This window comes from Denticeps clupeoides, unplaced genomic scaffold, assembly GCF_900700375.1.
Source record: "Denticeps clupeoides unplaced genomic scaffold, fDenClu1.1, whole genome shotgun sequence".
Classification (NCBI taxonomy): Eukaryota; Metazoa; Chordata; class Actinopteri; order Clupeiformes; family Denticipitidae; genus Denticeps; species Denticeps clupeoides.
In genome coordinates, this window is record NW_021629888.1 from 1 (window position 1) to 57,407 (window position 57,407).

Below are 57,407 nucleotides of genomic sequence, written 5' to 3' on the forward strand. Positions count from 1 at the left end.
AAGCTTACAGCACCTGGTATTCCCAGGTAGTCTCCCATCCAAGTACTAACCAGGCCCAAACCTTCTTAGCTTCTGAGATAAGACAACATTGGGCATTCTTCAGCTGGTTTGTCCGTACAAAAACTCTGCTTGAAAATCTTGAACTTTAAACCAAAGGGGCTTGAACACATATCAAAGAGTGAAAAACTCCCGCTTTACTGTCAAATTATGATGCAGAAAAGGCAAAAAAAGCTAACAAAGCCATGTAAATACTTTCATTTTAAAAGTTTTTCAATAGTTAAAGCTTACAGCACCTGGTATTCCCAGGTAGTCTCCCATCCAAATACTAACCAGGCCCAAGCCTTCTTAGCTTCTGAGATCAGACAAGATTGGGCATTCTTCAGCTGGTTTGTCCATACACAAACTCTGCTTGAAAATCTTGAACTTTAAACCAAAACGGCTTGAACACATATCAAAGAGTTAAAACTCCCGCTTTACTGTCAAATTATGATGGAGAAAAGGCAAAAAGTTGGAGTGGTAAGCTTTTATTTGCAAAACAACAAATAAAGTGCACACCTTCTAGAGGCAATGCAAAACTGGGTCGATGAATGGAGCGGATGGAGCAGGCCCTATTGCCGACTCCCTGTTCTAAAAATCCGCTTAATATGACATATCAGATATTAAACTGACATCAGGGTGCGTAGCACCCGAAGGCCGAGGGCTGGAAAACCCCACCTATCGATTCAGCTCCAAGCCTGTGAATGATCGTTGTAGAGCACACACAGACAAAGAAACCTGAAGAGGAATTTAAAAAAAAAAAAAAAAAAAAAAAAAAGAAAAAAGGCGGAAAAAACATATCAAAGAAAGAAAATACCCCTTAACTTACTTTAAAAAAAAGGTTAAAAAAAGTGATGTAAATACTTTCATTTTAAAAGTTTTCAATAGTTAAGCTTACTGTCACCTGGCATTCCTACGTAGTCTCCCATCCAAGTACTAACCAGGCCCAGGCCTTCTTAGCTTCTGAGATCAGACAAGATTGGGCAATCTTCAGCTGGCATGTCTGTAAGCAAACTCTGCTTGAAAATCTTGGACTTTAAACAAAAGGGCTTTGAAAACATTATAAAGTGCGAAAACTCCCGCTTTACTGTCAAATTATGATGGAGAAAAGGCAAAAAAAGCTAACAAAGCCATGTAAATACTTTTATTTTAAAAGTTTTTCAATAGTTAAAGCTTACAGCACCTGGTATTCCCAGGTAGTCTCCCATCCAAGTACTAACCAGGCCCAAGCCTTCTTAGCTTCTGAGATAAGACAAGATTGGGCATTCTTCAGCTGGTTTGTCCGTACACAAACTCTGCTTGAAAATCTTGAACTTTAAACCAAAGGGGCTTGAAACACATATCAAAGAGTGAAAACTCCCGCTTTACTGTCAAATTATGATGGCAGAAAAGGCAAAAAAAAGCTAACAAAGCCATGTAAATACTTTCATTTTAAAAGTTTTTCAATAGTTAAAGCTTACAGCACCTGGTATTCCCAGGTAGTCTCCCATCCAAGTACTAACCAGGCCCAAGCCTTCTTAGCTTCTGAGATCAGACAAGATTGGGCATTCTTCAGCTGGTTTGTCCGTACACAAACTCTGCTTGAAAATCTTGAACTTTAAACCAAAAGGGGCTTGAACACATATCAAAGAGTTAAAACTCCCGCTTTACTGTCAAATTATGATGGAGAAAAGGCAAAAAGTTGGAGTGGTAAGCTTTTATTTGCAATACAACAAATAAAGTGCACACCTTCTAGAGGCAATGCAATACTGGGTCGATGAATGGAGCGGATGGAGCAGGCCCTATTGCCGACTCCCTGTTCTAAAAATCCGCTTAATATGACATATCAGATATTAAACTGACATCAGGGTGCGTAGCACCTGAAGGCCGAGGGCTGGAAAACCCCACCTAATCGATTCAGCTCCAAGCCTGTGAATGATCGTTGTAGAGCACACACAGACAAAGAAACCTGAAGAGAAGTTAAAAAAAAAAAAAAAAAAAAAAAAAAAGAAAAAGGCGGGAAAACATATCAAAGAAAGAAAATACCCCTTAACTTACTTTAAAAAAAAGTTAACAAAGTGATGTAAATACTTTCATTTTAAAAGTTTTCAATAGTTAAAGCTTACTGCACCTGGCATTCCTACGTAGTCTCCCATCCAAGTACTAACCAGGCCCAGGCCTTCTTAGCTTCTGAGATCAGACAAGATTGGGCAATCTTCAGCTGGCATGTCTGTAAGCAAACTCTGCTTGAAAATCTTGGACTTTAAACAAAAGGGCTTTGAAAACATTATAAAGTGCGAAAACTCCCGCTTTACTGTCAAATTATGATGGAGAAAAGGCAAAAAAAGCTAACAAAGCCATGTAAATACTTTTATTTTAAAAGTTTTTCAATAGTTAAAGCTTACAGCACCTGGTATTCCCAGGTAGTCCTCCCATCCAAGTACTAACCAGGCCCAAGCCTTCTTAGCTTCTGAGATAAGACAAGATTGGGCATTCTTCAGCTGGTTTGTCCGTACACAAACTCTGCTTGAAAATCTTGAACTTTAAACCAAAGGGGCTTAAACACATATCAAAGAGTGAAAACTCCCGCTTTACTGTCAAATTATGATGGCAGAAAAGGCAAAAAAAGCTAACAAAGCCATGTAAATACTTTCATTTTAAAAGTTTTTCAATAGTTAAAGCTTACAGCACCTGGCATTCCCAGGTAGTCTCCCATCCAAGTACTAACCAGGCCCAATCCTTCTTAGCTTCTGAGATCAGACAAGATTGGCCATTCTTCAGCTGGTTTGTCCGTACACAAACTCTGCTTGAAAATCTTGAACTTTAAACCAAAGGGGCTTGAACACATATAAAAGAGTGAAAACTCCCGCTTTACTGTCAAATGATGACTGAGAAAAGGCAAAAAAGCTAACAAAGCCATGTAAATACTTTTATTTTAAAAGTTTTTCAATATTTAAAGCTTACAGCACCTGGTATTCCCAGGTAGTCTCCCATCCAAGTACTAACCAGGCCCAAGCCTTCTTAGCTTCTGAGATCAGACAAGATTGGGCATTCTTCAGCTGGTTTGTCCGTACACAAACTCTGCTTGAAAATCTTGAACTTTAAACCAAAAGGGCTTGAACACATATCAAAGAGTTAAAACTCCCGCTTTACTGTCAAATTATGATGGAGAAAAGGCAAAAAGTTGGAGTGGTAAGCTTTTATTTGCAATACAACAAATAAAGTGCACACCTTCTAGAGGCAATGCAATACTGGGTCGATGAATGGAGCGGATGGAGCAGGCCCTATTGCCGACTCCCTGTTCTAAAAATCCGCTTAATATGACATATCAGATATTAAACTGACATCAGGGTGCGTAGCACCTGAAGGCCGAGGGCTGGAAAACCCCACCTAATCGATTCAGCTCCAAGCCTGTGAATGATCGTTGTAGAGCACACACAGACAAAGAAACCTGAAGAGAAGTTAAAAAAAAAAAAAAAAAAAAAAAAGAAAAAAGGCGGGAAAACATATCAAAGAAAGAAAATACCCCTTAACTTACTTTAAAAAAAGTTAACAAAGTGATGTAAATACTTTCATTTTAAAAGTTTTCAATAGTTAAAGCTTACTGCACCTGGCATTCCTACGTAGTCTCCCATCCAAGTACTAACCAGGCCCAGGCCTTCTTAGCTTCTGAGATCAGACAAGATTGGGCAATCTTCAGCTGGCATGTCTGTAAGCAAACTCTGCTTGAAAATCTTGGACTTTAAACAAAAGGGCTTTGAAAACATTATAAAGTGCGAAAACTCCCGCTTTACTGTCAAATTATGACTGAGAAAAGGCAAAAAAGCTAACAAAGCCATGTAAATACTTTTATTTTAAAAGTTTTTCAATAGTTAAAGCTTACAGCACCTGGTATTCCCAGGTAGTCTCCCATCCAAGTACTAACCAGGCCCAAGCCTTCTTAGCTTCTGAGATAAGACAAGATTGGGCATTCTTCAGCTGGTTTGTCCGTACACAAACTCTGCTTAAAAAATCTTGAACTTTAAACCAAAGGGGCTTGAACACATATCAAAGAGTGAAAACTCCCGCTTTACTTTACTTTACTTTACTTTACTTTATTTGGCAGACGCTTTTATCCAAAGCGACTTACAATGGGAAGACACCAGCAATTCTCGTTCGATTTCTATAGAATATCAAGTATACAAACTAAGAGCCCTGATAAGGCTTAGACTTGTCATTGAAGAACATGCTCGGAGAGTGTTGGGTGCTAGACTAAGAAAAATTATAATGTATTTATACATTTTGTATTTGTTTGTTAAATGTGTATGCATGTGTATGTGTTAAATTTGTCTGTAATATTTTTGGAATAAGAGGGTTTTCACCTTCTTCTTAAAAGTGGTGATAGTCTCGGCTAGTCGTGTGGAGGAGGGTAGGTTGTTCCACCAGCCAGGGACAACAACGGAGAACAGACATGATTGGAAGCTTTACTGTCAAATTATGATGGAGAAAAGGCAAAAAAGCTAACAAAGCCATGTAAATACTTTTATTTTAAAAGTTTTTCAATAGTTAAAGCTTACAGCACCTGGTATTCCCAGGTAGTCTCCCATCCAAGTACTAAACAGGCCCAAGCCTTCTTAGCTTCTGAGATAAGACAAGATTGGGCATTCTTCAGCTGGTTTGTCCGTACACAAACTCTGCTTGAAAATCTTGAACTTTAAACCAAAGGGGCTTAAACACATATCAAAGAGTGAAAACTCCCGCTTTACTGTCAAATTATGATGGAGAAAAGGCAAAAAAAGCTAAACAAAGCCATGTAAATACTTTCATTTTAAAAGTTTTTCAATAGTTAAAGCTTACAGCACCTGGCATTCCCAGGTAGTCTCCCATCCAAGTACTAACCAGGCCCAATCCTTCTTAGCTTCTGAGATCAGACAAGATTGGCCATTCTTCAGCTGGTTTGTCCGTACACAAACTCTGCTTGAAAATCTTGAACTTTAAACCAAAGGGGCTTGAACACATATAAAAGAGTGAAAACTCCCGCTTTACTGTCAAATGATGACTGAGAAAAGGCAAAAAAGCTAACAAAGCCATGTAAATACTTTTATTTTAAAAGTTTTTCAATAGTTAAAGCTTACAGCACCTGGTATTCCCAGGTAGTCTCCCATCCAAGTACTAACCAGGCCCAAGCCTTCTTAGCTTCTGAGATCAGACAAGATTGGGCATTCTTCAGCTGGTTTGTCCGTACACAAACTCTGCTTGAAAATCTTGAACTTTAAACCAAAAGGGCTTGAACACATATCAAAGAGTTAAAACTCCCGCTTTACTGTCAAATTATGATGGAGAAAAGGCAAAAAGTTGGAGTGGTAAGCTTTTATTTGCAATACAACAAATAAAGTGCACACCTTCTAGAGGCAATGCAATACTGGGTCGATGAATGGAGCGGATGGAGCAGGCCCTATTGCCGACTCCCTGTTCTAAAAATCCGCTTAATATGACATATCAGATATTAAACTGACATCAGGGTGCGTAGCACCTGAAGGCCGAGGGCTGGAAAACCCCACCTAATCGATTCAGCTCCAAGCCTGTGAATGATCGTTGTAGAGCACACACAGACAAAGAAACCTGAAGAGAAGTTAAAAAAAAAAAAAAAAAAAAAAAGAAAAAAGGCTGGAAAACATATCAAAGAAAGAAAATACCCCTTAACTTACTTTAAAAAAAGTTAACAAAGTGATGTAAATACTTTCATTTTAAAAGTTTTCAATAGTTAAAGCTTACTGCGCCTGGCATTCCTACGTAGTCTCCCATCCAAGTACTAACCAGGCCCAGGCCTTCTTAGCTTCTGAGATCAGACAAGATTGGGCAATCTTCAGCTGGCATGTCTGTAAGCAAACTCTGCTTGAAAATCTTGGACTTTAAACAAAAGGGCTTTGAAAACATTATAAAGTGCGAAAACTCCCGCTTTACTGTCAAATGATGACTGAGAAAAGGCAAAAAAGCTAACAAAGGCCATGTAAATACTTTTATTTTAAAAGTTTTTCAATAGTTAAAGCTTACAGCACCTGGTATTCCCAGGTAGTCTCCCATCCAAGTACTAACCAGGCCCAAGCCTTCTTAGCTTCTGAGATAAGACAAGATTGGGCATTCTTCAGCTGGTTTGTCCGTACACAAACTCTGCTTGAAAATCTTGAACTTTAAACCAAAGGGGCTTGAACACATATCAAAGAGTGAAAACTCCCGCTTTACTTTACTTTACTTTACTTTACTTTATTTGGCAGACGCTTTTATCCAAAGCGACTTACAATGGGCAGACACCAGCAATTCTCGTTCGATTTCTATAGAATATCAAGTATACAAACTAAGAGCCCTGATAAGGCTTAGACTTGTCATTGAAGAACATGCTCGGAGAGTGTTGGGTGCTAGACTAAGAAAAATTATAATGTATTTATACATTTTGTATTTGTTTGTTAAATGTGTATGCATGTGTATGTGTTAAATTTGTCTGTAAAATTTTTGGAATAAGAGGGTTTTCACCTTCTTCTTAAAAGTGGTGATAGTCTCGGCTAGTCGTGTGGAGGAGGGTAGGTTGTTCCACCAGCCAGGGACAACAACGGAGAACAGACATGATTGGAAGCTTTACTGTCAAATTATGATGGAGAAAAGGCAAAAAAGCTAACAAAGCCATGTAAATACTTTCATTTTAAAAGTTTTTCAATAGTTAAAGCTTACAGCACCTGGTATTCCCAGGTAGTCTCCCATCCAAGTACTAACCAGGCCCAAGCCTTCTAAGCTTCTGAGATCAGACAAGATTGGGCATTCTTCAGCTGGTTTGTCCATACACAAACTCTGCTTGAAAATCTTGAACTTTAAACCAAAAGGGCTTGAACACATATCAAAGAGTTAAAACTCCCGCTTTACTGTCAAATTATGATGGCGAAAAGGCAAAAAGTTGGAGTGGTAAGCTTTTATTTGCAATACAACAAATAAAGTGCACACCTTCTAGAGGCAATGCAATACTGGGTCGATGAATGGAGCGGATGGAGCAGGCCCTATTGCCGACTCCCTGTTCTAAAAATCCGCTTAATATGACATATCAGATATTAAACTGACATCAGGGTGCGTAGCACCTGAAGGCCGAGGGCTGGAAAACCCCACCTAATCGATTCAGCTCCAAGCCTGTGAATGATCGTTGTAGAGCACACACAGACAAAGAAACCTGAAGAGAAGTTAAAAAAAAAAAAAAAAGAAAGAAAAAAGGCGGGAAAACATATCAAAGAAAGAAAATACCCCTTAACTTACTTTAAAAAAAAGTTAACAAAGTGATGTAAATACTTTCATTTTAAAAGTTTTCAATAGTTAAAGCTTACTGCACCTGGCATTCCTACATAGTCTCCCATCCAAGTACTAACCAGGCCCAGGCCTTCTTAGCTTCTGAGATCAGACAAGATTGGGCAATCTTCAGCTGGCATGTCTGTAAGCAAACTCTGCTTGAAAATCTTGGACTTTAAACAAAAGGGCTTTGAAAACATTATAAAGTGCGAAAACTTCCGCTTTACTGTCAAATTATGATGGAAAAAAGGCAAAAAAGTTAACAAAGCCATGTAAATACTTTCATTTTAAAAGTTTTTCAATAGTTAAAGCTTACAGCACCTGGTATTCCCAGGTAGTCTCCCATCCAAGTACTAACCAGGCCCAAGCCTTCTTAGCTTCTGAGATAAGACAAGATTGGGCATTCTTCAGCTGGTTTGTCCGTACACAAACTCTGCTTGAAAATCTTGAACTTTAAACCAAAGGGGCTTGAACACATATCAAAGAGTGAAAACTCCCGCTTTACTGTCAAATTATGATGCAGAAAAGGCAAAAAAAGCTAACAAAGCCATGTAAATACTTTCATTTTAAAAGTTTTTCAATAGTTAAAGCTTACAGCACCTGGTATTCCCAGGTAGTCTCCCATCCAAGTACTAACCAGGCCCAAGCCTTCTTAGCTTCTGAGATCAGACAAGATTGGGCATTCTTCAGCTGGTTTGTCCATACACAAACTCTGCTTGAAAATCTTGAACTTTAAACCAAAAGGGCTTGAACACATATCAAAGAGTTAAAACTCCCGCTTTACTGTCAAATTATGATGGAGAAAAGGCAAAAAGTTGGAGTGGTAAGCTTTTATTTGCAATACAACAAATAAAGTGCACACCTTCTAGAGGCAATGCAATACTGGGTCGATGAATGGAGCGGATGGAGCAGGCCCTATTGCCGACTCCCTGTTCTAAAAATCCGCTTAATATGACATATCAGATATTAAACTGACATCAGGGTGCGTAGCACCCTGAAGGCCGAGGGCTGGAAAACCCCACCTAATCGATTCAGCTCCAAGCCTGTGAATGATCGTTGTAGAGCACACACAGACAAAGAAACCTGAAGAGAAGTTAAAAAAAAAAAAAAAAAAAAAAAAAAAAAAGGCGGGAAAACATATCAAAGAAAGAAAATACCCCTTAACTTACTTTAAAAAAAAGTTAACAAAGTGATGTAAATACTTTCATTTTAAAAGTTTTCAATAGTTAAAGCTTACTGCACCTGGCATTCCTACGTAGTCTCCCATCCAAGTACTAAGCAGGCCCAGGCCTTCTTAGCTTCTGAGATCAGACAAGATTGGGCAATCTTCAGCTGGCATGTCTGTAAGCAAACTCTGCTTGAAAATCTTGGACTTTAAACAAAAGGGCTTTGAAAACATTATAAAGTGCGAAAACTCCCGCTTTACTGTCAAATTATGATGGAGAAAAGGCAAAAAAGCTAACAAAGCCATGTAAATACTTTTATTTTAAAAGTTTTTCAATAGTTAAAGCTTACAGCACCTGGTATTCCCAGGTAGTCTCCCATCCAAGTACTAACCAGGCCCAAGCCTTCTTAGCTTCTGAGATAAGACAAGATTGGGCATTCTTCAGCTGGTTTGTCCGTACACAAACTCTGCTTGAAAATCTTGAACTTTAAACCAAAGGGGCTTAAACACATATCAAAGAGTGAAAACTCCCGCTTTACTGTCAAATTATGATGGAGAAAAGGCAAAAAAGCTAACAAAGCCATGTAAATACTTTCATTTTAAAAGTTTTTCAATAGTTAAAGCTTACAGCACCTGGCATTCCCAGGTAGTCTCCCATCCAAGTACTAACCAGGCCCAAGCCTTCTTAGCTTCTGAGATCAGACAAGATTGGGCATTCTTCAGCTGGTTTGTCCGTACACAAACTCTGCTTGAAAATCTTGAACTTTAAACCAAAGGGGCTTGAACACATATAAAAGAGTGAAAACTCCCGCTTTACTGTCAAATGATGACTGAGAAAAGGCAAAAAAAGCTAACAAAGCCATGTAAATACTTTCATTTTAAAAGTTTTTCAATAGTTAAAGCTTACAGCACCTGGTATTCCCAGGTAGTCTCCCATCCAAGTACTAACCAGGCCCAAGCCTTCTTAGCTTCTGAGATCAGACAAGATTGGGCATTCTTCAGCTGGTTTGTCCGTACACAAACTCTGCTTGAAAATCTTGAACTTTAAACCAAAAGGGCTTGAACACATATCAAAGAGTTAAAACTCCCGCTTTACTGTCAAATTATGATGGAGAAAAGGCAAAAAGTTGGAGTGGTAAGCTTTTATTTGCAATACAACAAATAAAGTGCACACCTTCTAGAGGCAATGCAATACTGGGTCGATGAATGGAGCGGATGGAGCAGGCCCTATTGCCGACTCCCTGTTCTAAAAATCCGCTTAATATGACATATCAGATATTAAACTGACATCAGGGTGCGTAGCACCTGAAGGCCGAGGGCTGGAAAACCCCACCTAATCGATTCAGCTCCAAGCCTGTGAATGATCGTTGTAGAGCACACACAGACAAAGAAACCTGAAGAGAAGTTAAAAAAAAAAAAAAAAAAAAAAGAAAAAAGGCTGGAAAACATATCAAAGAAAGAAAATACCCCTTAACTTACTTTAAAAAAAGTTAACAAAGTGATGTAAATACTTTCATTTTAAAAGTTTTCAATAGTTAAAGCTTACTGCGCCTGGCATTCCTACGTAGTCTCCCATCCAAGTACTAACCAGGCCCAGGCCTTCTTAGCTTCTGAGATCAGACAAGATTGGGCAATCTTCAGCTGGCATGTCTGTAAGCAAACTCTGCTTGAAAATCTTGGACTTTAAACAAAAGGGCTTTGAAAACATTATAAAGTGCGAAAACTCCCGCTTTACTGTCAAATGATGACTGAGAAAAGGCAAAAAAGCTAACAAAGGCATGTAAATACTTTTATTTTAAAAGTTTTTCAATAGTTAAAGCTTACAGCACCTGGTATTCCCAGGTAGTCTCCCATCCAAGTACTAACCAGGCCCAAGCCTTCTTAGCTTCTGAGATAAGACAAGATTGGGCATTCTTCAGCTGGTTTGTCCGTACACAAACTCTGCTTGAAAATCTTGAACTTTAAACCAAAGGGGCTTGAACACATATCAAAGAGTGAAAACTCCCGCTTTACTTTACTTTACTTACATTAAGGATGCAGAAAAAGGCAAAAAAAAGCTAACAAAGCCATGTAAATACTTTCATTTCACTTTAAAAGGTTTTTCAATAGGTAAAGCTTACAGCATCCTGGTATTCCCAGGTAGTCTCCATCCAGTACTAACCAGGCCCAAGCCTTCTTAGCTTCTGAGATACGACAAAGACATTGGGCATTCTTCAGCTGGTTTGTCCTGTACACCAAACTCTGCTTGAAACATCTTGAACTTTAAACCAAAGGGCCTTGATACACAGAATAGAGAAGAGTGCGAAAACTCCGCTTACTGTCAAAATTATGATGGAGAAACAGCAAAAAAAGCTAACAAAGCCATGTAAATACTTTCATTTTAAAGTTTTTCAATAGTAAAGCTTACAGCACCTGGTATTCCCAGGTAGTCTCCCATCCAAGTACTAACCAGGCCCAAGCCTTCTAAGCTTCTGAGATCAGACAAGATTGGGCATTCTTCAGCTGGTTTGTCCATACACAAACTCTGCTTGAAAATCTTGAACTTTAAACCAAAAGGGCTTGAACACATATCAAAGAGTTAAAACTCCCGCTTTACTGTCAAATTATGATGGAGAAAAGGCAAAAAGTTGGAGTGGTAAGCTTTTATTTGCAATACAACAAATAAAGTGCACACCTTCTAGAGGCAATGCAATACTGGGTCGATGAATGGAGCGGATGGAGCAGGCCCTATTGCCGACTCCCTGTTCTAAAAATCCGCTTAATATGACATATCAGATATTAAACTGACATCAGGGTGCGTAGCACCTGAAGGCCGAGGGCTGGAAAACCCCACCTAATCGATTCAGCTCCAAGCCTGTGAATGATCGTTGTAGAGCACACACAGACAAAGAAACCTGAAGAGAAGTTAAAAAAAAAAAAAAAAAAGAAAAAAGGCGGGAAAACATATCAAAGAAAGAAAATACCCCTTAACTTACTTTAAAAAAAAGTTAACAAAGTGATGTAAATACTTTCATTTTAAAAGTTTTCAATAGTTAAAGCTTACTGCACCTGGCATTCCTACGTAGTCTCCCATCCAAGTACTAACCAGGCCCAGGCCTTCTTAGCTTCTGAGATCAGACAAGATTGGGCAATCTTCAGCTGGCATGTCTGTAAGCAAACTCTGCTTGAAAAATCTTGGACTTTAAACAAAAGGGCTTTGAAAACATTATAAAGTGCGAAAAACTCCCGCTTTACTGTCAAATTATGATGGAAAAAAAGGCAAAAAAGCTAACAAAGCCATGTAAATACTTTCATTTTAAAAGTTTTTCAATAGTTAAAGCTTACAGCACCTGGTATTCCCAGGTAGTCTCCCATCCAAGTACTAACCAGGCCCAAGCCTTCTTAGCTTCTGAGATAAGACAACATTGGGCATTCTTCAGCTGGTTTGTCCGTACACAAACTCTGCTTGAAAATCTTGAACTTTAAACCAAAGGGGCTTAAACACATATCAAAGAGTGAAAACTCCCGCTTTACTGTCAAATTATGATGGAGAAAAGGCAAAAAAAGCTAACAAAGCCATGTAAATACTTTCATTTTAAAAGTTTTTCAATAGTTAAAGCTTACAGCACCTGGTATTCCCAGGTAGTCTCCCATCCAAGTACTAACCAGGCCCAAGCCTTCTTAGCTTCTGAGATCAGACAAGATTGGGCATTCTTCAGCTGGTTTGTCCGTACACAAACTCTGCTTGAAAATCTTGAACTTTAAACCAAAGGGGCTTGAAAACATATCAAAGAGTGCGAAAACTCCCGCTTTACTGTCAAATTATGATGGAGAAAAGGCAAAAAAAGCTAACAAAGCCATGTAAATACTTTCATTTTAAAAGTTTTTCAATAGTTAAAGCTTACAGCACCTGGTATTCCCAGGTAGTCTCCCATCCAAGTACTAACCAGGCCCAAGCCTTCTTAGCTTCTGAGATCAGACAAGATTGGGCATTCTTCAGCTGGTTTGTCCGTACACAAACTCTGCTTGAAAATCTTGAACTTTAAACCAAAAGGGCTTGAACACATATCAAAGAGTGAAAACTCCCGCTTTACTGTCAAATTATGATGGAGAAAAGGCAAAAAGTTGGAGTGGTAAGCTTTTATTTGCAATACAACAAATAAAGTGCACACCTTCTAGAGGCAATGCAATACTGGGTCGATGAATGAAGCGGATGGAGCAGGCCCTATTGCCGACTCCCTGTTATAAAAATCCGCTTAATATGACATATCAGATATTAAATTGACATCAGGGTGCGTAGCACCTGAAGGCCGAGGGCTGGAAAACCCCACCTAATCGATTCAGCTCCAAGCCTGTGAATGATCGTTGTAGAGCACACACAGACAAAGAAACCTGAAGAGAAGTTAAAAAAAAAAAAAAAAAAGAAAAAAGGCGGGAAAACATATCAAAGAAAGAAAATACCCCTTAACTTACTTTAAAAAAAAGTTAACAAAGTGATGTAAATACTTTCATTTTAAAAGTTTTCAATAGTTAAAGCTTACTGCACCTGGCATTCCTACGTAGTCTCCCATCCAAGTACTAACCAGGCCCAGGCCTTCTTAGCTTCTGAGATCAGACAAGATTGGGCAATCTTCAGCTGGCATGTCTGTAAGCAAACTCTGCTTGAAAATCTTGGACTTTAAACAAAAGGGCTTTGAAAACATTATAAAGTGCGAAAACTCCCGCTTTACTGTCAAATTATGATGGAGAAAAGGCAAAAAAGCTAACAAAGCCATGTAAATACTTTTATTTTAAAAGTTTTTCAATAGTTAAAGCTTACAGCACCTGGTATTCCCAGGTAGTCTCCCATCCAAGTACTAACCAGGCCCAAGCCTTCTTAGCTTCTGAGATAAGACAAGATTGGGCATTCTTCAGCTGGTTTGTCCGTACACAAACTCTGCTTGAAAATCTTGAACTTTAAACCAAAGGGGCTTAAACACATATCAAAGAGTGAAAACTCCCGCTTTACTGTCAAATTATGATGGAAAAAAGGCAAAAAAGTTAACAAAGCCATGTAAATACTTTCATTTTAAAAGTTTTTCAATAGTTAAAGCTTACAGCACCTGGTATTCCCAGGTAGTCTCCCATCCAAGTACTAACCAGGCCCAAGCCTTCTTAGCTTCTGAGATCAGACAAGATTGGGCATTCTTCAGCTGGTTTGTCCGTACACAAACTCTGCTTGAAAATCTTGAACTTTAAACCAAAGGGGCTTGAACACATATCAAAGAGTGAAAACTCCCGCTTTACTGTCAAATTATGATGGAGAAAAGGCAAAAAAAGCTAACAAAGCCATGTAAATACTTTCATTTTAAAAGTTTTTCAATAGTTAAAGCTTACAGCACCTGGTATTCCCAGGTAGTCTCCCATCCAAGTACTAACCAGGGCCCAAGCCTTCTTAGCTTCTGAGATCAGACAAGATTGGGCATTCTTCAGCTGGTTTGTCCATACACAAACTCTGCTTGAAAATCTTGAACTTTAAACCAAAAGGGCTTGAACACATATCAAAGAGTGAAAACTCCCGCTTTACTGTCAAATTATGATGGAGAAAAGGCAAAAAGTTGGAGTGGTAAGCTTTTATTTGCAATACAACAAATAAAGTGCACACCTTCTAGAGGCAATGCAATACTGGGTCGATGAATGGAGCGGATGGAGCAGGCCCTATTGCCGACTCCCTGTTCTAAAAATCCGCTTAATATGACATATCAGATATTAAACTGACATCAGTGTGCGTAGCACCTGAAGGCCGAAGGCTGGAAAACCCCACCTAATCGATTCAGCTCCAAGCCTGTGAATGATCGTTGTAGAGCACACACAGACAAAGAAACCTGAAGAGAAGTTAAAAAAAAAAAAAAAAAGAAAAAAGGCGGGAAAACATATCAAAGAAAGAAAATACCCCTTAACTTACTTTAAAAAAAAGTTAACAAAGTGATGTAAATACTTTCATTTTAAAAGTTTTCAATAGTTAAAGCTTACTGCACCTGGCATTCCTACGTAGTCTCCCATCCAAGTACTAACCAGGCCCAGGCCTTCTTAGCTTCTGAGATCAGACAAGATTGGGCATTCTTCAGCTGGTTTGTCCTGTACACAAACTCTGCTTGAAAATCTTGAACTTTAAACCAAAGGGGCTTTGAAAACATTATAAAGTGCGAAAACTCCCGCTTTACTGTCAAATTATGATGGAGAAAAGGCAAAAAAGTTAACAAAGCCATGTAAATACTTTCATTTTAAAAGTTTTTCAATAGTTAAAGCTTACAGCACCTGGTATTCCCAGGTAGTCTCCCATCCAAGTACTAACCAGGCCCAAGCCTTCTTAGCTTCTGAGATAAGACAAGATTGGGCATTCTTCAGCTGGTTTGTCCGTACACAAACTCTGCTTGAAAATCTTGAACTTTAAACCAAAGGGGCTTAAACACATATCAAAGAGTGAAAACTCCCGCTTTACTGTCAAATTATGATGGAGAAAAGGCAAAAAAGCTAACAAAGCCATGTAAATACTTTCATTTTAAAAGTTTTTCAATAGTTAAAGCTTACAGCACCTGGTATTCCCAGGTAGTCTCCCATCCAAGTACTAACCAGGCCCAAGCCTTCTTAGCTTCTGAGATCAGACAAGATTGGGCATTCTTCAGCTGGTTTGTCCGTACACAAACTCTGCTTGAAAATCTTGAACTTTAAACCAAAAGGGCTTTGATAACATTATAATGTGCGAAAACTCCCGCTTTACTGTCAAAATATGATGGAGAAAAGGCAAAAAAAGCTAACAAAGCCATGTAAATACTTTCATTTTAAAAGTTTTTCAATAGTTAAAGCTTACAGCACCTGGTATTCCCAGGTAGTCTCCCATCCAAGTACTAACCAGGCCCAAGCCTTCTTAGCTTCTGAGATCAGACAAGATTGGGCATTCTTCAGCTGGTTTGTCCGTACACAAACTCTGCTTGAAAATCTTGAACTTTAAACCAAAGGGGCTTGAACACATATCAAAGAGTGAAAACTCCCGCTTTACTGTCAAATTATGATGCAGAAAAGGCAAAAAAAGCTAACAAAGCCATGTAAATACTTTCATTTTAAAAGTTTTTCAATAGTTAAAGCTTACAGCACCTGGTATTCCCAGGTAGTCTCCCATCCAAGTACTAACCAGGCCCAAGCCTTCTTAGCTTCTGAGATAAGACAAGATTGGGCATTCTTCAGCTGGTTTGTCCATACACAAACTCTGCTTGAAAATCTTGAACTTTAAACCAAAAGGGCTTAAACACATATCAAAGAGTGAAAACTCCCGCTTTACTGTCAAATTATGATGGAGAAAAGGTAAAAAAGTTAACAAAGCCATGTAAATACTTTATTTTAAAAGTTTTTCAACTAGTTAAAGCTTACAGCACCTGGTATTCCCAGGTAGTCTCCCATCCAAGTACTAACCAGGCCCAAGCCTTCTTAGCTTCTGAGATCAGACAAGATTGGGCATTCTTCAGCTGGTTTGTCCGTACAGAAAATCTGCTTGAAAATCTTGAACATTAAACCAAAGGGTCTTGAACACATATCAAAGAGTGAAAACTCCCGCTTTACTGTCAAATTATGATGGAGAAAAGGCAAAAAGTTGGAGTGGTATGCTTTTGTTTGCAATACAACAAATAAAGTGCACACCTTCTAGAGGCAATGCAATACTGGGTCGATGAATGGAGCGGATGGAGCAGGCCCTATTGCCTATTGTTCTAAAAATCCGCTTAATATGACATATCAGATATTAAATTGATATCAGGGTGCGTAGCACCTGAAGGCCGAGGGCTGGAAAACCCCATCTAATCGATTCAGCTCCAAGCCTGTGAATGATCGTTGTAGAGCACACACAGACAAAGAAACCTGAAGAGAAGTTTAAAAAAAAAAAAAAAAAAGAAAAAAGGCGGGAAAACATATCAAAGAAAGAAAATACCCCTTAACTTACTTTAAAAAAAGTTAACAGAGTGATGTAAATACTTTCATTTTAAAAGTTTTACAATAGTTAAAGCTTACTGCACCTGGCATTCCTACATAGTCTCCCATCCAAGTACTAACCAGGCCCAGGCCTTCTTAGCTTCTGAGATCAGACAAGATTGGGCAATCTTCAGCTGGCATGTCTGTAAGCAAACTCTGCTTGAAAATCTTGGACTTTAAACAAAAGGGCTTTGAAAACATTATAAAGTGCGAAAACTCCCGCTTTACTGTCAAATTATGATGGAGAAAAGGCAAAAAAGCTAACAAAGCCATGTAAATACTTTTTTTTAAAAAGTTTTTCAATAGTTAAAGCTTACAGCACCTGGTATTCCCAGGTAGTCTCCCATCCAAGTACTAACCAGGCCCAAGCCTTCTTAGCTTCTGAGATAAGACAAGATTGGGCATTCTTCAGCTGGTTTGTCCGTACACAAACTCTGCTTGAAAATCTTGAACTTTAAACCAAAGGGGCTTGAACACATATCAAAGAGTGAAAACTCCCGCTTTACTGTCAAATTATGATGGAGAAAAGGCAAAAAAAGCTAACATAGCCATGTAAATACTTTCATTTTAAAAGTTTTTCAATAGTTAAAGCTTACAGCACCTGGTATTCCCAGGTAGTCTCCCATCCAAGTACTAACCAGGCCCAAGCCTTCTTAGCTTCTGAGATCAGACAACCTTGGGCATTCTTCAGCTGGTTTGTCTGTACACAAACTCTGCTTGAAAATCTTGAACTTTAAACCAAAAGGGCTTTGAAAACATTATAATGTGCGAAAACTCCCGCTTTACTGTCAAAATATGATGGAGAAAAGGCAAAAAAAGCTAACAAAGCCATGTAAATACTTTCATTTTAAAAGTTTTTCAATAGTTAAAGCTTACAGCACCTGGTATTCCCAGGTAGTCTCCCATCCAAGTACTAACCAGGCCCAAGCCTTCTTAGCTTCTGAGATCAGACAAGATTGGGCATTCTTCAGCTGGTTTGTCCGTACACAAACTCTGCTTGAAAATCTTGAACTTTAAACCAAAGGGACTTGAACACATATCTAAGAGTGAAAACTCCCGCTTTACTGTCAAATATGATGGAGAAAAGGCAAAAAAAGCTAACAAAGCCATGTAAATACTTTCATTTTAAAAGTTTTTCAATAGTTAAAGCTTACAGCACCTGGTATTCCCAGGTAGTCTCCCATCCAAGTACTAACCAGGCCCAAGCCTTCTTAGCTTCTGAGATCAGACAAGATTGGGCATTCTTCAGCTGGTTTGTCCGTACACAAACTCTGCTTGAAAATCTTGAACTTTAAACCAAAGGGGCTTAAAATCATATCAAAGAGTGAAAACTCCCGCTTTATTGTCAAATTATGATGGAAAAAAGGCAAAAAAGATAACAAAGCCATGTAAATACTTTCATTTTAAAAGTTTTTCAATAGTTAAAGCTTACAGCACCTGGTATTCCCAGGTAGTCTCCCATCCAAGTACTAACCAGGCCCAAGCCTTCTTAGCTTCTGAGATCAGACAACATTGGGCATTCTTCAGCTGGTTTGTCTGTACACAAACTCTGCTTGAAAATCTTGAACTTTAAACCAAAAGGGCTTTGATAACATTATAATGTGCGAAAACTCCCGCTTTACTGTCAAAATATCATGGAGAAAAGGCAAAAAAAGCTAACAAAGCCATGTAAATACTTTCATTTTAAAAGTTTTTCAATAGTTAAAGCTTACAGCACCTGGTATTCCCAGGTAGTCTCCCATCCAAGTACTAACCAGGCCCAAGCCTTCTTAGCTTCTGAGATCAGACAACATTGGGCATTCTTCAGCTGGTTTGTCTGTACACAAACTCTGCTTGAAAATCTTGAACTTTAAACCAAAGGGGCTTGAACACATATCAAAGAGTGAAAACTCCCGCTTTACTGTCAAATTATGATGCAGAAAAGGCAAAAAAAGCTAACAAAGCCATGTAAATACTTTCATTTTAAAAGTTTTTCAATAGTTAAAGCTTACAGCACCTGGTATTCCCAGGTAGTCTCCCATCCAAGTACTAACCAGGCCCAAGCCTTCTTAGCTTCTGAGATCAGACAAGATTGGGCATTCTTCAGCTGGTTTGTCCATACACAAACTCTGCTTGAAAATCTTGAACTTTAAACCAAAGGGCTTGAACACATATCAAAGAGTGAAAACTCCCGCTTTACTTTCAAATTATGATGGAGAAAAGGCAAAAAAAGCTAACAAAGCCATGTAAATACTTTCTTTTTAAACGTTTTTCAATAGTTAAAGCTTACAGCACCTGGTATTCGCAGGTAGTCTCCCATCCAACTACTAACCAGGCCCAAGCCTTCTTAGCTTCTGAGATCAGACAAGATTGGGCATTCTTCAGCTGGTTTGTCCGTACAGAAAATCTGCTTGAAAATCTTGAACTTTAAACCAAAGGGTCTTGAACACATATCAAAGAGTGAAAACTCCCGCTTTACTGTCAAATTATGATGGAGAAAAGGCAAAAAAAGCTAACAAAGCCATGTAAATACTTTCATTTTAAAAGTTTTTCAATAGTTAAAGCTTACAGCACCTGGTATTCCCAGGTAGTCTCCCATCCAAGTACTAACCAGGCCCAAGCCTTCTTAGCTTCTGAGATCAGACAAGATTGGGCATTCTTCAGCTGGTTTGTCCGTACACAAACTCTGCTTGAAAATCTTGAACTTTAAACCAAAGGGGCTTGAACACATATCTAAGAGTGAAAACTCCCGCTTTACTGTCAAATTATGATGGAGAAAAGGCAAAAAAAGCTAACAAAGCCATGTAAATACTTTCATTTTAAAAGTTTTTCAATAGTTAAAGCTTACAGCACCTGGTATTCCCAGGTAGTCTCCCATCCAAGTACTAACCAGGCCCAAGCCTTCTTAGCTTCTGAGATCAGACAAGATTGGGCATTCTTCAGCTGGTTTGTCCGTACACAAACTCTGCTTGAAAATCTTGAACTTTAAACCAAAGGGGCTTGAACACATATCAAAGAGTGAAAACTCCCGCTTTACTGTCAAATTATGATGGAGAAAAGGCAAAAAGTTGGAGTGGTAAGCTTTTATTTGCAATACAACAAATAAAGTGCACACCTTCTAGAGGCAATGCAATACTGGGTCGATGAATGGAGCGGATGGAGCAGGCCCTATTGCCGACTCCCTGTTCTAAAAATCCGCTTAATATGACATATCAGATATTAAATTGACATCAGGGTGCGTAGCACCTGAAGGCCGAGGGCTGGAAAACCCCACCTAATCGATTCAGCTCCAAGCCTGTGAATGATCGTTGTAGAGCACACACAGACAAAGAAACCTGAAGAGAAGTTAAAAAAAAAAAAAAAAAAAAAAGAAAAAAGGCGGGAAAACATATCAAAGAAAGAAAATACCCCTTAACTTACTTTAAAAAAAAGTTAACAAAGTGATGTAAATACTTTCATTTTAAAAGTTTTCAATAGTTAAAGCTTACTGCACCTGGCATTCCTACGCTAGTCTCCCATCCAAGTACTAACCAGGCCCAGGCCTTCTTAGCTTCTGAGATCAGACAAGATTGGGCAATCTTCAGCTGGCATGTCTGTAAGCAAACTCTGCTTGAAAATCTTGGACTTTAAACAAAAGGGCTTTGAAAACATTATAAAGTGCGAAAACTCCCGCTTTACTGTCAAATTATGATGGAGAAAAGGCAAAAAAGCTAACAAAGCCATGTAAATACTTTATTTTAAAAGTTTTTCAATAGTTAAAGCTTACAGCACCTGGTATTCCCAGGTAGTCTCCCATCCAAGTACTAACCAGGCCCAAGCCTTCTTAGCTTCTGAGATAAGACAAGATTGGGCATTCTTCAGCTGGTTTGTCCGTACACAAACTCTGCTTGAAAATCTTGAACTTTAAACCAAAGGGGCTTGAAACACATATCAAAGAGTGAAAACTCCCGCTTTACTGTCAAATTATGATGGAGAAAAGGCAAAAAAAGCTAACAAAGCCATGTAAATACTTTCATTTTAAAAGTTTTTCAATAGTTAAAGCTTACAGCACCTGGTATTCCCAGGTAGTCTCCCATCCAAGTACTAACCAGGCCCAAGCCTTCTTAGCTTCTGAGATCAGACAAGATTGGGCATTCTTCAGCTGGTTTGTCCGTACACAAACTCTGCTTGAAAATCTTGAACTTTAAACCAAAGGGGCTTGAAACACATATCAAAGAGTGAAAACTCCCGCTTTACTGTCAAATTATGATGGAGAAAAGGCAAAAAAAGCTAACAAAGCCATGTAAATACTTTCATTTTAAAAGTTTTTCAATAGTTAAAGCTTACAGCACCTGGTATTCCCAGGTAGTCTCCCATCCAAGTACTAACCAGGCCCAAGCCTTCTTAGCTTCTGAGATCAGACAAGATTGGGCATTCTTCAGCTGGTTTGTCCGTACACAAACTCTGCTTGAAAATCTTGAACTTTAAACCAAAGGGGCTTGAAACACATATCAAAGAGTGAAAACTCCCGCTTTACTGTCAAATTATGATGGAGAAAAGGCAAAAAAAGCTAACAAAGCCATGTAAATACTTTATTTTTAAAAGTTTTTCAATAGTTAAAGCTTACAGCACCTGGTATTCGCAGGTAGTCTCCCATCCAACTACTAACCAGGCCCAAGCCTTCTTAGCTTCTGAGATCAGACAAGATTGGGCATTCTTCAGCTGGTTTGTCATACACAAACTCTGCTTGAAAATCTTGAACTTTAAACCAAAGGGCTTGAACACATATCAAAGAGTGAAAACTCCCGCTTTACTGTCAAATTATGATGGAGAAAAGGCAAAAAGTTGGAGTGGTAAGCTTTTATTTGCAATACAACAAATAAAGTGCACACCTTCTAGAGGCAATGCAATACTGGGTCGATGAATGGAGCGGATGGAGCAGGCCCTATTGCCGACTCCCTGTTCTAAAAATCCGCTTAATATGACATATCAGATATTAAATTGACATCAGGGTGCGTAGCACCTGAAGGCCGAGGTTGGAAAACCCATCTAATCGCTCAGCCTTAGACAAAGAAACCTGAAGAGAAGTTAAAAAAAAAAAAAAAAAAAAAAAAAAGAAAAAAGGCGGGAAAACATATCAAAGAAAGAAAATACCCCTTAACTTACTTTAAAAAAAAGTTAACAAAGTGATGTAAATACTTTCATTTTAAAAGTTTTCAATAGTTAAAGCTTACTGCACCTGGCATTCCTACGTAGTCTCCCATCCAAGTACTAACCAGGCCCAGGCCTTCTTAGCTTCTGAGATCAGACAAGATTGGGCAATCTTCAGCTGGCATGTCTGTAAGCAAACTCTGCTTGAAAATCTTGGACTTTAAACAAAAGGGCTTTGAAAACATTATAAAGTGCGAAAACTCCCGCTTTACTGTCAAATTATGATGGAGAAAAGGCAAAAAAGCTAACAAAGCCATGTAAATACTTTTATTTTAAAAGTTTTTCAATAGTTAAAGCTTACAGCACCTGGTATTCCCAGGTAGTCTCCCATCCAAGTACTAACCAGGCCCAAGCCTTCTTAGCTTCTGAGATAAGACAAGATTGGGCATTCTTCAGCTGGTTTGTCCGTACACAAACTCTGCTTGAAAATCTTGAACTTTAAACCAAAGGGGCTTGAACACATATCAAAGAGTGAAAACTCCCGCTTTACTGTCAAATTATGATGGAGAAAAGGCAAAAAAAGCTAACAAAGCCATGTAAATACTTTCATTTTAAAAGTTTTTCAATAGTTAAAGCTTACAGCACCTGGTATTCCCAGGTAGTCTCCCATCCAAGTACTAACCAGGCCCAAGCCTTCTTAGCTTCTGAGATCAGACAAGATTGGGCATTCTTCAGCTGGTTTGTCCGTACACAAACTCTGCTTGAAAATCTTGAACTTTAAACCAAAGGGGCTTGAACACATATCAAAGAGTGAAAACTCCCGCTTTACTGTCAAATTATGATGGAGAAAAGGCAAAAAAAGCTAACAAAGCCATGTAAATACTTTCATTTTAAAAGTTTTTCAATAGTTAAAGCTTACAGCACCTGGTATTCCCAGGTAGTCTCCCATCCAAGTACTAACCAGGCCCAAGCCTTCTTAGCTTCTGAGATCAGACAAGATTGGGCATTCTTCAGCTGGTTTGTCCGTACACAAACTCTGCTTGAAAATCTTGAACTTTAAACCAAAGGGGCTTAAACACATATCAAAGAGTGAAAACTCCCGCTTTACTTTCAAATTATGATGGAGAAAAGGCAAAAAAAGCTAACAAAGCCATGTAAATACTTTCATTTTTAAAAGTTTTTCAATAGTTAAAGCTTACAGCACCTGGTATTCGCAGGTAGTCTCCCATCCAAGTACTAACCAGGCCCAAGCCTTCTTAGCTTCTGAGATCAGACAAGATTGGGCATTCTTCAGCTGGTTTGTCCATACACAAACTCTGCTTGAAAATCTTGAACTTTAAACCAAAAGGGCTTGAACACATATCAAAGAGTGAAAACTCCCGCTTTACTGTCAAATTATGATGGAGAAAAGGCAAAAAGTTGGAGTGGTAAGCTTTTATTTGCAATACAACAAATAAAGTGCACACCTTCTAGAGGCAATGCAATACTGGGTCGATGAATGGAGCGGATGGAGCAGGCCCTATTGCCGACTCCCTGTTCTAAAAATCCGCTTAATATGACATATCAGATATTAAATTGACATCAGGGTGCGTAGCACCTGAAGGCCGAGGGCTGGAAAACCCCATCTAATCGATTCAGCTCCAAGCCTGTGAATGATCGTTGTAGAGCACACACAGACAAAGAAACCTGAAGAGAAGTTTAAAAAAAAAAAAAAAAAAAAAAAGAAAAAAGGCGGGAAAACATATCAAAGAAAGAAAATACCCCTTAACTTACTTTAAAAAAAGTTAACAGAGTGATGTAAATACTTTCATTTTAAAAGTTTTACAATAGTTAAAGCTTACTGCACCTGGCATTCCTACAGTAGTCTCCCATCCAAGTACTAACCAGGCCCAGGCCTTCTTAGCTTCTGAGATCAGACAAGATTGGGCAATCTTCAGCTGGCATGTCTGTAAGCAAACTCTGCTTGAAAATCTTGGACTTTAAACAAAAGGGCTTTGAAAACATTATAAAGTGCGAAAACTCCCGCTTTACTGTCAAATTATGATGGAGAAAAGGCAAAAAAGCTAACAAAGCCATGTAAATACTTTTATTTTAAAAGTTTTTCAATAGTTAAAGCTTACAGCACCTGGTATTCCCAGGTAGTCTCCCATCCAAGTACTAACCAGGCCCAAGCCTTCTTAGCTTCTGAGATCAGACAAGATTGGGCATTCTTCAGCTGGTTTGTCCGTACACAAACTCTGCTTGAAAATCTTGAACTTTAAACCAAAGGGGCTTGAACACATATCTAAGAGTGAAAACTCCCGCTTTACTGTCAAATTATGATGGAGAAAAGGCAAAAAAAGCTAACAAAGCCATGTAAATACTTTCATTTTAAAAGTTTTTCAATAGTTAAAGCTTACAGCACCTGGTATTCCCAGGTAGTCTCCCATCCAAGTACTAACCAGGCCCAAGCCTTCTTAGCTTCTGAGATCAGACAAGACTGGGCATTCTTCAGCTAGTTTGTCCATACACAAAATCTGCTTGAAAATCTTGAACTTTAAACCAAAGGGGCTTAAACACATATCAAAGAGTGAAAACTCCCGCTTTACTTTCAAATTATGATGGAGAAAAGGCAAAAAGTTGGAGTGGTAAGCTTTTATTTGCAATACAACAAATAAAGTGCACACCTTCTAGAGGCAATGCAATACTGGGTCGATGAATGGAGCGGATGGAGCAGGCCCTATTGCCGACTCCCTGTTCTAAAAATCCGCTTAATATGACATATCAGATATTAAATTGACATCAGGGTGCGTAGCACCTGAAGGCCGAGGGCTGGAAAACCCCACCTAATCGATTCAGCTCCAAGCCTGAGAATGATCGTTGTAGAGCACACACAGACAAAGAAACCTGAAGAGAAGTTTAAAAAAAAAAAAAAAAAAAAGAAAAGAAAAAAGGCGGGAAAACATATCAAAGAAGGAAAATACCCCTTAACTTACTTTTAGAAAAGTTAACAGAGTGATGTAAATACTTTCATTTTAAAAGTTTTCAATAGTTAAAGCTTACTGCACCTGGCATTCCTACATAGTCTCCCATCCAAGTACTAACCAGGCCCAGGCCTTCTTAGCTTCTGAGATCAGACAAGATTGGGCAATCTTCAGCTGGCATGTCTGTAAGCAAACTCGTCTTGAAAATCTTGGACTTTAAACAAAAGGGCTTTGAAAACATTATAAAGTGCGAAAACTCCCGCTTTACTGTCAAATTATGATGGAGAAAAGGCAAAAAAGCTAACAAAGCCATGTAAATACTTTTATTTTAAAAGTTTTTCAATAGTTAAAGCTTACAGCACCTGGTATTCCCAGGTAGTCTCCCAATCCAAATACTAACCGGGCCCAAGCCTGCTTAGCTTCTGAGATCAGACAAGATTGGGCATTCTTCAGCAGGTTTGTCCGTACACAAACTCTGCTTGAAAATCTTGAACTTTAAACCAAAGGGGCTTGAACACATATCTAAGAGTGAAAACTCCCGCTTTACTGTCAAATTATAATGGAGAAAAGGCAAAAAAAGCAACAAAGCCATGTAAATACTTTCATTTTAAAAGTTTTTCAATAGTTAAAGCTTACAGCACCTGGTATTCCAAGGTAGTCTCCCATCCAACTACTAACCAGGCCCAAGCCTTCTTAGCTTCTGAGATCAGACAAGACTGGGCATTCTTCAGCTAGTTTGTCCGTACACAAAATCTGCTTGAAAATCTTGAACTTTAAACCAAAGGGGCTTAAACACATAACAAAGAGTGAAAACTCCCGCTTTACTTTCAAATTATGATGGAGAAAAGGCAAAAAAAGCTAACAAAGCCATGTAAATACTTTCATTTTAAAAGTTTTTAAATAGTTAAAGCTTACAGCACCTGGTATTCGCAGGTAGTCTCCCATCCAACTACTAACCAGGCCCAAGCCTTCTTAGCTTCTGATATCAGACAAGATTGGGCATTCTTCAGCTGGTTTGTCCATACACAAACTCTGCTTGAAAATCTTGAACTTTAAACCAAAGGGGCTTAAACACATATCAAAGAGTGAAAACTCCCGCTTTACTTTCAAATTATGATGGAGAAAAGGCAAAAAAAGCTAACAAAGCCATGTAAATACTTTCTTTTTAAAAGTTTTTCAATAGTTAAAGCTTACAGCACCTGGTATTCGCAGGTAGTCTCCCATCCAACTACTAACCAGGCCCAAGCCTTCTTAGCTTCTGAGATCAGACAAGATTGGGCATTCTTCAGCTGGTTTGTCCATACACAAACTCTGCTTGAAAATCTTGAACTTTAAACCAAAAGGGCTTGAACACATATCAAAGAGTGAAAACTCCCGCTTTACTGTCAAATTATGATGGAGAAAAGGCAAAAAGTTGGAGTGGTAAGCTTTTATTTGCAATACAACAAATAAAGTGCACACCTTCTAGAGGCAATGCAATACTGGGTCGATGAATGGAGCGGATGGAGCAGGCCCTATTGCCGACTCCCTGTTCTAAAAATCCGCTTAATATGACATATCAGATATTAAATTGACATCAGGGTGCGTAGCACCTGAAGGCCGAGGGCTGGAAAACCCCATCTAATCGATTCAGCTCCAAGCCTGTGAATGATCGTTGTAGAGCACACACAGACAAAGAAACCTGAAGAGAAGTTTAAAAAAAAAAAAAAAAAAAAAATGAAAAAAGGCGGGAAAACATATCAAAGAAAGAAAATACCCCTTAACTTACTTTAAAAAAAGTTAACAGAGTGATGTAAATACTTTCATTTTAAAAGTTTTACAATAGTTAAAGCTTACTGCACCTGGCATTCCTACATAGTCTCCCATCCAAGTACTAACCAGGCCCAGGCCTTCTTAGCTTCTGAGATCAGACAAGATTGGGCAATCTTCAGCTGGCATGTCTGTAAGCAAACTCTGCTTGAAAATCTTGGACTTTAAACAAAAGGGCTTTGAAAACATTATAAAGTGCGAAAACTCCCGCTTTACTGTCAAATTATGATGGAGAAAAGGCAAAAAAGCTAATAAAGCCATGTAAATACTTTTATTTTAAAAGTTTTTCAATAGTTAAAGCTTACAGCACCTGGTATTCCCAGGTAGTCTCCCATCCAAGTACTAACCAGGCCCAAGCCTTATTAGCTTCTGAGATAAGACAAGATTGGGCATTCTTCAGCTGGTTTGTCCGTACACAAACTCTGCTTGAAAATCTTGAACTTTAAACCAAAGGGGCTTGAACACATATCAAAGAGTGAAAACTCCCGCTTTACTGTCAAATTATGATGGAGAAAAGGCAAAAAAAGCTAACATAGCCATGTAAATACTTTCATTTTAAAAGTTTTTCAATAGTTAAAGCTTACAGCACCTGGTATTCCAAGGTAGTCTCCCATCCAACTACTAACTAGGCCCAAGCCTTCTTAGCTTCTGAGATCAGACAAGACTGGGCATTCTTCAGCTAGTTTGTCCGTACACAAAATCTGCTTGAAAATCTTGAACTTTAAACCAAAGGGGCTTAAACACATATCAAAGAGTGAAAACTCCTGCTTTACTTTCAAATTATGATGGAGAAAAGGCAAAAAAAGCTAACAAAGCCATGTAAATACTTTCTTTTTAAAAGTTTTTAAATAGTTAAAGCTTACAGCACCTGGTATTCGCAGGTAGTCTCCCATCCAACTACTAACCAGGCCCAAGCCTTCTTAGCTTCTGATATCAGACAAGATTGGGCATTCTTCAGCTGGTTTGTCCATACACAAACTCTGCTTGAAAATCTTGAACTTTAAACCAAAGGGGCTTAAACACATATCAAAGAGTGAAAACTCCCGCTTTACTTTCAAATTATGATGGAGAAAAGGCAAAAAAAGCTAACAAAGCCATGTAAATACTTTCTTTTTAAAAGTTTTTAAATAGTTAAAGCTTACAGCACCTGGTATTCGCAGGTAGTCTCTCCATCCAAGTACTAACCAGGCCCAAGCCTTCTTAGCTTCTGAGATCAGACAAGATTGGGCATTCTTCAGCTGGTTTGTCCATACACAAACTCTGCTTGAAAATCTTGAACTTTAAACCAAAAGGGCTTGAACACATATCAAAGAGTGAAAACTCCCGCTTTACTGTCAAATTATGATGGAGAAAAGGCAAAAAGTTGGAGTGGTAAGCTTTTATTTGCAATACAACAAATAAAGTGCACACCTTCTAGAGGCAATGCAATACTGGGTCGATGAATGGAGCGGATGGAGCAGGCCCTATTGCTGACTCCCTGTTCTAAAAATCCGCTTAATATGACATATCAGATATTAAATTGACATCAGGGTGCGTAGCACCTGAAGGCCGAGGGCTGGAAAACCCCATCTAATCGATTCAGCTCCAAGCCTGTGAATGATCGTTGTAGAGCACACACAGACAAAGAAATCTGAAGTTTAAAAAAAAAAAAAAAAAAAAAAATGAAAAAAGGCGGGAAAACATATCAAAGAAAGAAAATACCCCTTAACTTACTTTAAAAAAAGTTAACAGAGTGATGTAAATACTTTCATTTTAAAAGTTTTACAATAGTTAAAGCTTACTGCACCTGGCATTCCTACATAGTCTCCCATCCAAGTACTAACCAGGCCCAGGCCTTCTTAGCTTCTGAGATCAGACAAGATTGGGCAATCTTCAGCTGGCATGTCTGTAAGCAAACTCTGCTTGAAAATCTTGGACTTTAAACAAAAGGGCTTTGAAAACATTATAAAGTGCGAAAACTCCCGCTTTACTGTCAAATTATGATGGAGAAAAGGCAAAAAAGCTAATAAAGCCATGTAAATACTTTTATTTTAAAAGTTTTTCAATAGTTAAAGCTTACAGCACCTGGTATTCCCAGGTAGTCTCCCATCCAAGTACTAACCAGGCCCAAGCCTTCTTAGCTTCTGAGATAAGACAAGATTGGGCATTCTTCAGCTGGTTTGTCCGTACACAAACTCTGCTTGAAAATCTTGAACTTTAAACCAAAGGGGCTTGAACACATATCAAAGAGTGAAAACTCCCGCTTTACTGTCAAATTATGATGGAGAAAAGGCAAAAAAAGCTAACATAGCCATGTAAATACTTTCATTTTAAAAGTTTTTCAATAGTTAAAGCTTACAGCACCTGGTATTCCAAGGTAGTCTCCCATCCAACTACTAACTAGGCCCAAGCCTTCTTAGCTTCTGAGATCAGACAAGACTGGGCATTCTTCAGCTAGTTTGTCCGTACACAAAATCTGCTTGAAAATCTTGAACTTTAAACCAAAGGGGCTTAAACACATATCAAAGAGTGAAAACTCCTGCTTTACTTTCAAATTATGATGAAGAAAAAAGGCAAAAAAAGCTAACAAAGCCATGTAAATACTTTCTTTTTAAAAGTTTTTAAATAGTTAAAGCTTACAGCACCTGGTATTCGCAGGTAGTCTCCCATCCAACTACTAACCAGGCCCAAGCCTTCTTAGCTTCTGATATCAGACAAGATTGGGCATTCTTCAGCTGGTTTGTCCATACACAAACTCTGCTTGAAAATCTTGAACTTTAAACCAAAGGGGCTTAAACACATATCAAAGAGTGAAAACTCCCGCTTTACTTTCAAATTATGATGGAGAAAAGGCAAAAAAAGCTAACAAAGCCATGTAAATACTTTCTTTTTAAAAGTTTTTAAATAGTTAAAGCTTACAGCACCTGGTATTCGCAGGTAGTCTCTCATCCAAGTACTAACCAGGCCCAAGCCTTCTTAGCTTCTGAGATCAGACAAGATTGGGCATTCTTCAGCTGGTTTGTCCATACACAAACTCTGCTTGAAAATCTTGAACTTTAAACCAAAAGGGCTTGAACACATATCAAAGAGTGAAAACTCCCGCTTTACTGTCAAATTATGATGGAGAAAAGGCAAAAAGTTGGAGTGGTAAGCTTTTATTTGCAATACAACAAATAAAGTGCACACCTTCTAGAGGCAATGCAATACTGGGTCGATGAATGGAGCGGATGGAGCAGGCCCTATTGCCTACTCCCTGTTCTAAAAATCCGCTTAATATGACATATCAGATATTAAATTGACATCAGGGTGCGTAGCACCTGAAGGCCGAGGGCTGGAAAACCCCATCTAATCGATTCAGCTCCAAGCCTGTGAATGATCGTTGTAGAGCACACACAGACAAAGAAATCTGAAGAGAAGTTTAAAAAAAAAAAAAAAAAAAAAATGAAAAAAGGTGGGAAAACATATCAAAGAAAGAAAATACCCCTTAACTTACTTTAAAAAAAAGTTAACAGAGTGATGTAAATACTTTCATTTTAAAAGTTTTACAATAGTTAAAGCTTACTGCACCTGGCATTCCTACATAGTCTCCCATCCAAGTACTAACCAGGCCCAGGCCTTCTTAGCTTCTGAGATCAGACAAGATTGGGCAATCTTCAGCTGGCATGTCTGTAAGCAAACTCTGCTTGAAAATCTTGGACTTTAAACAAAAGGGCTTTGAAAACATTATAAAGTGCGAAAACTCCCGCTTTACTGTCAAATTATGATGGAGAAAAGGCAAAAAAGCTAATAAAGCCATGTAAATACTTTTATTTTAAAAGTTTTTCAATAGTTAAAGCTTACAGCACCTGGTATTCCCCGGTAGTCTCCCATCCAAGTACTAACCAGGCCCAAGCCTTCTTAGCTTCTGAGATAAGACAAGATTGGGCATTCTTCAGCTGGTTTGTCCGTACACAAACTCTGCTTGAAAATCTTGAACTTTAAATCAAAGGGGCTTGAACACATATCAAAGAGTGAAAACTCCCGCTTTACTGTCAAATTATGATGGAGAAAAGGCAAAAAAAGCTAACATAGCCATGTAAATACTTTCATTTTAAAAGTTTTTCAATAGTTAAAGCTTACAGCACCTGGTATTCCCAGGTAGTCTCCCATCCAAATAGTAACCGGGCCCAAGCCTTCTTAGCTTCTGAGATCAGACAAGATTGGGCATTCTTCAGCAGGTTTGTCCGTACACAAAATCTGCTTGAAAATCTTGAACTTTAAACCAAAGGGGCATGAACACATATCTAAGAGTGAAAACTCCCGCTTTACTGTCAAATTATGATGGAGAAAAGGCAAAAAAAGCAACAAAGGCATGTAAATACTTTCATTTTAAAAGTTTTTCAATAGTTAAAGCTTACAGCACCTGGTATTCCAAGGTAGTCTCCCATCCAAGTACTAACCAGGCCCATGCCTTCTTAGCTTCTGAGATCAGACAAGACTGGGCATTCTTCAGCTAGTTTGTCCGTACACAAAATCTGCTTGAAAATCTTGAACTTTAAACCAAAGGGGCTTAAACACATATCAAAGAGTGAAAACTCCCGCTTTACTTTCAAATTATGATGGAGAAAAGGCAAAAAAAGCTAACAAAGCCATGTAAATACTTTCATTTTAAAAGTTTTTCAATAGTTAAAGCTTACAGCACCTGGTATTCCCAGGTAGTCTCCCATCCAAGTACTAACCAGGCCCAAGCCTTCTTAGCTTCTGAGATCAGACAAGATTGGGCATTCTTCAGCAGGTTTGTCCATACACAAACTCTGCTTGAAAATCTTGAACTTTAAACCAAAAGGGCTTGAACACATATCAAAGAGTGAAAACTCCTGCTTTACTTTCAAATTATGATGGAGAAAAGGCAAAAAGTTGGAGTGGAAGCTTTTTTTTGCAATACAACAAATAAAGTGCACACCTTCTAGAGGCAATGCAATACTGGGTCGATGAATGGAGCGGATGGAGCAGGCCCTATTGCCGACTCCCTGTTCTAAAAATCCGCTTAATATGACATATCAGATATTAAATTGACATCAGGGTGCGTAGCACCTGAAGGCCGAGGGCTGGAAAACCCCATCTAATCGATTCAGCTCCAAGCCTGTGAATGATCGTTGTAGAGCACACACAGACAAAGAAACCTGAAGAGAAGTTTAAAAAAAAAAAAAAGAAAAAAGGCGGGAAAACATATCAAAGAAAGAAAATACCCCTTAACTTACTTTAAAAAAAGTTAACATAGCCATGTAAATACTTTCATTTTAAAAGTTTTTCAATAGTTAAAGCTTACAGCACCTGGTATTCCCAGGTAGTCTCCCATCCAAGTACTAACCAGGCCCAAGCCTTCTTAGCTTCTGAGATCAGACAACATTGGGCATTCTTCAGCTGGTTTGTCTGTACACAAACTCTGCTTGAAAATCTTGAACTTTAAACCAAAAGGGCTTTGAAAACATTATAATGTGCGAAATCTCCCGCTTTACTGTCAAAATATGATGGAGAAAAGGCAAAAAATGCTAACAAAGCCATGTAAATACTTTCATTTTAAAAGTTTTTCAATAGTTAAAGCTTACAGCACCTGGTATTCCCAGGTAGTCTCCCATCCAAATACTAACCGGGCCCAAGCCTTCTTAGCTTCTGAGATCAGACAAGATTGGGCATTCTTCAGCAGGTTTGTCCGTACACAAAAGCTGCTTGAAAATCTTGAACTTTAAACCAAAGGGGCTTGAACACATATCTAAGAGTGAAAACTCCCGCTTTACTGTCAAATTATGATGGAGAAAAGGCAAAAAAAGCAACAAAGCCATGTAAATACTTTCATTTTAAAAGTTTTTCAATAGTTAAAGCTTACAGCACCTGGTATTCCAAGGTAGTCTCCCATCCAACTACTAACCAGGCCCAAGCCTTCTTAGTTTCTGAGATCAGACAAGATTGGGCATTCTTCAGCTAGTTTGTCCGTACACAAAATCTGCTTGAAAATCTTGAACTTTAAACCAAAGGGGCTTAAACACATATCAAAGAGTGAAAACTCCCGCTTTACTTTAAAATTATGATGGAGAAAAGGCAAAAAAAAGCCACAAAGCCATGTAAATACTTTCATTTTAAAAGTTTTTCAATAGTTAAAGCACCTGGTATTCCCAGGTAGTCTCCCATCCAAATACTAACCGGGCCCAAGCCTTCTTAGCTTCTGAGATCAGACAAGATTGGGCATTCTTCAGCAGGTTTGTCCGTACACAAAATCTGCTTGAAAATCTTGAACTTTAAACCAAAGGGGCTTGAACACATATCTAAGAGTGAAAACTCCCGCTTTACTGTCAAATTATGATGGAGAAAAGGCAAAAAAACAACAAAGCCATGTAAATACTTTCATTTTAAAAGTTTTTTAATAGTTAAAGCTTACAGCACCTGGTATTCCAAGGTAGTCTCCCATCCAACTACTAACCAGGCCCAAGCCTTCTTAGCTTCTGAGATCAGACAAGATTGGGCATTCTTCAGCTAGTTTGTCCGTACACAAAATCTGCTTGAAAATCTTGAACTTTAAACCAAAGGGGCTTAAACATATATCAAAGAGTGAAAACTCCCGCTTTACTTTCAAATTATGATGGAGAAAAGGCAAAAAAAGCTAACAAAGCCATGTAAATACTTTCTTTTTAAACGTTTTTCAATAGTTAAAGCTTACAGCACCTGGTATTCGCAGATAGTCTCCCATCCAACTACTAACCAGGCCTAAGCCTTCTTAGCTTCTGAGATCAGACAAGATTGGGCATTCTTCAGCTGGTTTGTCCGTACAGAAAATCTGCTTGAAAATCTTGAACTTTAAACCAAAAGGGCTTGAACACATATCAAAGAGTGAAAACTCCCGCTTTACTGTCAAATTATGATGGAGAAAAGGCAAAAAGTTGGAGTGGTAAGCTTTTATTTGCAATACAACAAATAAAGTGCACACCTTCTAGAGGCAATGCAATACTGGGTCGATGAATGGAGCGGATGGAGCAGGCCCTATTGCCGACTCCCTGTTCTAAAAATCCACTTAATATGACATATCAGATATTAAATTGACATCAGGCTGCGTAGCACCTGAAGGCCGAGGGCTGGAAAACCCCATCTAATCGATTCAGCTCCAAGCCTGTGAATGATCGTTGTAGAGCACACACAGACAAAGAAACCTGAAGAGAAGTTTAAAAAAAAAAAAAAAAAAAAGAAAAAAGGCGGGAAAACATATCAAAGAAAGAAAATACCCCTTAACTTACTTTAAAAAAAGTTAACAGAGTGATGTAAATACTTTCATTTTAAAAGTTTTACAATAGTTAAAGCTTACTGCACCTGGCATTCCTACGTAGTCTCCCATCCAAGTACTAACCAGGCCCAAGCCTTCTTAGCTTCTAAGATCAGACAAGATTGGGCAATCTTCAGCTGGCATGTCTGTAAGCAAACTCTGCTTGAAAATCTTGGACTTTAAACCAAAAGGGCTTTGAAAACATTATAAAGTGCGAAAACTCCCGCTTTACTGTCAAATTATGATTAATAAGAACGTAGACAGGATCAACTACATCCATTACAATGTTCAGAAATTAGGAAATTGGACACAAGACGGTTTTGAGGCCGTGCATGGGCAATTATCTGCCACTACCCTAATGGCTTTTCAGAACAGAATAGCGCTTGATATGCTCTTGGCTGAGAAAAATGGGGTTTTGCGCCGTGTTTGGAGAGCAATGCTGCTCGTTCATACCAAACAACACAGCTGCAGGAGGCAGTCTGACATTGGCCATTGACGGCCTGCGCACCCTCAACCGGAAGATGAAGGAGCATTCAGGGGTGGAAACTACGATGTGGGATTCCTGCATGAATGTATTCGGGAAATACAAAGCCCTAGTTCAATCTGTTTTAGCATCTATGGCTGTATTTGCTGCAATTCTGACCTTGTGTGGATGTTGTTGTATTCCTTGTCTGCGCAGTCTTGTGAACCGTCTCATCACTACGGCCTTATCACCCAGGGAGGTTGATCCCACACAGTTATACCCGCTCTTGGAAAATAAAATCCACGATGAGGGCTTTGAGATGTCCATGGAGCCCAGTGACTTACAGTTGAGCCAACTGTTCCGAGAATCTATCTTCGAGAATTGAAGCAACATCCCTTTGAGTGTAAATGTATTGCTCGGTTTATGAACTAATAGTCGAAAATCCTACCGGAAGAGGTTATTAGGGAAGTACTATAGAAAAAAAAAAAAAAAAAAAGTTCAATACATGATAAACAGGGGGGAAATATTGGGGGACATATGCTTGACTCATTATGTTTCAAATGTATTTTTTGTTGTTTTAATTCTGAATTTCCTGAATTTATCAGGCTTTTTTGTTGTTTTAATTCTGTATTTCCTGAATTTATCAGGCTTTTTGTTGTTTTAATTCTGAACTTCCTATATTTATCAGGCAAGGTGCTGTTTGGATAAGGCTGGAAACGACGTTCGGAAATATGGTGACTTATGGTGATAGGATGGTAGAATATGGATCTCTCAGCAGACTTGAATCTGCTGATTCAAAGAAAAAAAAAAAAAAAAAAAAAAAAAAGAGCGTTTTGAATCGGCAGGGTAGCATTTATTCTGTCCTCTCCTGAACAGCGACACCACGTTTTTGTTCTCTTGAATGCTTGGTTGGTTGCATTGTGGTTTCGATTCGGTGCGTCATGTGGCCTGTTCTCAGCACCGTACTACAGTCCCTATGTGGTCCAGAACGGCATTATCACTCTGTGTGATACTCACAATGTTTTCCTATTATTTTTATTATTCTTTATTCACGATTTTTCTGTTATTATTATTATTGTTGTTATTATTAAGAAAAAAAAAAAAAAAGATATATGTATATATATCACTATACTCACGATTTTTCTGTTATTATTATTGTTGTTGTTATTATTAAGAGAAAGACAAAAAAAAGAAAAAAAAAATATATATATATATATATGTATATATATAACTATACTCACGATTTTTTCTATTATTATTATTATTGCTGTTATTATTAAGAAAAAAAAAAATTGAAAAAGGTTTGATACATGATAAACAGGGGGGAAATGTTGGAAAATGTATATAAGTTATCATGTTATTAACCTTTACTACCTTTTTGACATATATATCCCACATGTATTAAACTCTATTAATCCTTTTGACATATATATATATATATATATATCTTGCATGCATTAAACTATATTAATCTTTTTAATATGCGCACTACATTGAATCATTAGTCTCTTCAGAAACTGGTGGGCTAAAGGCTGTTTGCAGAACAGAATGACCGCGACTTGATAAGAGGAGGCCTGCAGCCGCGGAGAAGCAAGAAAAACAAGAAGACCTTGGCGATGGAGCGTCTACCAAAGAGACAACCCTACATGCAAATTATAAGCTTATTTGGTGTGATCCTGTGATGAATGTACCGCCCTATTATTGAATAAAAAGAGAGGAAGCGGAAGAGACGGCAGAGCTTTTTGGAGGCTGCTGTATTGGTCGTCTCTGATCGCTCTCCTTGCAAGTAAAAGAGCTCAACTTCTTCGTGTCATTCTTCTCTGGTTTATAAGTGTTGGAACGGCGTACAACTCTAACATTTTATTGGTCCTTCGAGCCGGATTCCAAGACACCAAAGGATTCCAGCGGACGGGACGGATACCAGGAAATCCTTGGCCAAGGCTGACTCCTTAGGAGGGGTCAGAGACAGACCCCTTTGGGGACTGGGAGGCCGACCCGTCGGTTGGGATCTGGAGGTTGACGGAATCTTACGAGTGAGAGAAGGCACGGGGGTAAGTTGACTTCTGTTTAAAAGAAATGGAATGAATGGTAACAAGAGGTTACAAGAGGTAACAAGAGGTTACAAGAGGTAACAAGAGGTTACAAGAAGTAACAAGAGTAACAAGAGGTTACTTAAAGGAAACAAACCCTGGGTATTCTAGACTCTGGCAGGTAACAAAGACAGTTAAATTCCGTGGGGGGGCGGACCCCTCCCGTAAAGGGTTAAATTCCGCGGGGAGGACGGACTCCTCTGTCAGTGAAAAGGAACGTTCAATAGTAAAATAAGTGATTTAAAACTCATACAGGTGTATGAGAGTGCGCGCGGGTGTGAGTGTGTGGATGAGTGGGGGTGAAAGTCACTAGACGGACACTCCATACAAAACCTCACAGGGAAGGAAACAGCGACCCCTCGTGGACGCAGAGGCAAGGTATTTCCACCCCAAATGATTTGAGGTAGAAGTGAAATACACCACGAGAGGAATTTTGATACGCTGTCCTGTGAACAAATACCAGTGTTTTAGGATACCCCAGGTACATCACACTGGCCTAAATTTAGGTCAAAATGGGTAAGGGATCCAGTAAACCAGAACCGAAAGAAGAACTAAAATGTAAAGACTGGAGGTATGTAGAGCAGATTAACAAAGCCTACGTCGAGCCTTTAAATAAATGGATAACAAAATACGGGTTTGATGGACAACTGAGATTAAAAAAGTCTAATTGAGTTACAGGGAGCCATAAAACATACATGTAAAAATAAGGAGAAGCAAATGAAGCGAGAAGGGGTTGAGGCTTTAATACAGTGGATAAAGATAGCAGGAAAGAGAGAAGACGGGGAGAGGAAGATAAGACAGGCTAGAGAGAATGCAGCACGTGAGGAGGAAAGGGAGAGAGAGGATCAGGCAGTTAAAGTGATGGAAGTGGAGAAAACTATTCTGTTTCTCCGCAAAGAAGACCATGAAGAAACTGGAAGTAGGGGAAGTCAGAGGGAAGGGGTGCGTAGGGCTGACGAGGAAGGAGTAGGGGAGGAGGAGGCAATGGGGGCCGCTAGTGCAGCCACCAGCGCTTCCCTCTGTGCCTGCAGCTCCTCCCCTGTATCTGGATATGGGATATGGCATATCCACGCCATGCACATAGACAAACTGATAAGAACTAAAAGGAAAAGACAAACCTATAAAAAAATTGACACCTTTTGGGAAAACACTATGCGGGATACAGACACATTTTACCATGTAGGCGGAGATAGAGAGAGACAGGGAGGACGCAGGGGAAGAAGAAGAGGGGGTGTCCAAGGACGAGGGTGGAACACACAGGGCCAATGGAGAGCAGGCTGCTGGTCCTGTGGGAAGGCTGGGCACATAGCCAGAGACTGTCTAGCAGGGCCGGGAGATAACATGGCATGACTGGAGGAGAAGAATTAGTAGGGAGTAGTAGGGAGATCAGCAAATGGGGGTACAACAATAGTCACTGCTTCTAAACCAGTTTGGGTGAGAGACCCCAAAGGAACATCATGTAAAACGTGTCCATCCTTTTTATCCCAGAATGCCCTGTTAATTTGCTGGGAAGAGACGGCTTACTTAAATTAGGTTTGGCACTCGTCTCCACTCCGTAACAGGTGTGGAGCTCATGCCCTCTGACGAACTACATGTCACCATGTGGTATAAAAACTCTCCTTGACCTGATCCAATATACAAAAAGAAATTGTCAGGACTCACGCCAACAACCATAGTCATTCTTTATGTTTACTCGGACGGGCAAGGTAACGTGGTGGTGGGGGTCGCTTTACCTAGCAATGCTCCGGGTTGGTATCCACCGCACATCTCACTGTATAAAAACAGAGAGAGGAGTTGGAAGTCGTTGGGCACCATAGTTCAAGAAGGTGACAGCGCAACGGATTTGGGCAGACATGTGGGACAAATTAGAGCATAATTTGGAAATGGCTGTATTGGACAATACAGACCAAGACTGGAGTACATCCAGAAACCAGTGACATTTTCTGCTCACTGAAGAAGATGAATCAGAACTAGCACAAATCCCTCAATCATTGTGGTCACAAGGACCGTCTGATGTAGGACTGATAAAAGGAATTTTGCCGGTACAAGTCAGACCCAAAACAGAATATCGGCCTTGCATAAGGCAATATCCGCTTAAACCTGACACCCTAGAAGGCAAAACACCAGTGATACGTGACTTACAGCAAGCAGGGGTTATTATAGAGAGAGATTATTCCCCCTGCAATACGCCTATATTCCCGGTAAAAAAGCAAGCTCCCTCGGTGGGATGGAGAATGGTGCAGGATCTGCAGGCAGTAAATGCTGCAGTAGTACAGCGAGCTCCGTGTGTGCCTGACCCACACACATTACTAAATTCCTTAAGACCAGATGCGCGAATATTTACTGTGGTCGACATTAGCAATGCCTTTTTCTCCATTCCCATAGACCCAGACAGCCAATTTTGGTTCGCCTTTACATTTCAGGGGAAACGATACACCTATACTAGGCTTCCCCAGGGCTATTGCGAAAGCCCTACTATATATTCCCAAGCCATGCATGCCAGCATGTCCAAATTTCAACCACCGGGGGGAAGTCAGATTCTACTTTACGTTGATGATATATTAGTGGCTTCTCCGAGTCTAGATGCATGTAAAATTGACACTGTGGCCCTCTTAAATCACCTAGCTATAGAGGGGCACAAAGTTAGTAAAAACAAATTGCAATTGTGGAATCCACAAGTCAAATACCTGGGTCACCACCTCAGTGCAGGCGGCAGAACGATTCTAGAAGAACGGAAAACAGCGGTCCTACAGGCGCCAAAACCAATTAATAAAAAACAAATGATGTCATTCTTAGGATTAACTAATTATTGTAGAAGTTGGGTACCAAATTACGCTGAGATTACTTCCCCACTCACGGCTTTAATTTACACTGAAGACCTGAAAATGACATCACCGCTAAATTGGACGTCAGAAGCAGAAAAAGCTTTTGTGATATTAAACAGGCGCTGACCTCCAATTTAGCTCTAGCCTTGCCAAATTATAGTAAACAGTTTATACAAATGGTGGACTGCAAAGACAAATATATGACTTCTGTCCTAGGCCGACAACATGGAGACAAACTGAGACCGATAGCTTATTTTTCATCCAAATTAGATAATGTAGCCTGCGCATTGCCACACTGTGTGAGGGCGGTGATAGCGGCGTCGATGGCAGTAGAAGCAAGTGCCGGAATAGTTTTATTCCACCCATTGACCCTTAAGGTCCCACATGCAGTGGCTGCTTTACTACTGCAAACCAATATGATCTTTTTATCACCTGCAAGGCACCTCTCCTGCATGGCCACGTTGCTGTCACAGCCACATCTCACTATCAAACGATGCACCACATTTAACCCAGCCACATTGTTAACTTTACCCGATGACGGAGAATAACACGAACACACAGCTAAATCTAGATTAGATTTAAGTGACCAACCTTGCCTCAGGGTGAGGTAATATTCATCGATGGCTCTTCAAAGAAAAATTATTTGGGAAAAACATAAACGGGCTACGCCATGGTGACAGCAGTGATTAAAGCTGACAACTTACCATCAACTTTTTCAGCGCAAGCAGCCAAAATAATTGCTCTAACTGAGGCTTGTAAATTAATGAAAGGGAAAGATGTTACTATATATACTGATAGCCAATATACATTTGCTCAGTACTGGCGGAATAGGGGAATGGTTACATCTACAGGAAAATACAAGTGCAGGACAGGAGTTCTGATGAGACACTCCAGCCTCTGTGTGTGTGTGTGTGTGTGTGTGTGTGGGTATGTGCGTCTACACGCATTGGCAGACCTTATCTCTCTGGTATGTGTGTGTGGGGCCTATCTCTCTCTCTCTCTCTCTCTCGTTTTGTTTTGGAACTCTTAGCAATAGATTTTACCGTCTGGGCATCAGAACAGCGATTTACAACAGGTCTCTACCTTATTCACATTTAAAGGGAATATGGGAAATATTTTGAATTTACATTTTGTGTATTTTGTTTGTTTGTTTTCTTTTCTTTCTGAGAGTTTTAAAATTAAGTTTGTGAAAAGCTGGGGAAAATATATACATTACATCTAAACTGTGCAATTTTAAATGAATATTGTACTGTTGTATGTACACTTTGGGTTCTTTTTTCTGGGTTTTGTGTTGTTTTATTTTATTTAAGAAGGGAGATTTCCCAACGGCTGCACTGTTTGCCTCTGTTACTGTGTCTTTGAATAAGGTCCATCACACCTACACTGACCTACACTGACACTCACGCTGAATACGAAGACATAACACACTGATACGCATCCCTCTGACAAGTGAATTTTTTCTTTTCTCATTGTTGATTCTAGTGCAGCCATGTAAAAGAAGCACAGTGGAAGACATATAAAAAAAAAAAAAAAAAAAGGCTTCACATTTCTATTGTACTGTGGATTTTATTTCATTTCATTGTGTTGCCCCAGCCAATGACCGATATGATGATGTATTGTTTTTTGTTTAAATGGTAGCATTGGGATGACTACATTATTCTGGTTATAACTTGCGCTGTGCACTTTTTGTTTCCTTGAACCCAGACCGAGAGCATTTAGAGAATAATTATTATTATTGTTATTTACAGCAATAGGGTTATTGTCTCTGTTTTGGTTTGGATTTCAGTTGCATTTTTGCTGTTACATTTCCGTTATATTTCTGGGTCACATTATTAGTGGAAAATGACAAGGACCTGTCATCCAAACTCCTCACATCCATTACTGTAAAACAGTTGTTGTTATTTATTGCCTTTTGTTCCTACCATAGAGTATTTCTTCCAAGGTTCAGCAAGCCTTTAACTGCCCTCACTCATTATAAATCGATGTCTTCTCAGGTGCTGTGGAACCCTGATGCAGAGCAGGCCCTCTTAGCTTTAAACAGACTCCCCACCCACATTAGGCCTCCAAAATTGTGACCGTATCACCTCTGTTCTCCTTCACTATGTCCTGTAGCTGATTTTTCATGCATTCTTTTTTTTATTTATTTTTGGGAACACATATCAAAGAGTGAAAACTCCCGCTTTACTGTCAAATTATGATGTAGAAAAGGCAAAAAAAGCTAACATAGCCATGTAAATACTTTCATTTTAAAAGTTTTTCAATAGTGAAAGCTTACAGCATCTGGTATTCCCAGGTAGTCTCCCATTCAAGTACTAACCAGGCCCAAGCCTTCTTAGCTTCTGAGATCAGACAACATTGGAGAAAAGGCAAAAAGTTGGAGTGGTAAGCTTTTATTTGCAATACAACAAATAAAGTGCACACCTTCTAGAGGCAATGCAATACTGGGTCGATGAATGGAGCGGATGGAGCAGGCCCTATTGCCGACTCCCTGTTCTAAAAATCCGCTTAATATGACATATCAGATATTAAATTGACATCAGGGTGCGTAGCACCTGAAGGCCGAGGGCTGGAAAACCCCATCTAATCGATTCAGCTCCAAGCCTGTGAATGATCGTTGTAGAGCACACACAGACAAAGAAACCTGAAGAGAAGTTTAAAAAAGAAAAAAGGCGGGAAAACATATCAAAGAAAGAAAATACCCCTTAACTTACTTTAAAAAAAGTTAACAGAGTGATGTAAATACTTTCATTTTAAAAGTTTTACAATAGTTAAAGTTTACTGCACCTGGCATTCCTACATAGTCTCCCATCCAAGTACTAACCAGGCCCAAGCCTTCTTAGCTTCTGAGATAAGACAAGATTGGGCATTCTTCAGCTGGTTTGTCCGTACACAAACTCTACTTGAAAATCTTGAACTTTAAACCAAAGGGGCTTGAACACATATCAAAGAGTGAAAACTCCCGCTTTACTGTCAAATTATGATGTCGAAAAGGCAAAAAAAGCTAACATAGCCATGTAAATACTTTCATTTTAAAAGTTTTTCAATAGTTAAAGCTTACAGCACCTGGTACTCCCAGGTAGTCTCCCATCCAAGTACTAACCAGGCCCAAGCCTTCTTAGCTTCTGAGATCAGACAACATTGGGCATTCTTCAGCTGGTTTGTCTGTACACAAACTCTGCTTGAAAATCTTGAACTTTAAACCAAAAGGGCTTTGAAAACATTATAATGTGCGAAAACTCCCGCTTTACTGTCAAAATATGATGGAGAAAAGGCAAAAAAAGCTAACAAAGCCATGTAAATACTTTCATTTTAAAAGTTTTTCAATAGTTAAAGCTTACAGCACCTGGTATTGCCAGGTAGTCTCCCATCCAAGTACTAACCAGGCCAGAGCCTTCTTAGCTTCTGAGATCAGACAAGATTGGGCATTCTTCAGCTGGTTTGTCCGTACACAAACTCTGTTTGAAAATCTTGAACTTTAAACAAAAGGGCTTTGAAAACATTATAAAGTGCGAAAACTCCCGCTTTACTGTCAAATTATGATGGAGAAAAGGCAAAAAAGCTAACAAAACCATGTAAATACTTTTATTTTAAAAGTTTTTCAATAGTTAAAGCTTACAGCACCTGGTATTGCCAGGTAGTCTCCCATCCAAGTACTAACCAGGCCAGAGCCTTCTTAGCTTCTGAGATCAGACAAGATTGGGCATTCTTCAGCTGGTTTGTCCGTACACAAACTCTGTTTGAAAATCTTGAACTTTAAACAAAAGGGCTTTGAAAACATTATAAAGTGCGAAAACTCCCGCTTTACTGTCAAATTATGATGGAGAAAAGGCAAAAAAGCTAACAAAACCATGTAAATACTTTTATTTTAAAAGTTTTTCAATAGTTAAAGCTTACAGCACCTGGTATTTCCAGGTAGTCTCCCATCCAAGTACTAACCAGGCCCAAGCCTTCTTAGCTTCTGAGATAAGACAAGATTGGGCATTCTTCAGCTGGTTTGTCCGTACACAAAATCTGCTTGAAAATCTTGAACTTTAAACCAAAGGGGCTTGAACACATATCAAAGAGTGAAAACTCCCGCTTTACTGTCAAATTATGATGGAGAAAAGGCAAAAAAAAACTAACATAGCCATGTAAATACTTTCATTTTAAAAGTTTTTCAATAGTTAAAGATTACAGCACCTGGTATTCCCAGGTAGTCTCCCATCCAAGTACTAACCAGGCCCAAGCCTTCTTAGCTTCTGAGATCAGACAAGATTGGGCATTCTTCAGCTGGTTTGTCCATACACAAACTCTGCTTGAAAATCTTGAACTTTAAACCAAAGGGGCTTGAACACATATCAAAGAGTGAAAACTCCCGCTTTACTGTCAAATTATGATGGAGAAAAGGCAAAAAGTTGGAGTGGTAAGCTTTTATTTGCAATACAACAAATAAAGTGCACACCTTCTAGAGGCAAGGCAATACTGGGTCGATGAATGGAGCGGATGGAGCAGGCCCTATTGCCGACTCCCTGTTCTAAAAATCTGCTTAATATGACATATCAGATATTAAACTGACATCAGGGTGCGTAGCACCTGAAGGCCGAGGGCTGGAAAACCCCACCTAATCGATTCAGCTCCAAGCTTGTGAATGATCGTTGTAGAGCACACACAGACAAAGAAACCTGAAGAGAAGTTAAAAAAAAGAAAAAAGGCGGGAAAACATATCAAAGAAAGAAAATACCCCTTAACTTACTTTAAAAAAAGTTAACAAAGTGATGTAAATACTTTCATTTTAAAAGTTTTCAATAGTTAAAGCTTCCCGCACCTGGCATTCCTACGTAGTCTCCCATCCAAGTACTAACCAGGCCCAGGCCTTCTTAGCTTCTGAGATCAGACAAGATTGGGCAATCTTCAGCTGGCATGTCTGTAAGTAAACTCTGCTTGAAAATCTTGGACTTTAAACAAAAGGGCTTTGAAAACATTATAAAGTGCGAAAACTCCCGCTTTACTGTCAAATTATGACTGAGAAAAGGAAAAAAAAGGCTAACAAAGCCATGTAAATACTTTTATTTTAAAAGTTTTTCATTAGTTAAAGCTTACAGCACCTGGTATTCCCAGGTAGTCTCCCATCCAAGTACTAACCAGGCCCAAGCCTTCTTAGCTTCTGAGATAAGACAAGATTGGGCATTCTTCAGCTGGTTTGTCCGTACACAAACTCTGCTTGAAAATCTTGAACTTTAAACCAAAGGGGCTTAAACACATATCAAAGAGTGAAAACTCCCGCTTTACTGTCAAATTATGATGGAGAAAAGGCAAAAAAGCTAACAAAGCCATGTAAATACTTTCATTTTAAAAGTTTTTCAATAGTTAAAGCTTACAGCACCTGGTATTCCCAGGTAGTCTCCCATCCAAGTACTAACCAGGCCCAAGCCTTCTTAGCTTCTGAGATCAGACAAGATTGGGCATTCTTCAGCTGGTTTGTCCGTACACAAACTCTGCTTGAAAATCTTGAACTTTAAACCAAAGGGGCTTGAACACATATCAAAGAGTGAAAACTCCCGCTTTACTGTCAAATTATGATGGAGAAAAGGCAAAAAGTTGGAGTGGTAAGCTTTTATTTGCAATACAACAAATAAAGTGCACACCTTCTAGAGGCAATGCAATACTGGGTCGATGAATGGAGCGGATGGAGCAGGCCCTATTGCCGACTCCCTGTTCTAAAAATCCGCTTAATATGACATATCAGATATTAAACTGACATCAGGGTGCGTAGCACCTGAAGGCCGAGGGCTGGAAAACCCCACCTAATCGATTCAGCTCCAAGCCTGTGAATGATCGTTGTAGAGCACACACAGACAAAGAAACCTGAAGAGAAGTTAAAAAAAAAAAAAAGAAAAAAAAGGCGGGAAAACATATCAAAGAAAGAAAATACCCCTTAACTTACTTTAAAAAAAGGTAACAAAGTGATGTAAATACTTTCATTTTAAAAGTTTTCAATAGTTAAAGCTTACTGCACCTGGCATTCCTACGTAGTCTCCCATCCAAGTACTAACCAGGCCCAGGCCTTCTTAGCTTCTGAGATCAGACAAGATTGGGCAATCTTCAGCTGGCATTGTCAGTAAGCAAACTTTGCTTGAAAATCTTGGAACTTTAAACAAAGGGCTTTGAAAACATTATAAAGTGCGAAAACTCCCGCTTTACTGTCAAATTATGACTGAAGAAAAGGCAAAAAAAGGCTAACAAAGCCATGTAAATACTTTTATTTTAAAAGTTTTTCAATAGTTAAAGCTTACAGCACCTGGTATTCCCAGGTAGTCTCCCATCCAAGTACTAACCAGGCCCAAGCCTTCTTAGCTTCTGAGATAAGACAAGATTGGGCATTCTTCAGCTGGTTTGTCCGTACACAAACTCTGCTTGAAAATCTTGAACTTTAAACCAAAGGGGCTTAAACACATATCAAAGAGTGAAAACTCCCGCTTTACTGTCAAATTATGATGGAGAAAAGGCAAAAAAGTTAACAAAGCCATGTAAATACTTTTATTTTAAAAGTTTTTCAATAGTTAAAGCTTACAGCACCTGGTATTCCCAGGTAGTCTCCCATCCAAGTACTAACCAGGCCCAAGCCTTCTTAGCTTCTGAGATAAGACAAGATTGGGCATTCTTCAGCTGGTTTGTCTGTACACAAACTCTGCTTGAAAATCTTGAACTTTAAACCAAAGGGGCTTGAACACATATCAAAGAGTGAAAACTCCCGCTTTACTGTCAAATTATGATGGAGAAAAGGCAAAAAGTTGGAGTGGTAAGCTTTTATTTGCAATACAACAAATAAAGTGCACACCTTCTAGAGGCAATGCAATACTGGGTCGATGAATGGAGCGGATGGAGCAGGCCCTATTGCCGACTCCCTGTTCTAAAAATCCGCTTAATATGACATATCAGATATTAAACTGACATCAGGGTGCGTAGCACCTGAAGGCCGAGGGCTGGAAAACCCCACCTAATCGATTCAGCTCCAAGCCTGTGAATGATCGTTGTAGAGCACACACAGACAAAGAAACCTGAAGAGAAGTTAAAAAAAAAGAAAAAAGGCGGGAAAACATATCAAAGAAAGAAAATACCCCTTAACTTACTTTAAAAAAAGTTAACAAAGTGATGTAAATACTTTCATTTTAAAAGTTTTCAATAGTTAAAGCTTCCTGCACCTGGCATTCCTACGTAGTCTCCCATCCAAGTACTAACCAGGCCCAGGCCTTCTTAGCTTCTGAGATCAGACAAGATTGGGCAATCTTCAGCTGGCATGTCTGTAAGTAAACTCTGCTTGAAAATCTTGGACTTTAAACAAAAGGGCTTTGAAAACATTATAAAGTGCGACAACTCCCGCTTTACTGTCAAATTATGACTAAGAAAAGGAAAAAAAAGGCTAACAAAGCCATGTAAATACTTTTATTTTAAAAGTTTTTCATTAGTTAAAGCTTACAGCACCTGGTATTCCCAGGTAGTCTCCCATCCAAGTACTAACCAGGCCCAAGCCTTCTTAGCTTCTGAGATCAGACAAGATTGGGCATTCTTCAGCTGGTTTGTCTGTACACAAACTCTGCTTGAAAATCTTGAACTTTAAACCAAAAGGGCTTTGAAAACATTATAATGTGCGAAAACTCCCGCTTTACTGTCAAAATATGATGGAGAAAAGGCAAAAAAGCTAACAAAGCCATGTAAATACTTTCATTTTAAAAGTTTTTCATTAGTTAAAGCTTACAGCACCTGGTATTCCCAGGTAGTCTCCCATCCAAGTACTAACCAGGCCCAAGCCTTCTTAGCTTCTGAGATAAGACAAGATTGGGCATTCTTCAGCTGGTTTGTCCGTACACAAACTCTGCTTGAAAATCTTGAACTTTAAACCAAAGGGGCTTAAACACATATCAAAGAGTGAAAACTCCCGCTTTACTGTCAAATTATGATGGAGAAAAGGCAAAAAAGTTAACAAAGCCATGTAAATACTTTTATTTTAAAAGTTTTTCAATAGTTAAAGCTTACAGCACCTGGTATTCCCAGGTAGTCTCCCATCCAAGTACTAACCAGGCCCAAGCCTTCTTAGCTTCTGAGATAAGACAAGATTGGGCATTCTTCAGCTGGTTTGTCTGTACACAAACTCTGCTTGAAAATCTTGAACTTTAAACCAAAGGGGCTTGAACACATATCAAAGAGTGAAAACTCCCGCTTTACTGTCAAATTATGATGGAGAAAAGGCAAAAAGTTGGAGTGGTAAGCTTTTATTTGCAATACAACAAATAAAGTGCACACCTTCTAGAGGCAATGCAATACTGGGTCGATGAATGGAGCGGATGGAGCAGGCCCTATTGCCGACTCCCTGTTCTAAAAATCCGCTTAATATGACATATCAGATATTAAACTGACATCAGGGTGCGTAGCACCTGAAGGCCGAGGGCTGGAAAACCCCACCTAATCGATTCAGCTCCAAGCCTGTGAATGATCGTTGTAGAGCACACACAGACAAAGAAACCTGAAGAGAAGTTAAAAAAAAAAAAAAAAAAAAAAAGAAAAAAGGCGGGAAAACATATCAAAGAAAGAAAATACCCCTTAACTTACTTTAAAAAAAGGTAACAAAGTGATGTAAATACTTTCATTTTAAAAGTTTTCAATAGTTACAGCTTACTGCACCTGGCATTCCTACGTAGTCTCCCATCCAAGTACTAACCAGGCCCAGGCCTTCTTAGCTTCTGAGATCAGACAAGATTGGGCATTCTTCAGCTGGCTTGTCCGTACACAAACTCTGCTTGAAAATCTTGAACTTTAAACCAAAGGGGCTTAAAAACATATCAAAGTGCGAAAACTCCCGCTTTACTGTCAAATTATGATGGAGAAAAGGCAAAAAAGGCTAACAAAGCCATGTAAATACTTTTATTTTAAAAGTTTTTCAATAGTTAAAGCTTACAGCACCTGGTATTCCCAGGTAGTCTCCCATCCAAGTACTAACCAGGCCCAAGCCTTCTTAGCTTCTGAGATAAGACAAGATTGGGCATTCTTCAGCTGGTTTGTCCGTACACAAACTCTGCTTGAAAATCTTGAACTTTAAACCAAAGGGGCTTAAACACATATCAAAGAGTGAAAACTCCCGCTTTACTGTCAAATTATGATGGAGAAAAGGCAAAAAAGCTAACAAAGCCATGTAAATACTTTTATTTTAAAAGTTTTTCAATAGTTAAAGCTTACAGCACCTGGTATTCCCAGGTAGTCTCCCATCCAAGTACTAACCAGGCCCAAGCCTTCTTAGCTTCTGAGATCAGACAAGATTGGGCATTCTTCAGCTGGTTTGTCCGTACACAAACTCTGCTTGAAAATCTTGAACTTTAAACCAAAGGGGCTTGAACACATATCAAAGAGTGAAAACTCCCGCTTTACTGTCAAATTATGATGGAGAAAAGGCAAAAAGTTGGAGTGGTAAGCTTTTATTTGCAATACAACAAATAAAGTGCACACCTTCTAGAGGCAATGCAATACTGGGTCGATGAATGGAGCGGATGGAGCAGGCCCTATTGCCGACTCCCTGTTCTAAAAATCCGCTTAATATGACATATCAGATATTAAACTGACATCAGGGTGCGTAGCACCTGAAGGCCGAGGGCTGGAAAACCCCACCTAATCGATTCAGCTCCAAGCCTGTGAATGATCGTTGTAGAGCACACACAGACAAAGAAACCTGAAGAGAAGTTAAAAAAAAAAAAAAAAAAAAAAAAAAAAAAAAGAAAAAAGGCGGGAAAACATATCAAAGAAAGAAAATACCCCTTAACTTACTTTAAAAAAAGGTAACAAAGTGATGTAAATACTTTCATTTTAAAAGTTTTCAATAGTTACAGCTTACTGCACCTGGCATTCCTACGTAGTCTCCCATCCAAGTACTAACCAGGCCCAGGCCTTCTTAGCTTCTGAGATCAGACAAGATTGGGCATTCTTCAGCTGGTTTGTCCGTACACAAACTCTGCTTGAAAATCTTGAACTTTAAACCAAAGGGGCTTAAAAACATATCAAAGAGTGAAAACTCCCGCTTTACTGTCAAATTATGACTGGAGAAAAGGCAAAAAAGTTAACAAAGCCATGTAAATACTTTTATTTTAAAAGTTTTTCAATAGTTAAAGCTTACAGCACCTGGTATTCCCAGGTAGTCTCCCATCCAAGTACTAACCAGGCCCAAGCCTTCTTAGCTTCTGAGATAAGACAAGATTGGGCATTCTTCAGCTGGTTTGTCCGTACACAAACTCTGCTTGAAAATCTTGAACTTTAAACCAAAGGGGCTTAAACACATATCAAAGAGTGAAAACTCCCGCTTTACTGTCAAATTATGATGGAGAAAAGGCAAAAAAGCTAACAAAGCCATGTAAATACTTTTATTTTAAAAGTTTTTCAATAGTTAAAGCTTACAGCACCTGGTATTCCCAGGTAGTCTCCCATCCAAGTACTAACCAGGCCCAAGCCTTCTTAGCTTCTGAGATCAGACAAGATTGGGCATTCTTCAGCTGGTTTGTCCGTACACAAACTCTGCTTGAAAATCTTGAACTTTAAACCAAAGGGGCTTGAACACATATCAAAGAGTGAAAACTCCCGCTTTACTGTCAAATTATGATGGAGAAAAGGCAAAAAGTTGGAGTGGTAAGCTTTTATTTGCAATACAACAAATAAAGTGCACACCTTCTAGAGGCAATGCAATACTGGGTCGATGAATGGAGCGGATGGAGCAGGCCCTATTGCCGACTCCCTGTTCTAAAAATCCGCTTAATATGACATATCAGATATTAAACTGACATCAGGGTGCGTAGCACCTGAAGGCCGAGGGCTGGAAAACCCCACCTAATCGATTCAGCTCCAAGCCTGTGAATGATCGTTGTAGAGCACACACAGACAAAGAAACCTGAAGAGAAGTTAAAAAAAAAAAAAAAAAAAAAAAAAAAAAGAAAAAAGGCGGGAAAACATATCAAAGAAAGAAAATACCCCTTAACTTACTTTAAAAAAAGGTAACAAAGTGATGTAAATACTTTCATTTTAAAAGTTTTCAATAGTTAAAGCTTACTGCACCTGGCATTCCTACGTAGTCTCCCATCCAAGTACTAACCAGGCCCAGGCCTTCTTAGCTTCTGAGATCAGACAAGATTGGGCAATTCTTCAGCTGGCATTGTCCTGTAAGCAAACTCTGCTTGAAAATCTTGGAACTTTAAACCAAAAGGGCTTGAAAACATTATAAAGTGCGAAAACTCCCGCTTTACTGTCAAATTATGATGGAGAAAAGGCAAAAAAGGCTAACAAAGCCATGTAAATACTTTAATTTTAAAAGTTTTTCAATAGTTAAAGCTTACAGCACCTGGTATTCCCAGGTAGTCTCCCATCCAAGTACTAACCAGGCCCAAGCCTTCTTAGCTTCTGAGATAAGACAAGATTGGGCATTCTTCAGCTGGTTTGTCCGTACACAAACTCTGCTTGAAAATCTTGAACTTTAAACCAAAGGGGCTTAAACACATATCAAAGAGTGAAAACTCCCGCTTTACTGTCAAATTATGATGGAGAAAAGGCAAAAAAGTTAACAAAGCCATGTAAATACTTTTATTTTAAAAGTTTTTCAATAGTTAAAGCTTACAGCACCTGGTATTCCCAGGTAGTCTCCCATCCAAGTACTAACCAGGCCCAAGCCTTCTTAGCTTCTGAGATAAGACAAGATTGGGCATTCTTCAGCTGGTTTGTCCGTACACAAACTCTGCTTGAAAATCTTGAACTTTAAACCAAAGGGGCTTAAACACATATCAAAGAGTGAAAACTCCCGCTTTACTGTCAAATTATGATGGAGAAAAGGCAAAAAAGCTAACAAGCCATGTAAATACTTTCATTTTAAAAGTTTTTCAATAGTTAAAGCTTACAGCACCTGGTATTCCCAGGTAGTCTCCCATCCAAGTACTAACCAGGCCCAAGCCTTCTTAGCTTCTGAGATCAGACAAGATTGGGCATTCTTCAGCTGGTTTGTCCGTACACAAACTCTGCTTGAAAATCTTGAACTTTAAACCAAAGGGGCTTGAACACATATCAAAGAGTGAAAACTCCCGCTTTACTGTCAAATTATGATGGAGAAAAGGCAAAAAGTTGGAGTGGTAAGCTTTTATTTGCAATACAACAAATAAAGTGCACACCTTCTAGAGGCAATGCAATACTGGGTCGATGAATGGAGCGGATGGAGCAGGCCCTATTGCCGACTCCCTGTTCTAAAAATCCGCTTAATATGACATATCAGATATTAAACTGACATCAGGGTGCGTAGCACCTGAAGGCCGAGGGCTGGAAAACCCCACCTAATCGATTCAGCTCCAAGCCTGTGAATGATCGTTGTAGAGCACACACAGACAAAGAAACCTGAAGAGAAGTTAAAAAAAAAAAAAAAAAAAAAAAAAAAAAAAGAAAAAAGGCGGGAAAACATATCAAAGAAAGAAAATACCCCTTAACTTACTTTAAAAAAAGGTAACAAAGTGATGTAAATACTTTCATTTTAAAAGTTTTCAATAGTTACAGCTTACTGCACCTGGCATTCCTACGTAGTCTCCCATCCAAGTACTAACCAGGCCCAGGCCTTCTTAGCTTCTGAGATCAGACAAGATTGGGCATTCTTCAGCTGGTTTGTCCGTACACAAACTCTGCTTGAAAATCTTGAACTTTAAACCAAAGGGGCTTAAAAACATATCAAAGAGTGAAAACTCCCGCTTTACTGTCAAATTATGATGGAGAAAAGGCAAAAAAGTTAACAAAGCCATGTAAATACTTTTATTTTAAAAGTTTTTCAATAGTTAAAGCTTACAGCACCTGGTATTCCCAGGTAGTCTCCCATCCAAGTACTAACCAGGCCCAAGCCTTCTTAGCTTCTGAGATAAGACAAGATTGGGCATTCTTCAGCTGGTTTGTCCGTACACAAACTCTGCTTGAAAATCTTGAACTTTAAACCAAAGGGGCTTAAACACATATCAAAGAGTGAAAACTCCCGCTTTACTGTCAAATTATGATGGAGAAAAGGCAAAAAAGCTAACAAAGCCATGTAAATAGTTTTATTTTAAAAGTTTTTCGATAGTTAAAGCTTACAGCACCTGGCATTCCCAGGTAGTCTCCCATCCAAGTACTAACCAGGCCCAAGCCTTCTTAGCTTCTGAGATCAGACAAGATTGGGCATTCTTCAGCTGGTTTGTCCGTACACAAACTCTGCTTGAAAATCTTGAACTTTAAACCAAAGGGGCTTGAACACATATCAAAGAGTGAAAACTCCCGCTTTACTGTCAAATTATGATGGAGAAAAGGCAAAAAGTTGGAGTGGTAAGCTTTTATTTGCAATACAACAAATAAAGTGCACACCTTCTAGAGGCAATGCAATACTGGGTCGATGAATGGAGCGGATGGAGCAGGCCCTATTGCCGACTCCCTGTTCTAAAAATCCGCTTAATATGACATATCAGATATTAAACTGACATCAGGGTGCGTAGCACCTGAAGGCCGAGGGCTGGAAAACCCCACCTAATCGATTCAGCTCCAAGCCTGTGAATGATCGTTGTAGAGCACACACAGACAAAGAAACCTGAAGAGAAGTTAAAAAAAAAAAAAAAAAAAAAAAAAAAAAAAGAAAAAAGGCGGGAAAACATATCAAAGAAAGAAAATACCCCTTAACTTACTTTAAAAAAAGGTAACAAAGTGATGTAAATACTTTCATTTTAAAAGTTTTCAATAGTTACAGCTTACTGCACCTGGCATTCCTACGTAGTCTCCCATCCAAGTACTAACCAGGCCCAGGCCTTCTTAGCTTCTGAGATCAGACAAGATTGGGCATTCTTCAGCTGGTTTGTCCGTACACAAACTCTGCTTGAAAATCTTGAACTTTAAACCAAAGGGGCTTAAAAACATATCAAAGAGTGAAAACTCCCGCTTTACTGTCAAATTATGATGGAGAAAAGGCAAAAAAGTTAACAAAGCCATGTAAATACTTTTATTTTAAAAGTTTTTCAATAGTTAAAGCTTACAGCACCTGGTATTCCCAGGTAGTCTCCCATCCAAGTACTAACCAGGCCCAAGCCTTCTTAGCTTCTGAGATAAGACAAGATTGGGCATTCTTCAGCTGGTTTGTCCGTACACAAACTCTGCTTGAAAATCTTGAACTTTAAACCAAAGGGGCTTAAACACATATCAAAGAGTGAAAACTCCCGCTTTACTGTCAAATTATGATGGAGAAAAAGGCAAAAAAGCTAACAAAGCCATGTAAATACTTTTATTTTAAAAGTTTTTCGATAGTTAAAGCTTACAGCACCTGGCATTCCCAGGTAGTCTCCCATCCAAGTACTAACCAGGCCCAAGCCTTCTTAGCTTCTGAGATCAGACAAGATTGGGCATTCTTCAGCTGGTTTGTCCGTACACAAACTCTGCTTGAAAATCTTGAACTTTAAACCAAAGGGGCTTGAACACATATCAAAGAGTGAAAACTCCCGCTTTACTGTCAAATTATGATGGAGAAAAGGCAAAAAGTTGGAGTGGTAAGCTTTTATTTGCAATACAACAAATAAAGTGCACACCTTCTAGAGGCAATGCAATACTGGGTCGATGAATGGAGCGGATGGAGCAGGCCCTATTGCCGACTCCCTGTTCTAAAAATCCGCTTAATATGACATATCAGATATTAAACTGACATCAGGGTGCGTAGCACCTGAAGGCCGAGGGCTGGAAAACCCCACCTAATCGATTCAGCTCCAAGCCTGTGAATGATCGTTGTAGAGCACACACAGACAAAGAAACCTGAAGAGAAGTTAAAAAAAAAAAAAAAAAAAAAAAAAAAAAAAAAGAAAAAAGGCGGGAAAACATATCAAAGAAAGAAAATACCCCTTAACTTACTTTAAAAAAAGGTAACAAAGTGATGTAAATACTTTCATTTTAAAAGTTTTCAATAGTTACAGCTTACTGCACCTGGCATTCCTACGTAGTCTCCCATCCAAGTACTAACCAGGCCCAGGCCTTCTTAGCTTCTGAGATCAGACAAGATTGGGCATTCTTCAGCTGGTTTGTCCGTACACAAACTCTGCTTGAAAATCTTGAACTTTAAACCAAAGGGGCTTAAAAACATATCAAAGAGTGAAAACTCCCGCTTTACTGTCAAATTATGATGGAGAAAAGGCAAAAAAGTTAACAAAGCCATGTAAATACTTTTATTTTAAAAGTTTTTCAATAGTTAAAGCTTACAGCACCTGGTATTCCCAGGTAGTCTCCCATCCAAGTACTAACCAGGCCCAAGCCTTCTTAGCTTCTGAGATAAGACAAGATTGGGCATTCTTCAGCTGGTTTGTCCGTACACAAACTCTGCTTGAAAATCTTGAACTTTAAACCAAAGGGGCTTAAACACATATCAAAGAGTGAAAACTCCCGCTTTACTGTCAAATTATGATGGAGAAAAGGCAAAAAAGCTAACAAAGCCATGTAAATACTTTTATTTTAAAAGTTTTTCAATAGTTAAAGCTTACAGCACCTGGTATTCCCAGGTAGTCTCCCATCCAAGTACTAACCAGGCCCAAGCCTTCTTAGCTTCTGAGATCAGACAAGATTGGGCATTCTTCAGCTGGTTTGTCCGTACACAAACTCTGCTTGAAAATCTTGAACTTTAAACCAAAGGGGCTTGAACACATATCAAAGAGTGAAAACTCCCGCTTTACTGTCAAATTATGATGGAGAAAAGGCAAAAAGTTGGAGTGGTAAGCTTTTATTTGCAATACAACAAATAAAGTGCACACCTTCTAGAGGCAATGCAATACTGGGTCGATGAATGGAGCGGATGGAGCAGGCCCTATTGCCGACTCCCTGTTCTAAAAATCCGCTTAATATGACATATCAGATATTAAACTGACATCAGGGTGCGTAGCACCTGAAGGCCGAGGGCTGGAAAACCCCACCTAATCGATTCAGCTCCAAGCCTGTGAATGATCGTTGTAGAGCACACACAGACAAAGAAACCTGAAGAGAAGTTAAAAAAAAAAAAAAAAAAAAAAAAAAAGAAAAAAGGCGGGAAAACATATCAAAGAAAGAAAATACCCCTTAACTTACTTTAAAAAAAGGTAACAAAGTGATGTAAATACTTTCATTTTAAAAGTTTTCAATAGTTACAGCTTACTGCACCTGGCATTCCTACGTAGTCTCCCATCCAAGTACTAACCAGGCCCAGGCCTTCTTAGCTTCTGAGATCAGACAAGATTGGGCATTCTTCAGCTGGTTTGTCCGTACACAAACTCTGCTTGAAAATCTTGAACTTTAAACCAAAGGGGCTTAAAAACATATCAAAGAGTGAAAACTCCCGCTTTACTGTCAAATTATGATGGAGAAAAGGCAAAAAAGTTAACAAAGCCATGTAAATACTTTTATTTTAAAAGTTTTTCAATAGTTAAAGCTTACAGCACCTGGTATTCCCAGGTAGTCTCCCATCCAAGTACTAACCAGGCCCAAGCCTTCTTAGCTTCTGAGATAAGACAAGATTGGGCATTCTTCAGCTGGTTTGTCCGTACACAAACTCTGCTTGAAAATCTTGAACTTTAAACCAAAGGGGCTTAAACACATATCAAAGAGTGAAAACTCCCGCTTTACTGTCAAATTATGATGGAGAAAAGGCAAAAAAGCTAACAAAGCCATGTAAATACTTTTATTTTAAAAGTTTTTCAATAGTTAAAGCTTACAGCACCTGGTATTCCCAGGTAGTCTCCCATCCAAGTACTAACCAGGCCCAAGCCTTCTTAGCTTCTGAGATCAGACAAGATTGGGCATTCTTCAGCTGGTTTGTCCGTACACAAACTCTGCTTGAAAATCTTGAACTTTAAACCAAAGGGGCTTGAACACATATCAAAGAGTGAAAACTCCCGCTTTACTGTCAAATTATGATGGAGAAAAGGCAAAAAGTTGGAGTGGTAAGCTTTTATTTGCAATACAACAAATAAAGTGCACACCTTCTAGAGGCAATGCAATACTGGGTCGATGAATGGAGCGGATGGAGCAGGCCCTATTGCCGACTCCCTGTTCTAAAAATCCGCTTAATATGACATATCAGATATTAAACTGACATCAGGGTGCGTAGCACCTGAAGGCCGAGGGCTGGAAAACCCCACCTAATCGATTCAGCTCCAAGCCTGTGAATGATCGTTGTAGAGCACACACAGACAAAGAAACCTGAAGAGAAGTTAAAAAAAAAAAAAAAAAAAAAAAAAAAAAAGAAAAAAGGCGGGAAAACATATCAAAGAAAGAAAATACCCCTTAACTTACTTTAAAAAAAGGTAACAAAGTGATGTAAATACTTTCATTTTAAAAGTTTTCAATAGTTACAGCTTACTGCACCTGGCATTCCTACGTAGTCTCCCATCCAAGTACTAACCAGGCCCAGGCCTTCTTAGCTTCTGAGATCAGACAAGATTGGGCATTCTTCAGCTGGTTGTCCGTACACAAACTCTGCTTGAAAATCTTGAACTTTAAACCAAAGGGGCTTAAAAACATATCAAAGAGTGAAAACTCCCGCTTTACTGTCAAATTATGATGGAGAAAAGGCAAAAAAGTTAACAAAGCCATGTAAATACTTTTATTTTAAAAGTTTTTCAATAGTTTAAAGCTTACAGCACCTGGTATTCCCAGGTAGTCTCCCATCCAAGTACTAACCAGGCCCAAGCCTTCTTAGCTTCTGAGATAAGACAAGATTGGGCATTCTTCAGCTGGTTTGTCCGTACACAAACTCTGCTTGAAAATCTTGAACTTTAAACCAAAGGGGCTTAAACACATATCAAAGAGTGAAAACTCCCGCTTTACTGTCAAATTATGATGGAAAAAAGGCAAAAAAGCTAACAAAGCCATGTAAATACTTTCATTTTAAAAGTTTTTCAATAGTTAAAGCTTACAGCACCTGGTATTCCCAGGTAGTCTCCCATCCAAGTACTAACCAGGCCCAAGCCTTCTTAGCTTCTGAGATCAGACAAGATTGGGCATACTTCAGCTGGTTTGTCCTGTACACAAACTCTGCTTGAAAATCTTGGACTTTAAACCAAAGGGCTTGAACACTATCAAAGAGTGAAAACTCCCGCTTTACTGTCAAATTATGATGGAGAAAAGGCAAAAAGTTGGAGTGGTAAGCTTTTATTTGCAATACAACAAATAAAGTGCACACCTTCTAGAGGCAATGCAATACTGGGTCGATGAATGGAGCGGATGGAGCAGGCCCTATTGCCGACTCCCTGTTCTAAAAATCCGCTTAATATGACATATCAGATATTAAGAAAGAGTGAAAACTCCCGCTTTACTGTCAAATTATGATGCAGAAAAGGCAAAAAAAGCTAACTAAGCCATGTAAATACTTTCATTTTAAAAGTTTTTCAATAGTTAAAGCTTACAGCACC

General features: G+C 39.0%; 33 pseudogenes; all 33 read right to left on the reverse strand.

Moving 5' to 3' along the window:
• Positions 1-1,489: 1,489 nt before the first annotated feature.
• On the reverse strand, positions 1,490-1,608 carry LOC114776633 (uncharacterized; annotated as a pseudogene).
• Positions 1,609-2,972: 1,364 nt separating this feature from the next.
• On the reverse strand, positions 2,973-3,091 carry LOC114776646 (uncharacterized; annotated as a pseudogene).
• Positions 3,092-5,122: 2,031 nt separating this feature from the next.
• Positions 5,123-5,241, reverse strand: LOC114776657 (uncharacterized; annotated as a pseudogene).
• A 2,667-nt stretch (positions 5,242-7,908) lies between these two features.
• Positions 7,909-8,027, reverse strand: LOC114776658 (uncharacterized; annotated as a pseudogene).
• A 1,079-nt stretch (positions 8,028-9,106) lies between these two features.
• LOC114776661 (uncharacterized) lies at positions 9,107-9,225 on the reverse strand (annotated as a pseudogene).
• Positions 9,226-9,385: 160 nt separating this feature from the next.
• On the reverse strand, positions 9,386-9,504 carry LOC114776667 (uncharacterized; annotated as a pseudogene).
• A 2,577-nt stretch (positions 9,505-12,081) lies between these two features.
• Positions 12,082-12,200, reverse strand: LOC114776668 (uncharacterized; annotated as a pseudogene).
• Positions 12,201-12,362: 162 nt separating this feature from the next.
• On the reverse strand, positions 12,363-12,481 carry LOC114776634 (uncharacterized; annotated as a pseudogene).
• A 1,073-nt stretch (positions 12,482-13,554) lies between these two features.
• Positions 13,555-13,673, reverse strand: LOC114776635 (uncharacterized; annotated as a pseudogene).
• Positions 13,674-15,027: 1,354 nt separating this feature from the next.
• LOC114776636 (uncharacterized) lies at positions 15,028-15,146 on the reverse strand (annotated as a pseudogene).
• A 161-nt stretch (positions 15,147-15,307) lies between these two features.
• LOC114776638 (uncharacterized) lies at positions 15,308-15,426 on the reverse strand (annotated as a pseudogene).
• A 1,908-nt stretch (positions 15,427-17,334) lies between these two features.
• Positions 17,335-17,453, reverse strand: LOC114776639 (uncharacterized; annotated as a pseudogene).
• Positions 17,454-17,612: 159 nt separating this feature from the next.
• LOC114776640 (uncharacterized) lies at positions 17,613-17,731 on the reverse strand (annotated as a pseudogene).
• A 718-nt stretch (positions 17,732-18,449) lies between these two features.
• On the reverse strand, positions 18,450-18,568 carry LOC114776660 (uncharacterized; annotated as a pseudogene).
• A 438-nt stretch (positions 18,569-19,006) lies between these two features.
• Positions 19,007-19,125, reverse strand: LOC114776641 (uncharacterized; annotated as a pseudogene).
• Positions 19,126-19,285: 160 nt separating this feature from the next.
• On the reverse strand, positions 19,286-19,404 carry LOC114776642 (uncharacterized; annotated as a pseudogene).
• A 1,079-nt stretch (positions 19,405-20,483) lies between these two features.
• LOC114776644 (uncharacterized) lies at positions 20,484-20,602 on the reverse strand (annotated as a pseudogene).
• A 161-nt stretch (positions 20,603-20,763) lies between these two features.
• LOC114776645 (uncharacterized) lies at positions 20,764-20,882 on the reverse strand (annotated as a pseudogene).
• A 1,325-nt stretch (positions 20,883-22,207) lies between these two features.
• LOC114776647 (uncharacterized) lies at positions 22,208-22,326 on the reverse strand (annotated as a pseudogene).
• Positions 22,327-22,486: 160 nt separating this feature from the next.
• LOC114776648 (uncharacterized) lies at positions 22,487-22,605 on the reverse strand (annotated as a pseudogene).
• Positions 22,606-23,687: 1,082 nt separating this feature from the next.
• On the reverse strand, positions 23,688-23,806 carry LOC114776649 (uncharacterized; annotated as a pseudogene).
• A 7,188-nt stretch (positions 23,807-30,994) lies between these two features.
• LOC114776664 (uncharacterized) lies at positions 30,995-31,113 on the reverse strand (annotated as a pseudogene).
• A 2,538-nt stretch (positions 31,114-33,651) lies between these two features.
• Positions 33,652-33,770, reverse strand: LOC114776666 (uncharacterized; annotated as a pseudogene).
• A 9,391-nt stretch (positions 33,771-43,161) lies between these two features.
• Positions 43,162-43,280, reverse strand: LOC114776665 (uncharacterized; annotated as a pseudogene).
• Positions 43,281-44,344: 1,064 nt separating this feature from the next.
• On the reverse strand, positions 44,345-44,463 carry LOC114776650 (uncharacterized; annotated as a pseudogene).
• Positions 44,464-46,443: 1,980 nt separating this feature from the next.
• On the reverse strand, positions 46,444-46,562 carry LOC114776656 (uncharacterized; annotated as a pseudogene).
• A 1,635-nt stretch (positions 46,563-48,197) lies between these two features.
• Positions 48,198-48,316, reverse strand: LOC114776651 (uncharacterized; annotated as a pseudogene).
• A 1,087-nt stretch (positions 48,317-49,403) lies between these two features.
• LOC114776652 (uncharacterized) lies at positions 49,404-49,522 on the reverse strand (annotated as a pseudogene).
• Positions 49,523-50,887: 1,365 nt separating this feature from the next.
• On the reverse strand, positions 50,888-51,006 carry LOC114776653 (uncharacterized; annotated as a pseudogene).
• Positions 51,007-52,091: 1,085 nt separating this feature from the next.
• Positions 52,092-52,210, reverse strand: LOC114776662 (uncharacterized; annotated as a pseudogene).
• Positions 52,211-53,296: 1,086 nt separating this feature from the next.
• Positions 53,297-53,415, reverse strand: LOC114776663 (uncharacterized; annotated as a pseudogene).
• A 1,087-nt stretch (positions 53,416-54,502) lies between these two features.
• On the reverse strand, positions 54,503-54,621 carry LOC114776654 (uncharacterized; annotated as a pseudogene).
• A 1,081-nt stretch (positions 54,622-55,702) lies between these two features.
• LOC114776655 (uncharacterized) lies at positions 55,703-55,821 on the reverse strand (annotated as a pseudogene).
• Between the last annotated feature and the right edge of the window lie 1,586 nt (positions 55,822-57,407).